Source organism: Dermacentor variabilis, chromosome 11, assembly GCF_050947875.1.
Source record: "Dermacentor variabilis isolate Ectoservices chromosome 11, ASM5094787v1, whole genome shotgun sequence".
Taxonomy (NCBI): Eukaryota; Metazoa; Arthropoda; class Arachnida; order Ixodida; family Ixodidae; genus Dermacentor; species Dermacentor variabilis.
The window spans coordinates 16,758,279-16,830,367 of record NC_134578.1 but is presented as its reverse complement, the minus strand read 5'-3'; the positions used below and the strand labels follow the sequence as shown (position 1 = coordinate 16,830,367).

The following is a 72,089-nucleotide window of genomic DNA, read 5'->3' as shown; positions in this document are numbered from 1 at the left end:
TTGAGAGATTGATTGCGGCGAATAGTTGGCGGAATTCGCCTAGCTTGGTACTGAGCCAGTGGTGCTCACAGTTGCGTATTTGCTTGGTTGACATTGAAAGCCGTTATTCGGGAGTGCACGCACCCGGGCGTCACCGTTCGAGCAGCGCTCGCAACATTGAGCTGTCGCGCTTGATGCCTCCTGCGGATTCGTAATCACTAGCAGGACGTTTTCGATGGCAGCGTGCTTCTCGTACTTAGCTTACAAAGGATTGGCTGCTTCGTGGGGTTATGGCTAAAGGAGCGCGGCGCCTAAATGTTGCCCAGGCGGATGACATGCCTTAATGAAGTAGCGAGCTGCATCGCGGCAAAGTGCATGTGAAACGATAAATGGCATCGTTCGGATTGGTTTCGTATACAAATGGTGGCGGTTGCTATTGTTGTGAGCGATGCCCACGCGATCACTTGAAGAGAGACGCCGCTGCTGCTGGAGAAGGTGAAGGTACATACATATATATACATATATATATATATATATATATATATATATATGCACGTACATACGTCTTCTTGCAGAACACATGAAAAAGCAGACGCTTTCCGAGGAAAGTTGCCTCGCCGCTTTAGTGGCGCGGCCAGAATACGAAAGAGCCCTCACGCTACGAGCACCCGCATAAATTCCAACTTCGAGAGCCATCCATTCATGTCACGCGGCCATAGGGACGCACTGCGCGGCACGGCAACACTGCCGACGACTATACGCGGCCACAGGCGCGGCGCTGTGTACAAACGGGCTACCGCTGCGTAGTGACGCAGCTTGGACTTCGCATCGCCGCCGCTGATCTACGGCACTGCCTTCCTCCAGGCTCGATCTGGAATTATATAGCGCTATTACTTGCGCTGTCAGTGAATTAATTTGTCCGGTCGGTAGCAAACACATTACGCGGTCTTTGGGATAAGCTGTAGGCCACTGCAACTTTTTTACACTCGCTCGAGAGAGGGTGCGCGTCTTTTTAGTTGTTGCTGTTTTTGTTGTAAGGTTCGTGAAGCGTATACACACACACACACATACATTTTGAAAATCCTTCTTCCCAGACGGGTTGCCGCGACACTTTAGGGTTGATCCTTCTTTATAGATCCGTAACGGAGCGGGTTACGCAGGCGAACGACCTTGATGCCGCCGGCGGTGCGAAAACATGGGCCACGTTTGCTCGAACCATGGGGTTTTCTGCTGCGGCGAATAAGACTGGCGAACTGTTCTTCCCGCACACAAATTAAGTGTTCTTCGCATCCGCTGCAGGGTAGCTTAGTGACTATGGTGTTGCGGCTGCATGAGCTTGAGCTTGTGGGTTCGATCCTTAACGTGGCGGCCGCATTTCAATAGAAACCGAGCTGATCAAAGTTAATACAGAGTGACGGCGTGCCCAATGATCGGATTGCGGTTTTCGCACGTAAGATTCCAGAATTCATTTATCATTAATTCCGCATTGGAAATCTGCTGTCTGATAGGCTGTCTGCTGACAATATCTATAAAGACGTAAGCTTATGACCTTGCAATTACTGTGCCCTAAATACAAACAAAATGAGACAAATCACATAAATGGAATTTTCTGATAAGACAAGAGAATCTATAACCTAGAGAAAGTTCTAAAGCACTCTGAATAAATCTTGTCAGGTTATGCACTGGTGAAGCGAACGGAGGGCTTATGGCTGAAGGAGGTGCGACTGTTGGCATAACTGGTGATCAGAAAAAGAAAACAATATCGCAGATTATCGTGGGCGTCGACTATGAGAACGTAACTGGCTTCTATAAACGCTATGTGAGCGAATGTAAGAGCAAAATGAATTATACCAGCAGTGTGCTAGACCAGTCTGCTGCGTGTCGTGTTGCAAGGTGAGAGAGGGATCGAAAAAAAAGACAGTTGCCTTGAGTAGCCACCTTAAATGCTTATTACGAGTGTGTATTATTTTCTACATGTGCTTCGTAAGACTGCACAAACTGAGCCAACTCTGTATGCTAACAATTGCTCGTCGTTTCCGTTGGTCTTTATGCGCTGAGTGTTATTTGTTCCTGAGCAGCGAAACTGATTGTTGTCTCGCCGTTTAAGTATTGAATATATGTTTACGGTGCCAAAGAACAATGGCCCTTGGGCAATGGGAAACATGCTAATTTAGTGTTTTCAACGAGGCAACTTTGTTTATTTTTTTGCTTTTTAGGCCTGTAGTAAGACGTAAACACTTCCACATAAGGAACAATTGCTCCATTGAGCAAGAACCTCGTCAGCTATATCCGGCTGCCGTTTGGGGGCGCAAAAAAAAGAAAAAGAAGCGCTAAATAAATAAACAACCACGCAAAATAGTTTACCGGGAACGTTTTACTCCATTCTTTCACAACAGTAAGTGACAACGCCGTAGTTGCTGGTTGCGTGTCTTCTCAATATAGACGTCTAGGACGTTACCTTTTCGCACACCGACACTGGCGAACTGTAACGGTATAATCTGAACGTATTTCGCACGCTTTGAGCAAGAAATAGTCTCGTGGCGGCGCCTTTTTTAACCACAGGCCTCCCCAGCAAAGAGAAGGTCATTCAGGGAGGCTTAATGGTTTAGCCTACACAAGGCTTGGGGCCCCTCCCGTCTGTTCGTTGCGGAAGAAAGGAAAGAGAAAAGCAGAAGGCAGGGAGGCTAACCAGAATACCGTCTGGTTGGCTACCCTACACCACTGAGCTGCTAATGGTGTCAATAGTGCTGAGTTACAGGGCGGCGAAATTATGTTCAGTGCGGCATGTTAACACTTATCTACTGCTTCAATAATGCGTTTGTGCAGGACACGTGAGGATCGATGCTTGATTGCCCCAAGCGAAGGTTTAAAAAGGTTCCGAGCTTTCGGTGCCATTGGCCTAATCTCGCGAGCACCTGCAGGCGGGAAAACTGACGCCGCAATTTTAAGAACCATCTGGCTGTGTTCTTCTTTTCTGTGGGTTTCCTCAAGCTCGAATAGCGGTGTAGGTTAAAGATTTGGCCATTAGCGCTTATAACCAGTGGCGTTGCGATAACCCACCATCAGGAAGACATTTAGAGCTGAGCAAGCTTTCCAATGGCTCAAAAGCGGACTATGTGCAGACAAGGCGCGCCTGCAGACGAGCCGTATTTGCAGACAAGGCCTGCCTTTCTCGAATGCCGCTTCTGTGACAAGGTCACGTGGTGAGACGCTAGAAATGGACGATGATACTCATTTCGAGCTGTGGTTTTCGTTATGTCGCCCGGATGATCAATACAAGGGTCTCGACCGCATACGAAAAGAGAGAGAGAGAGCAAGAGCGAGATCTTTCTGAAAAAAGAACCTTACTTCGTCATAACAAAGGATGCAGGAAGCCGCAATAAGCTGCGATCGTCCAGCGTTTGTTTGCCGAAGGTGTTAGAGCTTTAAAGGCGTTTAAGGAGTTTAAGGCCATCGAACACCGCTAATGCCCCCCCCCCCCTTTCTTTTGTAACTTCGCAGCCCATGTGGGCGCAAAGACTGACGCCCACATATGAATTCGAAATCTGGCTCTTTCAGGTGAAATGCGAAGCTGTCACATGCTAGTATTTTGGTTGCGAGTTGAAACATCGCAAATGTCGTCCGACGCATAAAACACTCCGTCGGTCACATCAACCCATATGAAGCATTACCGGTTCGAGGTGCGAAGTCCCATTCTTTAGATGAGTGTGCAGATTGAACATAGTAATGAGCGATCGATTTCGCCGACATAGCGCTATTGAAGTTCACCTGTAAAGTACGGTACACGATCGTGTTGTTGGGTGTGGTCCACATCAGAATGCTGCCCCCACAGTGGCTGGTCAATTAAGTGCCAAAAACGCCACAGCTAGTAAGACGTTGTGGCGGGCTGATGTGACTGATTGATCGATCGATCGATTTATTTATTTATTTATTTATTGTTTGATTGATTGACTTAACTTATCATGCAGGGCAATACTGGGGCTATTAGGGAGTCTGTGCAGTGAAGCGGGGACGGAGAAGTGGTGGGGGGGGGGGGGCGGGCGGGCTGCTCCGCGGACACATTTTGATTACCTAGGGTTCTTTAACGTGCACCTACGTGCAAGTGCGCGTGCGTTCTCTACCTTCGTCCCCGTCTAATTAATACGGCATCCACCGCGACTGGGAATCGGAACCCCGACTTCCTGCCCAGCGCGGAACGCGATCAGCCACTTGGACAGTGCGCCTATTTACTGCGCGGCGCGTTCCCACGCAAGGTTCGTGTAGTTGCCACGAAAGGGTCGTGGTCGCCCGGGAACCACAAACACATGCGCTGCACAAAACGCGCCAGGGAAGCGACGCCACTTATACAGCCTCACCTATATAGCTTAACAACGCTGTGCTTCCTCGAGGCCCATCGGCAATACGTAGCATACCTCGGAACCGTGGCAGCCAGCGGCGTCGATTCGGCTACGCGCTCTTTCTCAGCCGAGAACAGGGTAACGGCGGTAGCACGCACAGCAGTGCACTTGTAAAGAGAGTGTTGCCGCGGCGCCAATTAAGAACCAACGCACGCGGCTATACAAGCGACAAGTGGCGCCTCGGGTCACGTGGCGTTCCGGTGTGATGCGCGCGCGCGCATGCACTGTAAAACACATGCTCCCGCCGCGCCCTCTCTCCCGCCACGACGACACTGTAATCGCGGCCTCGAGGCATGCCCACATCCGTGACGCGGAGGAGCGGTAAAGAAAGATGTATTGCCGATAACGAAGCAGTCCATTTAACGCACCGCGTTGCCCAGACGTACCTCTTTAAATGCTGCGCGCTGAGGGATCGTGCGAACCCGTGTATAATATATCGCGCGCGTGCTTCTACGTGTCACGCGAAGGCAGTATACTGAGGCCTTGCAGCAGCCCGGCCTATTACCGAGCCCTTCGCTGCCTAATTAACGCTGCGTAGCCCGCGTATGCTCTCTGCAGTGTATAGCTGGCCCAACGGCATCACGCTCGCCTCTCTGCGTGTAATGCTTCCTTCGGTGACGCCACAGGCGATAAAGAGAGGAGACGCGATATGAGGGGAGTGTTTTACGGCGAAGCTGTATATGGCTAGTTTCCAGCGGACCGATGTCCGTAGACCAAAAACCGTGGGCCGATCCCGAAGATAGTGCAACACCACGGGCCGACCCGCGGTGGAGGTGAAACAGGCCAACTTGAAAAAAGAAGTTTAATATCTTGGGTACAAATACAACCCGTATCAGATATTAAGCTGATGAGAAGAGATACTACACTTTGACCCTCCTCGGCCATGTCTACGTTCGCGCCACCCTCTCTTTGTCGGCGTTCCAAGCCCTTGCGTTTCTCCTTTCCTTCTGCTCTCCCCTGGTGGTGGTGGTGCCGCGGAAACGTCACGCGTGTCTAGTTTCCTCCAGCTGCTCGTGGCGGCGTTCCTGCCGTCCACGCGAATGTATATAAAAATCGCGGTAAACGAGTCGGTACCCTTGTGTGTATCTCCCCGAGGTTTGGCGTGTCGTTGGTCTCGCCGAGGGGAGCGGGCAAATTTCGGAGACAGCGAATAGCATATTGGTCCGATCGCGGAAATGGCGTAATCGAAACAGAACCAATCCTGGAAATCGTTCGTTCAAAAGCACCAGTATGCCTTGGTGGGCCAATCCTGTAGCAGACTTGCAACATGCTTAACTAGCGCAAAAGAAAGATGTGAGACGGAGTCTAGATGCACGCAGGACGCGACGCTATAGCGTCCTGCATCTTGTATAGTGTTTCTTGTATATAGCCAAAAGCTTTGTCAGGCCACACGGCCTTGAGCTTCTGCTTCCGCTTTGTTGTAAACAGGACAGATAAATACATCACTAAATCCAAATTTCCATCGTGCTGAAGTGGGGGCAGCAGATGATGGCGTTATTTTTATCCAATGCAAGAAGGCTTATAGGCTACCTCGAGGCACCCTCCTCCTCATTCCCTTCCGCATTACCCATCGTGTGGGATAGCAGTCTGAATGCAAGAAACGTTCGTGCACCTCGGCTTAGGTGAGCCTCAACTGGCCTCAGCCATATGTCCCTGGCGTTCAAATTTAATCCGGAGCGCTCGCCCACTGCATCCATCTACGGCCCGAGTGTTTCATTGGGTTGGTGCACTCCCATGAATGGATCAACCAAACATTTTCATCACGAAGTCGAGAGAAGTCAAAGATATCACGGTGAGCAATAAAGAAGTTTTATCACGCCCAGACATCGATGTAAACAAACAGCGCTAAATTGAATTTGATTGTGATTTCTGTATATTAACGTAAATCACTATTAAAAAACTTATGTAGGTTGGCACTGGGTTTATCTTCCACCTGCTTCGTCCACGTTGACGCTTTATCCCTGAGTTTTCCACCAACGTCATGTGGTTACCAATCGGTCCTACTGAAACATAGGCTTCCGCGAATCTTCCACCCATCGTTAGCTGTGTCGCTGGTGCTGCTTTGCTCGCCTCACTCGGTGAGCGCGCAAACCGAGAAACATCCGAACTTGGCGAGATAAGTCGCGCGAGGAACGGGAGGACGCGAGAACCTTGTTGCGCCTCCTCCTTTCTCGTTCAGCCGGGTTGCCTTCTCGCAGGAGCAGCAGCGCCTCCGCGGGCCCGTGAGAGTTGTCAGCAGAGAGCGGGAGTTGTGGAATGCCAAACAGGCTGCTGTCCAAAAGAAAGAAAGAAGGAAGGAAGGAAGGAAAGAAAGAAAAATACAAATGTGGCCCTTCTCTCTCCTAGCTTCAAACCTGCCCGCAGGGCACCGCTGTTTACGTCGTTCTCTCCGTCTATATTTTTGCTTGTGCCTTCACTACTCCGCTATTAGGTTTGTTTTCCCCTCTGTTTACGTTTGGCGCATGCGTCCGCGGTCTCGCCCTCGCCGCGCATTCCCCTCCCGCTTTTCTCTCTTTCTCTCATTATTTCTTCGTTCGTTCCTCTCTCTCTCTTTCTGTTTTTCTGCCTTCCGTCCTCTCGCAGCTGCCCTCGCAGGTCGCGTGCGATTCGCGCGATGATCGCGTTCGGAGCGCGTGGTCGGTCAACTCAGCCGCGACGCGTGCCTTTTAATGTTGGGCGCTTTGCATTTAGCATATCCGTGCACTCGATGGGAGGCTCCCATTCACACACGTGGTGCTGCTAGTATGTATGTATGTATGTATGTATGTATGTATGTATGTATGTATGTATGTATGTATGTATGTATGTATGTATGTATGTATGTATGTATGTATGTATGTATGTATGTATGTACGTACGTATGTATGTATGTATGTATGTATGTATGTATGTATGTATGTATGTATGTATGTATGTATGTACGTATGTATGTATGTACGTATGTATGTATGTATGTATGTATGTATGTATGTATGTATGTATGTATGTATGTATGTATGTATGTATGTATGTATGTATGTATGTATGTATGTATGTATGTATGTATGTATGTGTGTGTGTATGTATGTATGTATGTATGTATGTATGTATGTATGTATGTATGTATGTATGTATGTATGTATGTATGTATGTATGTATGTATGTATGTATCAGAAGAATCAGAATCAAAAATTTATTATTAGAAGTTGGGTCACAATTACAAGTACTTAGTATGCAGAAGGAGGTCCCACAGTCAAAGACTGTATCGGGACCTCCTGTACAAGAACGGTTATTGTAGTTAACATCTAAAGGCAACAACAGCATATAATAAGGAAATATACAAGCAACAAGAAAAGAACGGTTGCAGAACAAAATACATGATTGAATACAAAAAATAACAAGGTTTAGCATATCTCATGGTAGCAGCAAAATTGTGCGCGAACAAAATACCAGCAGTTTATTTACAACAACAAAAGAAAGAAAAGTATGTATGTATGTATGTATGTCTGTATGTATGTATGTATGTATGTATGTATGTATGTATGTATGTATGTATGTACGAAGTTTAATTTTAAACTGAACTCGAAGGAAGCAAACTTGATAAAAGTCTAGTGTTCGTGTCGCCCTATTGAATTTCGCCTTCTTTTCTGGCATGCGTACGCACTTCATGTACACCCCGGTGAATCTGTCGGGGAGTATAGGGGGACTAACCAAGTAAGCGCAGGTTACGGAACCAACAATTCACTCCTGCAAGAAGTGTTGCTAATACTCCCACTACCCTGCTCCGGCAGGGAGTACAGGACGGCTATCTGAAGATTACTTGAATATGAGGACTATAACAAAAGGTGCTGCTAACAATCACTCCCCTACTCTGGCAGTGAGCATAGGCCAGCCGAAAAGTAGTTATTCTGGGACCGAGTTACTCCAGCAAGAGTTTTTACTAACACCCCTACTCTCATGCGCCGTTGGGGAGTAGGAGGACTATTCCAGTAAGAGCTAATTATGGGATCAACAAGGCTCCCACAAAATTATTTGCTAGCACTGCTACTCCCGTGCTCCATCTAGAAGTACAGGAAGACTCTTGGATGGGGAGTTAAATATGGGAACAGTTACTCTAACAAATCGTGTTGTTAGCACTCCTACATTCCAAAAACAGTTGCCCCTTTGCGATGTATATTTGCCAGACAAGGATAATCGTCATCTGTCTTGTCCGCATTCTTTTTCTTTAACGCTGCGAACCCCGTACTTCCAAATCACGAACGACATGCGCGCCATCAGCATGTCAGAGTATTCTCGACAGGAAATTAACGAGCGCAGCGTTTTCAAGAAAGGGAACGCAAGCAAGGGAGATGACGATTATCATTGTATGGCAAATACACACCCCAAAGGGTGCAACTGTTTTTAGAGTGTACTTTCCTTCCCTAGCCGTGAGTATATGACTATCAAAAACGTAGGTAATATGCCAACGAGTTATTCGCGTGAAAGCTGCTGCTAACGTGCTACACCCTTGCTCCGTCGGCAAGATAAGATGACTATTCAAGGACAGATTAATTATGGGATCAACATTTGCTCCCACAAAATGGTTTGTTAACACTGCTACTTCCTGCTTCATCGAAAAGTAAGCGACGGCTATTCGACGGGGAGTTAAGCATAGGCCTGTTGCGTTTCGCCTGCGACACGTGGTTTTGCCGGCGCGACTGCGGCGGGGCGGCAGACATTTTGGTCCGATCGTCGTCGCCGCAACACTCATCGCCAGGTGTTTCCAGGCGCGACTGCGGCGATGCGACCGCCTAGGGATCATCCTCGCATTCCAGTCATTGTGCCCGAAACAGGCGATGCCAAAGCAGGGATCTCATTCCAGTCATTATGCCCGAAACAGGCGATGCCAAAGCAGGGATCTCATTCCAGTCATTGTGCCCGAAACAGGCGATGCCAAAGCAGGGACCATCCTCTCATTACAGTCATTGTGTCCGACCGGCAGCGCCACGACAGGGTGCTACGAGATCGTGCTCGACATGGTGCTACGGCATCGCTACGACAGTGTGCGTCACCATTAGCCCATTGTACATTCACGTGCTCGTCTTTTGAGGGGTTCCTTCTTGCCCTCAACTGCGAGAGTATAAAAACAGCTGCCCCCGGACGCCAAAAGGAGGGCTCCGATTTCTTCTGTTGAGTGAAGTGCTCTCCCGTCTCTCTACTTCGGTCAACCTGACCGCCAACTCTTTGCGATGTTAAAATAAACAAGTTGTTTCGTTGTTACCAGTCGACTCATGCTTTGCCGGGACCTTCGGATGCTTCCAGTTGTACCCCAGGCCGCCAGGCCAACGCTACCCTTGGGGCTTGCGACCCAGGTACAACCACGGGCGTCAGCGCCGAGTTCCCAACCGATCGCACCAGCAGTCCGATCCAAACATCTGGTTGCCAGCGGTGAGATCGCCTCCGACTTCAAACAACTGTCTGCCAGCGGTGAGATCGCGACAACGGAGGCCAGCAGCGAAGAGATGCAGTTGACGGTATGCTGAGCAGCTCAACGACGATCCGGGAGCAGTGCAACGAGCCCTGTGTGACGACTGGTTGCCTGCAGCGGAACGACTGCGCGGAATTCCTGCCTGCGAGGTTTGGTGAGTGCGGGACTTTCTTCTTCTGAGCTTTGCCAGGCTTTTGTTAGTGTCAGAAACAGAGCTGGTAATTGTGGTTGTCGTTGCTGCCGGGTTAGTTTGCGGCAAGACAATAGTAAGCAGTAGAGAAAGCAGCATTCAGAGCAGCCATGGATTTGAAGTCGTTGCGCAAACCGAAATTGTTGGAGCTTGCAAGAGAGTTGGGTCTGGATGTCTCAGACAAACTAAGAAAACCTGAACTGCTAAAGGCTATTCTTGAGTTAGAGGCTGAGGATGACGAGCTGTCGGAATGCCTTGAGACTATTGAGGAGAGGTCAAAAAGACAGGAGCGCGAACTTAAAGAACAGAAAGAAAAAGAAGAGCGCGAACACGCTTTGGAAATGAAGCGTCTCGAGGTAGAGATGGAACGCGCTCGTAATGGAAGTCAGGCACACGGTGCAGGAGAACGAGTATTGTTCAAAATGACTGACCTGATGCGGCCGTTTAAGCTTGGAGAGGACATTGGTTTGTTCCTGGTTAACTTTGAGCGAACGTGCGAGAAGCAGGGGTTCTCTCGGGAAACGTGGCCACAGCGCTTGCTCACTTTGTTACCCGGCGAGGCGGCCGACGTAGTCGCTCGCTTGGATAGAGAGGAGGCAGAGGATTTCGACAAAGTAAAATCGAGTCTGCTAAAAAAGTACCGGCTGTCTGCGGAGGCGTTCCGTCGGAAGTTTCGGGAAAATGAGAAAGGCAAAAGTGAGTCATATACAGAGTTTGCGTATAGGCTTATGTCGAACATGCAGGAGTGGCTCAAAGAAGAGAAAGCGTTTGGTGACCACGATAAAGTTCTGCAGTGTTTCGGGCTAGAACAGTTTTATAGTCGGTTACCGGAGAACGTGCGATACTGGGTCTTGGATAGGCCAGACGTTTGTACGGTGGCTAAAGCCGCTGAGCTAGCCGAGGAGTTTGTGACGCGTCGGGCTCGCGGAGCTAAGGACGGTCAAAAGGGTGAATTTGGCTCGAAGTTTGAGAGGCCGAAGTTCACACCCATGAGATTAAAGGGGGACACGCGTAGTGCGGATGCGAGTGAAAGCAGTCCGACCAGACGTAAAGAGACGGCGGCAGCCAAACGCAGAAAGCGGTTCGAGATGAGGCGAGCGGGCGTTTGTTATACGTGCCAGAAGCCGGGTCACTTTTCGGCGCAGTGTCCGGAAACAACACCAAAAGTTGTGTTTTTTTCAATAGGCAGCACTGACGAGAACATGAAGCTTCTCGAGCCTTACATGCGAGACCTCCTCGTGAACGGGAAAGAGTGCCGAGTGCTTCGCGATTCCGCAGCTACGATGGATGTAGTTCACCCGTCTTACGTAGAACCCCATATGTTCACGGGCGAGTGCGCGTGGATCAAGCAAGCCGTGGAAGCTCATAGCGTGTGTCTGCCAGTAGCAAAGGTGCTTATTGAAGGACCTTTCGGAGCGCTTGAGACGGAGGCGGCAGTGTCATCTATGCTGCCCCCCCAGTACCCGTACCTATTTTCAAACAGGTCCGATCACCTCCTGCGCGAGAAGGGGCTTTTGTTTGGTGAAGCTAGTGTTCAGGCCTTAACCAGATCGAAGGTTCGGGAGCTCGCTGCAAAGGCGGTAGTTGCGGGGCCGACGTTATCAAACAACGAAAAAGGGTCAGAGGCGCAGCAAGCTGATATTCAGAGCACGCCCGAACTGAATAAAATTGAGTCTGTAGCGTTGAAGGCGCCAGATACTGGAGAGGAAAATCCCGATTCGGGAAAGTTAGAAGAGCTATCTACTGATTTGCTCATCGCGCCTACGTCAGACGGACTTGATAGGTTGCTAAAAGTCAGCCGGTCGGCTTTGATAGCCGAGCAAAAAAAGGATGACAGCCTGGAAAACGTGCGCTGCAATGTCAAAGAAGGTATCGCCAGGAAAACTGCGCGTTTTGTGGAAAGAGGGGGAGTCCTGTACCGGAAGTATCTAGACCGAAGAGGAGTGGAGTTCGATCAGCTGATCGTGCCTCAATGCTATCGTCAGGATCTGTTGCGCTTGTCGCATGGGGGTTCGTGGTCCGGACACCTAGGAGTTAAGAAAACTAAGGACCGTCTCTTGCAAGAGTACTATTGGCCAGGGTGTTTTCGGGACGCAGACCATTTCGTGAGGACATGTGACACTTGTCAGCGGGTGGGCAAACCAGGGGACAAATCGAGGGCGCCGTTGAAATTGGTACCTATCATTACGGAGCCTTTTAGACGGCTCGTTATTGATACTGTGGGACCTCTGCCGGTAACAGCCACGGGGTACAGACACATTTTGACTGTGATCTGCCCAGCGACAAAGTTCCCTGAAGCAGTGCCGCTTAAAGAACTCAGCTCAGTTGAGATAGTTAATGCACTACTGTCCATATTTGCGCGAGTTGGTTTTCCTGCGGAAATCCAATCAGATCAGGGCACAGTGTTTACTAGCGCTTTGACGACAACTTTTCTCGAAAGGTGTGGGGTAAAGCTGCTACACAGCTCAGTGTACCACCCACAGTCGAATTCCGTTGAGAAGCTCCACTCCGTCATGAAGCGCGTGTTGAGAGCGTTGTGTTTTGAACATCGAACTGACTGGGAGCTGTGTCTGCCTGGGGTGATGTTTGCTTTAAGGACCGCGCCGCATGCGGCTACGGGGTTTTCGCCAGCTGAACTGGTGTACGGTCGCTCGCTTCGATCTCCGCTTCGCATGCTTCGAGAATCGTGGGAAGGTAGGGGCGACGACCCAGTCGTGGTGGAGTACGTGCTTAAGCTCCTCGAACGCTTAAGAAGGGCACAGGAGTTGTCAGGTGAAGCAATGACAAAGGCCCAGCAGAGGGCCAAGGTTTATTATGATCGGACAGCCAGGGCCCGTCGTTTTGAGGTTGGCGATGAGGTCATGATATTGCGCACATCGCTAAACAACAAACTAGACGTGCAGTGGGAGGGCCCAGCACGAATTGTTCAGAAACTGTCGGACGTTAACTACGTGGTAAGTCTGCCAGGAAAGCGGAAAGCACAGCAAGTTTACCACTGTAATCTGCTCAAACCTTATAGACAAAGGGAAGCAGTGGTGTGCATGATGGTAAACGTTCCTGAAGAGCTTCCGGTCGAGCTTCCGGGACTAGGCTCAGTGACGAACAGGGAAGACACCGGTCAAGTCATTAGTGACCTTATCAGTAAAGCACCGCTGTCGCCTGAGCAGAAAACCGAACTACACCAGCTATTACAAGAGTTTCAAGGTCTGTTCTCTGAGAGGCCTGGTAGGACTTCGGTACTTACTCATGATATAGAACTTACCTCCCCAGAGCCAGTACGATCCAAGGCGTATCGGGTGTCACCCCGCCAGAGCGATATTATGGAGGCTGAGGTAAAGAAAATGCTACAGCTCGGTGTTATTGAGGCAGGTGAGAGTGATTATACCTCCCCTTTGATTTTAGTTGAGGTACCGGGCAAGGAACCTCGTCCTTGCGTCGACTACCGCAGGCTTAATTCCATCACTAAGGATCAAATTTATCCGATCCCTAACATCGAGGAGCGCCTTGAGAAAGTTAGTAGCGCTCAGTTTATTTCCACCCTAGATCTTGTCAGGGGTTATTGGCAGGTTCCACTTACAGAAGAGGCTAGTAGGTATGCGGCGTTCATTTCACCAATGGGAACATTCCGTCCTAAAGTGTTGAGTTTTGGTTTGAAGAACGCGCCATACTGTTTTTCAAGCCTCATGGATAAAGTGTTGCGGGGACAGCAAGAATTCGCTTTACCGTATCTAGACGACGTAGCGATATTCTCCGCATCCTGGTCTGAGCATATGGCACACTTGCGGGCAGTGCTAAGTGTGCTCCTAAGTGCCAGTTAGCACAGGCCGAGGTTGTCTACCTCGGTCACGTGATTGGTCAGGGTCGTCGCCGCCCCTCTGAAATAAAAGTGGCCGCTGTGCGAGACTTTCCGCAACCGCGCACCAAGACCGATATTCGGTCGTTCTTGGGTGTCGCCGGCTACTATCAGAGGTACATCCCTAGGTACTCTGATATCGCGGCTCCCCTGACGGATGCTCTAAGAAAGACAGAGCCTCCAACAGTCGTCTGGGACGAGACAAAGGAAAGAGCTTTTAGCGCCCTAAAGAGTGCCCTAACAAGCCAGCCTGTGCTACGATCGCCAGACTATACAAAAGGGTTCATTGTTCAGTGCGATGCTAGTGAGCGAGGCATGGGCGTTGTACTGTGCCAACGGGAAAATGGAGAAGTAGAACACCCCGTCCTGTATGCTAGTCGTAAGCTGTCCAGTCGTGAGCAGGCGTATAGCGCCACCGAGAAAGAGTGTGCGTGTCTCGTGTGGGCCGTTCAGAAATTGTCATGCTATCTAGCCGGCTCGAGGTTTATCATTGAGACGGATCACTGCCCTCTCCAATGGCTGCAGACCATCTCTCCCAAAAATGGCCGCCTCCTGCGCTGGAGCCTCGCTTTACAACAATATTCCTTTGAGGTGCGTTACAAAAAGGGGAGTCTCAACGGTAACGCCGATGGCTTAAGTCGAAGCCCCTAACGTAGGAATCAGCCTCAAAATTGTTTGTTACTGATGTTTTTTTTCCTGAGGCAGGATTTTTTTTAACATATTGCTTTTGTTTAGTGTTTCAAAGTGATGATATGCTTTCTAGTGCAATTTTTCAATTTGTGGGCGCGTTCTGAGTGATGCTAGACTACTGTAAGGAACTAGGCAGTGGTATAAAAAGGGGAAAGAGCCTGGCAGGGCTTAGTGAGGGTTGTGCCGTGCTTGCTGACTGAGCGGTTGAGTTTCAGCGTAGTTCTAACGCTTGTCGGGAACGAGAACAAAAATGTGAACTCTCCCGAAGTCACTTTGCAGTGTCCCGTGCGAACCTGAACAAGAGAACGAGGCCTTCTCTGTGCGCTGCGCTCAAGAAACGTCGAGGGACGCCCGACTTCGGTTATGAGCATCATCGAGCGACATCCCTCCGGACAGCGGATGCAGTCCCCTGTCCATCGGGATCTCCTTCCCCCGGCGGGGCGGTCTGTTGCGTTTCGCCTGCGACACGTGGTTTTGCCGGCGCGACTGCGGCGGGGCGGCAGACATTTTGGTCCGATCGTCGTCGCCGCAACACTCATCGCCAGGTGTTTCCAGGCGCGACTGCGGCGATGCGACCGCCTAGGGATCATCCTCGCATTCCAGTCATTGTGCCCGAAACAGGCGATGCCAAAGCAGGGATCTCATTCCAGTCATTATGCCCGAAACAGGCGATGCCATAGCAGGGATCTCATTCCAGTCATTGTGCCCGAAACAGGCGATGCCAAAGCAGGGACCATCCTCTCATTACAGTCATTGTGTCCGACCGGCAGCGCCACGACAGGGTGCTACGAGATCGTGCTCGACATGGTGCTACGGCATCGCTACGACAGTGTGCGTCACCATTAGCCCATTGTACATTCACGTGCTCGTCTTTTGAGGGGTTCCTTCTTGCCCTCAACTGCGAGAGTATAAAAACAGCTGCCCCCGGACGCCAAAAGGAGGGCTCCGATTTCTTCTGTTGAGTGAAGTGCTCTCCCGTCTCTCTACTTCGGTCAACCTGACCGCCAACTCTTTGCGATGTTAAAATAAACAAGTTGTTTCGTTGTTACCAGTCGACTCATGCTTTGCCGGGACCTTCGGATGCTTCCAGTTGTACCCCAGGCCGCCAGGCCAACGCTACCCTTGGGGCTTGCGACCCAGGTACAACCACGGGCGTCAGCGCCGAGTTCCCAACCGATCGCACCAGCAGTCCGATCCAAACAGGCCCCACAGTAACTCTCGCAAAAGGTGTGGTTAGCACTCCTGCTTCCCTGCTCCGGCATCACCGTTTCCGAAGAGGAGTTAAAGTGGAGCTAAGAATCACACCCTCAGAAAGTTTTGCTAACGTTTATCTGATGATCTTGTGGTTAGTATAGAGCTATGCGAAAATTAGGTAATCTGGAATCGGCAGTTACTCCCGCAAAAGCTGTTGTTAGCGCTTCTGCTCCCCTGGCCTGTCATGTAGTGAGAAAACTCCCGCACAGGAAATAAATTTGGGGCCGAACAGGCTTTTCAGGGAAAAAAGAGTACACATAGCACTTCTCATGTTCCTAAGTCATGGAGTCTTGACTGTTCAAATAATGCACCTTGATATAACTGCAAAATGTTCCACTGCATATGAGATACCTCGCTATTTAGGGGTCGCGCAGGAACAGATCCTGTCGACCATACACTTTCTTAACAGCATCACCTTCCTGTATGCCATTAAAATATAGTGATTCTGCTTTAGACGCGTTTCGCCCACTCTGATCCACTCCCAATCAAGCTTTCCCGAACAGCTTGGATTACGGCCCTCTTCTATAAATCTAAAAAAAAAAACGGGGATGTAATAACGCTTATTGCTTCTACACGCAGATTGGAAACAAGGCGTTCATATAGTAGAAAACAAAAAGCAGACAGAAAAAGAACGAAGAATAAACCAAATGGCATGCTTCTAATATTTATAGGTGGACCGTAATCTAAAGCCCGTCCTACGCCTTTAAGTGCATGTGGGTAGTACAAAGCCGCACCGCCGAATCGTACAGCGGGTCATCGACGCAGAGCAAGCCAAAGGAGCTACGTGGGTTGTTTAAAAAAAACGACACGCTTCAGCTGCAACCCCTTCTGGGAATTCTAATTGCCTTAAGGCTGGAATGGCCTCAAGCGATGCGGACGTATACATTATCGCCGGTGGGCTCTCCCCGTGTAATTGTAGAAGGCGTCTTCGCAATGCAGCTAACTATATACGCGTAGTTCATCTGCTATACACTCGCCGGTCCTCGCAGACGAACCAGCAGGGCCTCGGATGCAGGCAGACGATCAGTTCCCCTCTGCTTTATGCAGTCAAAGCACAGTTTCGCAGGCCAACTTCGGGAGCCGAACGGGGTTTGTGTACATAAAGTGAGCATCTACTTTCGCTCAGCCGGCCTCTCGCGGTGTACCGCTATTGAGACAGCGCAGGTGAAAAAAAGAACGCTGCATTTTGTTTTCGTTTTTCTTTCTGTCGAACGCAGACATTTTCTTCGCTACCTTTATATGCCACCGTCTGGAGCATCTCCGTGTCCGGTTCATCAGGTTAGGCACAAGTCTGCCGTGATTAACGAGCTGATAGTCATCAATCATTCGTAGAGTCTGTCTTGTGTGTATTCAATTCAATTACCTCTCAACCTTAAGCTGATCTTTTCGGTTTTCGCTAAATGACCTCTTCTATATACCGCCGGATTGCATAAGGATTCAGGAGATACTCTACTTCAGGTACAAATTGTAATATTACTCAGTGTCATGCAGGGAATTTTTCTTCTAACAACAAGTGTAGGAAGCATGACGCGGTCACGTGTTTGAAACTTAAGTCAATCGAACGTACTCGAGTTCTCCAGTGAGAGTTACCTCAATACTTGAACCTGTAAGCATGGAAATCGAACTAGTAAGGGGAGGCTAGAAGTAAGAGGCGGATAGCCAGCCCAACGTCTGAGGAAAGCTCTCTCTCCTGTCATTTCTTGCAAAAAATCAATTATATTACTCAGTTCTATTTCATGTTGAATCGACCGTACTGCTTCTCTCGCCGAGAGAAAGTTTGGCTAACAACGCATTGAAGAAATGGCGACTCCTCTCAACTTCTCCAGTAATGCAGAAACTGGAAGAAATCTGTCCATGAATGCCTTCCACGTCCTATAATTTACGGGCTTTTGCCAAAATCAATGCTTGCAAGCTTCCTGGAATGGTTTGGCCGGGGCATGGTCATAAGGATCAGGTTTGGCTAACTTCATAGTCATAGATAAAAATCTGAGCGACGTTGCAAAGTCTGTCTTGCAATTATGTCTAGGTGATTTTCGTGGGCCAAGACAAACACTACGCGTAACTTGCCACCTCTATTTTGTACTTTTTGTGTTTTCTGATTAGCAATCCTGCCTCTGTATATGCTATGGAATTGCTTCTTTTTATAACGCAGGCGATGTCGGTGCTCCCTTTCTATAAGTTTAGGATTTAAAAAAGTGCCTTTCGCATGTGTGGCAATGAAGTGCTTTGTTGATCTAGAGATAGATTCGCCCTTATGTCATTTTTCCATTAATTCAATAATGTAGTCCTGCAAAAGGTGGGCGACATGTTCGCTTTGAAGGTTTTCGATGTCACCGCATAAAAACAAATAAAGAAAGAAATTGCTCCGTGCGCTTTACGTCCCCCCATACACGTCTGCCATGCACGAACACAAGTTGTGTTGCAGCAGATGAAGGGGTGATCCTTCATCCCAAGAACGAAACAAGAGGCGAACTGAAAAGCTTCGGGTGCAGTTTCTCGACGAAAAAGCTCCTTTGCTCCGGTTGCCTTTGAGCGATCACCAAAACATGTTTGTGCTAGTGATTGGAAGCTGTTTTGCGCTGGTTGGTACTTGTACCTACGTGCAGCTAGGAACCGTAGCTGTGTCACTTTCCATAACGTCGACAGTTCGTGTGTTCAACACAAATAATTCTGGGGCCTTACGTGTCGAAACCGCTATATGATGATGAGGTGCACCGTAGTAGGGGGCTCCGGGTTAATTTTGATTCCCCTGGAGTTCTCAAACGTGCACCCAACGCATGGCACACGAGCGTTTTTTTTTTTCACTTCACCCTCCTCGATATACAGCCGCCGTGGCCGGGATATTATCCTGTGCCCTCGGGCATAGCAGCGCAAAGAAACAGCCACTACGCCACCACGGCGGGACTGTTCGCATCTCGTCTGCATCAACACCTCCAGCATCGGCGTCAACAAATTCCACGCCAAGTCGTAGGCAAATTCAGCTGCTACCAGTTAATTGCAAACCACTGCAGCGCTACACTTCCGTCCAGTACTACATGAACGAAACTCGGTGGTATGCTGCAGATGACGTCGCGCTCCGGCGCGCCTACACACCAGACGGCGTTTCACACACCGCGACTGGCGTTTCACCCCGGTTCATTCACGAATGGCTTGCACGTGACCACGAGAGTGGCGCGTGCTGCGATGTGAGAGCACGAGTGATGAGAACGTATTAAAGGAGCGCCAAAGGCAGCCATGCAACGTGTCAGCGCGGCGGACCGCGGAGGCATCGTCATCGTCACGCTGCGCAACACGTGATCAGCGCGTCACGCCTCGACGCACGGGCGTATCCCCACGAGTGGCGACAGGAAGCTGCGGGTAGTGGCTGCACTTGGCGGTGCGGAAAGGTCAGCTCAAGGCCGGCGCGCCGGAAGAGCGTTTGCAGCGCCCTCTACTTTATCCGCGAAAGCGACGCCATGTGGTCGCTTGCACAGCTTGCGAGTGGCCGCTGCGAGTGCACGTGAGCGTTTACTATATGCACCGCCGCGGGCTGCGGAAAAGGGTAACAACGTGGCCGGTAAGACAAGAAAGACTGAGGCACCTGTCTGTGAAAAAAGAAACAAAAGAGAGAAACGTCGTTGTCGCTGCTTGTTTATGTTCCTACCCCTGTCCTTTGTCAGCCGGCACAATCCAGTGCTGTTAATTTGCCTCCAGGACAAGTGGAGTCACAACTCCATCTGAGTGACAAACAGACAGACCGGTACATAGATAGATAGATAGATAGATAGATAGACAGATAGATAGATAGATAGATAGATAGATAGATAGATAGATAGATAGATAGATAGATAGTGAAAGCGATATGACCGTGTATGCTTACAAAACAAAAGTTAAGAAAATAGCACCCCATAAAAAAAGATCCTGGCTTGAAGTTACACAGGATACCCGTGTGGTCACACTCTGTTGCCGGTTCCGCGAAACCGCACGAAGCTCATCAAAAGTCGCCCGCTCTGGACAGCCCGAGCGGCACCTGCTTCAATGCCGCGCGTCTGTCCTAATGGGCTCCAGCTGGCGGGATGCTGTGACGCGCAGCACGGAAGACGTCGACCCAAGCTGGAGGTGCCGCTCCGCATGTTTATTTGTAACACGTGGCCTTCCTTTGCTATGCAGCGTACAGAGCAGTTTTTCCGCAACAGACGCACGCTAAAATTTGTTCGTGCTAACTCTCCTTTCTTCCTTTCTTTTTTTTTCTCCCTCTCATTCTTTCTTTTTTCATTTCTGTCTTTGTTTCTAACTTTCTTTCTTTCTTTTTCTCTCTCCCTCATTTTTATATCGTTCTTCAATTCTAACTTTCGTTCTATCTTTCTTTCTTTCAGCTCATGTTGTCTACGAAGCGGGCGGAAGCAGGTGACGCCGGCGAAGTTGCAATCAGCGACCACCTCCTTCAGAAGAGGGAGTCGAGCTTTCAGTTTTTTTCCTTTTTTATGTTGTTTATTTACGGAAGGTGGCAGAGGGGGAGCTTCAGAGAGCAAGAAACTCTCTTGCTTCGTTTGTTATGATTTACTTTGTTTCGTTTTGTTTCGGGGGCAGTTGACCAGACAGGAGACTATATAATTGTGGCATACGTGCGTCGTGGCTTCTTTTGTGAGCAGGCACGGAAAACTGCATTAAACAGCGAGGGGATGACCGCAGTGCGAATACGAGAGAGGAGCACGACAGAGCTTACGCTTGGGACCGTCACCGCCCACCGGTGTGTAAAACGGAAGCAGGTGTCGGCCACTTTTAGCAGAAAGTTGGTTTTGACCAGCTGAGTTCTGCGCGTAGTGCTCTGAGACCCTCGTGTTTGAAGAAACGGTGTACAGTCGAGCGCCTCTGCAATGAGCACCTCTACACAACGAAATGACCTATAAAAGGAAGGAATGATTGTGCCCTGGTCCTATTTGGAGCTGTGCGCTAGCTTTACTACGAGGCGACCTGTATAACAAATTACTTTGGAGGCCCCAAGCACTTCGTTGTAAAGACGATCGACTGTAATGGTCATTAATTCAAGAGCATGCAGGGCAGCCCTACAGACTAAGATCGCTTGGACAGGACCCCCCAGGCAGGTGTCAAATGGAGGTAGAGATCGAGAGAGGTGATAAGGGAAAGGCCGGGGGTTAACTTGGCTTAGCCCGGTTGGCTAACCTGCGCAGGGGAAGTATCTTTAAAAATGGCGAATTCACAGCTCAAACACGCACACACACACACACGCACACACACACAAACACACACACACACACACACAAACACACACACACACACACACACACAAACACAAACACACACACACACACACACACACACACACACACACACACACACACACACACACACACACACACACACACACACACACTGCAATGAATCGTTCATAGTTCACTTCGTCACACCGCATGCATGACGCGGAACAATAGGTGCGTGGGATTAAACGACTCGGCCGCGGCTTGCAGCGATTCCACGAGTGATACGCTATGGTTTTTATGATACCACGTGAATTTGCATGACTGTGTATCAAAAATTGCTTTCGGGAACAGTGTTACACCATGCACAGGGAGTCGAGGTATATGCATCAATCGAAATCCGAGTCTCCGAACTACATACGCTGAAGCGGCTATTACGATAGCAGCCGTAGTTTTATCACAGCTACCGATTTTGTCTTGAAAATCGGGTGCAAAATTTTGTCGTTTCCATAGACTTCCATTACTTAATCTTTAATCGCTCTGGGAACAAAATTTTTACTTTCCACAGCACGTTCACTGCATTTGTTTGGTGTGGATTGTCTTCTAGATCATGCCTGTCTGCTGCCTTTCTCAATAATCGACCTGCAGCTCCAATTATTCGCGAATAACCCCCTCATTACATTGAAAACGCGCTAGTTTCGTGCGGCGGCCGCTTGGGGCGCTGGTTGTTAGGTGTCCAGAAGAGGCGATCGGAAGATTGGTGGAAGAAAAGTAGGAAAAGGCGAAAACACGAAGACGTACAAAAGCAAAGTTCACAATAGGGGGTCAGGAAATTTGGTTGTGGGAGTTCATCGTGTTTTTTTTTTTTTTTACCCTAGGTAGGGCATTAGGTAGTATAATAGCTAGAGCTTGGTGGCGCAACCCACCTCCCCGTTCCAATGGGGGGCGCTCATAACATCCATCCATCCATCCATCCATCCATCCATCCATGTTTGTACGTCGTAGACGCACGAGACCACGGTCCCAGGACGTCCTCTTCTGTAAAACGCCTTTATTATATTACCCCAAGGTGTCCGAATGGCAAACCCGCCATGTTCGCATCATGGAAAATGACACAGGAGGTGTCAAGTGTACAGTCAACGTTAAGGTTTCGCAATCATTTCGATGGGCAGGGAAGAACAGCGTGTGAGCTGCCTTTCGTTCCTCCCGGTCCTTTGAAGATTGACATCTTTAATATACGTCATGTTTGGCACGAAAGCGAGCAGTTTCGCAGCCTTTTGCATTCTTCTTTGGCTCACAAGGCCTGCAGCTTCCAGCGTGCTGCACAATACTGCGGCAGGGCACATTCAGGAAGTGCACAACGTGCACAGAAATGGTGCACAAAGGTTTCGCCTATACATCTGCACCTCATGGGTGAGCCATTCAAGCGCCCTTTTCGCTGTGTGTGGATGGCTCAAGAGCAAGAAAATGGAGTTGCCTTATTTGGAAAGCCACAAAGTGTGATGTACCCGGCTGACGACGCAGCTGTTAAATGCCGGTGACATCTCACATCGAAGCGTTTGCGCATGCGCGAAGCTCTCTATATGAAGCTCGCCTGCCCCAGGTAATAGAATTCTCGTTGTTGCATTTGCGCGCTCCACGTCTTAGTAGCTTGGAACATCGATGTATAGCTGGTTGAGTGCTAAAGAAACTATAGGGCGTTGCGATTGGAATGAGGGGTGATGGTGTACCGTCGAGGAACCCCCTCCCCTTGTATCCCCTCCCAAAGATAGCACCTCGGTGGGAAGTGATGGATTGACATTAGCCAATCGCCGCCACCTATAATGGCTTGGAAACCAGTTATTACTATGCATGGTGCGGTACGCGTTTTGGTCGGTAGATCCCCGCCGTAAATGCGTGCATGAGTGCAAAGGACGACGAAAAAAAAAAGTTTGAGATGGCATTCAACGTATATGAGTGCACGTAACGTGAAAAAGCTTGAGAGCTGGGGCACAGCTGGCCCCGCATTCATATTATAAGTATACTTGCTGCGATAAACAACGTGGACGATCGAAGGCGCGGGACACACGAACACTACAGCGCTCGCCATGCAACGCGTGCGCTTTTGCCGGGCGCCGCTTGAGGACGGGCTATAAAAGAGAGATGATGTCGCCACCTCGCTGTCACCTTCATTGTCTACACACTGCCGCTGTCGACCCGCGCGCGTGGTCATTTTGTTGTAAACGTCCTCGAAACCATTTTATCGGGTATGGGTGATTGTTTCACGAGAGATCCCATCTTGTTCAAACGTTGTCCCTCTCTCTCTCTCTCTCTCGCCATATATATATATATATATGGCGAGAGAGGGAGGGATATATATATATATATACTGAATGAACATAGCAATCCAACAGACAACGAAGTCATTGGAAGCGTCGGAGAAATTAGCTGTGGATGAAATTGCAATGTAGAAAATAATAAAGAAAAGGGAAATGAAAGTGGACGAAAAGCTAACTTGCCGCCAGAGGGAGCCGAACTCACGACCTCCGCATTATGCGTGCGTTGTACTACAAATTGTGGGTTATGGAGGTACCTATATAATAATAATAATAATAATAATAATAATAATAATAATAATAATAATAATAATAATAATAATAATAATAATAATAATAATAATAATAATAATAATAATAATAATAATCACTATCACCATCATCTGTTGTGTCCACTGCTGAACGAAGGCCTCCCCCTGCTATCTCCAATTACCCCTGTCCTGCGCCCACTGATTACAACTTGCGCCGGCAAGTTTCCTAATTTCCTCCTATAATTTACAATTAGTGAATTTTACCGGTGCTGGCATACGGGGCATAGACTTGGAGCCGGGCAAGGGAGCTTGAGAGCAAGTTAAGGACCGTGCGAAGAGCGATGGAAGTAAAAATGCTAGGCACAACGTTAAGAGACAGAAAGCGAACGGTTTGGATCAGACAGCAAGCGGGTATAGGCGATATTCTAATTGACATTAAGAGCAAAAACTGGAGCTGGGAAGATCATGTAGTGCGCAGGTTAGGATAACCATTGGACCATTAGGGTTACAGAATGGGTACCGAGAGAAGGGAAACGCAGGCGAGGACGGCAGATTAGATGGGGCGATACAATTACGTATACTATATATTTAGAAACATGCATGTCCAATATGCCCTGTATCCAAAATGGTATTATCAGTACACTTTAGCATGAAAACCCGTATGTTCTGATATAAATCCATAGGACTATAAAGGATTAAATGATTGTGGTACTGGATATTGAAGCCCTTATATTAGATTTAGAACAGCACAAATAATTCCGTTGTTGAAGCATAGTAGGAATGTTTTATTTGCGGGACCTTTCACTGGTATTTTGCATACGTCTTGTCACTAATAAACAGTCTGGAACTCTGCCACAAAAAGAAATTGTGAAGTCGTTGCACCAGCTCTTCCCCCATAGAGAGAGAGAGAGAGAAGAAACTTTATTAATGAATGGTCCGGCAGTTTCATTGCGGTGGCCTCATAAATTAAATGAATTCTAAAAGGAGACTGGATACATGTTCTACAGAGCTTCGGTTCTCTATCTTTGGAACTGCTATAGTCAGCCGTCTCTTCAAGGTTATTTCGAATTTCTATAGGAACGCGAGAGGCTCCTTGAAGAAATAAAGCGGAATTTTACAATAAGATAAACGGATTTGTTAAATAAAATACAAACGTGTGTTCAATCTTCAAAGTGATATCGTCTCTGTACCTAGGCGATAAAAAACCACACCTTGGAACTATACCCGCATTTGAATACACTATACGTAAACTGCAAACACGTTAAACGACCAAGAACTGGGTGGCGTTGGATGCGGGCAGAGCTTGCAAAGCGGGCGTGAGCTCCTGCTTTACCCATCGCGCACATAGGCAAAAACACCACGCACAAATATAGCCGTTTTTTTATACGTTTACACGTAAACAGCCAATTCACATTCGTGCCACGCGATTTCTTCTACTATACGGTTACAAACGCTCGGGAAATGACATGTTTATGAGCGTTAAGCCTCTCGAAGGCGTGCGTGCCTAGGAGCACTTAAGGTGTCGTCGCTGGAACGTATCGGTTATATTGGACTATATCTCCCGGACCACCAACAGCGTTCCAGCTCTAACCGACCACCAGCACGCAATCTACAGACAAGACGGCCAATAGTTCATAGCACACGTATGCCCGCATGTCAAGCTACGTTCCGAACTTATCAGCACGTGCGCATTGAGGTGAAGCGATCACTGAACCCGTCCTGTATAGACGTCCTAGTCGGAAAGTAAGTGTTGGTTTACCCAGCGGGTATACTCTAGGATTGGGAGCGTCGGAAGATTGCCACGCAAACATCGGGAAAATGGGAAGCTTCGAGGAAAAAAACTGCTATAAAACGCAATTCACAATATCGGAAGTAGTTAAAGAAAACAATTTAGAATGCATGCCGTGGTCGGAAAGCCATGCTTACATTGTAGCGTCCGACACTTCTAATGGCACAAAATTTGCTATAGATGTTACTAGGCAAATCTCAGGCGCTGCGGTCATACGGCTACGATGGTAATCATGTTTAGTACTTGAATTTGTCTAAAATTTGTGCCTGCGGCTTCAGACGTTCTTTTGGTAATTCGCTCCGCTTTATGTTTCTAAATTTATCTAAATTATCTAAAGTTATCGCTTTATGTTTTTAAACATATTTTTCTCAACGAACGAAAGCAAGAAAAGTGTTTAATGCTCAAATGCATACTACAAACTGCAAATCGTTGCGGTTATTTATAACGCAGATTTTTATAAAAGGAACAATATGGTCGACACAAAGCCATTTGAATCCAGGACAAAGTTTCGGCAAATTCATGCATTAACCGTCATTTCCATGTTGGCTGAAGCGCCATGCAGCTCCCGTAGATATTGGCGGCTGAGTTCTCCCTTGTATTTACTGCAGAAAAGGCTATGATTCACGTATAGTAGCATCGTAAGAAAAGCACTGATATTTATTACAAGGTATCGGTAATATATAAGGTTTATATCTAAGGTCATATATACTGCAATACAGCGCAAGTTGCGCTTTACCGACGAGCCACTAAGTACCGCAAGTTTTTTTTTTTTATCTCGAATGGCAAAACACACCGAGAATAAACGTAATCAATAAAGAACGAAGAAATATCTCGCGGAAGCTTCTTCAGGAATAATACGGAAGCGCCAGGCGCGAAATTGGAAGTGGGCTTCATTCCAGGCCATCAGAACGTCACTTGTTTCACACCACTGCAGCCTGAGATCCTGAACCGGCTTGTTCTCCTCTGACGGCTCATTCAAAAGAAAGCGATCCACTCGCGTGCGAAACTTCTTCCTCATCCTTTGTTCCTGCTTTAAACTAGCAAATGAGGCTTGCTGCCTGTCTGGAGGGCTGGCCGAAGACGTTCAGCTAGAAACTTCGTATTGTATACCGAAACTCGGCAAGAAAAAAAGAACGTTTCCCGTACGTTTGCTGCAGGCAACACTCGTCCACAAAGTATGAATGCACCGAAAAATATCAAATTAAGGTATTTAAGGTCCCGTTGCTGCAGAGTGGGTTATAGGGAACCCCATACACCCATGGTTTCCTATAAGCTGGGGCTCAAACATTGCACCCATAGCACGGTGCTCAAGCGTTTTCGCCGCCAACGAAAGGCGCTGCCGCCGTTGGGAATCGAGCCCATGACATGAGGCTCAGCATGCAGTATACAACGCCGTATCCCCACTAAGTCACAGCGGGCGGGTATCACGCGCCAATACCGGATGATCAAGAACAGCTTTAAGAAGTTCTTATCAAGACTTCATGTTTCGGCTCGGTTTACAGATACAAGGCATCATTTAGAGAAACTATATAAACGTGCGTGCAAGCCTGTGCGCGCTTCGCGTGTCGTGAGAAGGTTCCCAGGCGAAAGCGCGCCTACACTCATGGCGTATAGAGAAAACATGCGCTTCTTAGTCTTATCAGGGAGGCAGCCCATATAGACGATGTGGCTTGGAACACGCCACATCCATTGCCATAGAGGCGCCCGAAGTCCCGCTTTGCTCTTTCCGCCTGTCTGAGCCGTGATCCCACGGTAGCGCGTGTATATAGGGGAGCTAAAACGTGTTATTCTTAAAGCGGAGAAAGGGAGAGAGAGGAACCTCTTTGTTGAAACCAGCGTTATCCTTGCCGCTTATTTCACTCTGCGCAAGCAACGCGTTATTTGTCCACCGCGCACTTCTGTCTGTGTGCTGTGGAACGACTATAGCGGTCCGGCGTGCCGGAGTCGCTGACTATACATCGTATACGCACAAGCAGCCCTGTCGGCTATTGAGAGTAGCAGCCAGCAAGTGGCGTTTAAGACATTATACTCTTCTGAGCGACAGCCGTAATTATTGTTTGTGCGTAACGCAACATACACGCAGATTAAATTTGTTCAACGCGCAGCGTAGCTCTATTACCGTCACTTGTTCGTGTTCCTACTCCTGGGTTACGCAAGATTCCCCTTTGAACTAAGTCACATTGATTGATCGATTGATTGATTAATTGATTGATTGATTGATTGACTGATTGATTAACAAAACGTTTGATTGAATAATTCATTGAATAATAGGTTGATTACTTCCTTTGCCTTTTTCTAGAAAAACTAAAGTAGCATCGAAGTTACGTACGACGCCGTACGAAGATCTCCGGAATAAGGTTGGCCCGCCTGGGCTTCTTTAACACGTGTGCAAATAAAACACATGCACACACACATACACGCCATAGTATAGCTCAGTACTTTTGACGTTAAGCAGAGGAGCCCGAGGTTCACAGTTCGATTTCCAGACGCGCATATCCGCTGTAATCCTATGGTTGCGGAATCCGAAGACGCTCGATCGTGTGCCGTGTTTGGCCAAGGTGGCAAAACTTAATAATCCGGAGCCCTATATAGCACGCCTTCTCTCATAGCCCCACGTGGCACTCCAGAGCAGTAAAGCACGTCAGTCAATCGAATACGTTTGCACGAATTTGGTGAAATCGAATTTAGAGAAGCTGTTTTTTATTACGCCCTCGCAATAGGAAATAAAACTCAGAACGTCGCCCTGAGCGATAGAACGGGCCACATAGCTATACTAATTCACATTCTCTACAGCGAAGGATTAGTAAGGCACTTCCTCGGGGTATTTGTAATGGCAGAAAGCTGAATAAATTGGTAAATAGTCGTGATGGGGGAAAATAAGGCGTTACCATTAAAATAAACCATTAAAAAATAAGAAAGCTGCCCAAAAAACACAACCTACCTAAATTTACCTAGCGCTAACCTACGTACACATCGAAAGCCGTGCAGAAGCCAGCATCGTCAGCGCCACTTAGTGACTGCTCTGTGTTGCGTTTCGCCTGCGACACGTGGTTTTGCCGGCGCGACGGCGGCGGGGCGGCGGACATTTTGGCCCGATCGTCGTCACCGCAACACTCATCGCCAGGTGTTTCCAGGCGCGTCTGCGGCGATGCGACCGCCTAGGGATTTCGTTCCAGTCATTGTGCCCGAAACAGGCGATGCCAAAGCAGGGATCTCCTTCCAGTTATTGGGCCCGAAACAGGCGATGCCAAAGCAGGGATCTCGTTCCAGTCATTGTGCCCGAAACAGGCGATGCCAAAGCAGGGACCATCTTCTCGTTACAGTCATTGTGTCCGACCGGCAGCGCCACGACAGTGTGCTGCGCAGCGCCACGACAGTGTGCTGCGCAGCGCCACGACCAGGTGCTACGAGATCGTGCGCAGCGCCACGACATGGTGCTACGGCATCGCTACGACAGTGTGCGTCACCATTAGCCCATTGTACATTCACGTGCTCGTCTTTTGAGGGGTTCCTTCTTGCCCTCAACTGCGAGAGTATAAAAACAGCTGCCCCCGGACGCCAGAGGAGGGCTCCGATTTCTTCCGTTGAGTGAAGTGCTCTCCCGTCTCTCTACTTCGGTCAAACCTGACCGCCAACTCTTTGCGATGTTAAAATAAACAAGTTGTTTCGTTGTTACCTGTCGACTCATGCTTTGCCGGGACCTTCGGATGCTTGCAGTTGTACCCCAGGCCGCCAGGCCAACGCTACCCTTGGGGCTTGCGACCCAGGTACAACCACGGGCGTCAGCGCCGAGTTCCCAACCGATCTTACCAGCAGTCGGATCCAAACATCTGGTTGCCAGCGGTGAGATCGCCTACGACTTCAAACAACTGTCTGCCAGCGGCGAGATCACGACAACGGAGGCCAGCAGCAAAGAGATGCAGTTGACAGTATGCTGAGCAGCTCAACGACGATCCGGGAGCAGTGCAACGAGCCCTGTGTGACGACTGGTTGCCTGCAGCGGAACGACTGCGCGGAATTCCTGCCTGCGAGGTTTGGTGAGTGCGGGACTTTCTTCTTCTGAGCGTTGCCAGGCTTTTTGTTAGTGTCAGAAACAGAGCTGGTAATTGTGGTTGTCGTTGCTGCCGGGTTAGTTTGCGGCAAGACAATAGTAAGCAGTAGAGAAAGCAGCATTCAGAGCAGCCATGGATTTGAAGTCGTTGCGCAAACCGAAATTGTTGGAGCTTGCAAGAGAGTTGGGTCTGGATGTCTCAGACAAACTAAGAAAACCTGAACTGCTAAAGGCTATTCTTGAGTTAGAGGCTGAGGATGACGAGCTGTCGGAATGCCTTGAGACTATTGAAGAGAGGGAGACAGAAAAAGAAGAGCGTGAACGTAAAGAACAGAAAGAGCGAGAGCAACAAGAGAAAAAAGAAGAGCGCGAACACGCTTTGGAAATGAAGCGTCTCGAGATAGAGATGGAACGCGCTCGTAATGGAAGTCAGGCACACGGTGCAGGAGAACGCGTATTGTTCAAAATGACTGACCTGATGCGGCCGTTTAAGCTTGGAGAGGACATTGGTTTGTTCCTGGTTAACTTTGAGCGAACGTGCGAGAAGCAGGGGTTCTCTCGGGAAACGTGGCCACAGCGCTTGCTCACTTTGTTACCCGGCGAGGCGGCCGACGTAGTCGCTCGCTTGGATAGAGAGGAGGCAGAGGATTTCGACAAAGTAAAATCGAGTCTGCTAAAAAAGTACCGGCTGTCTGCGGAGGCGTTCCGTCGGAAGTTTCGGGAAAATGAGAAAGGCAGAAGTGAGTCATATACAGAGTTTGCGTATAGGCTTATGTCGAACATGCAGGAGTGGCTCAAAGAAGAGAAAGCGTTTGGTGACCACGATAAAGTTCTGCAGTGTTTCGGGCTAGAACAGTTTTATAGTCGGTTACCTGAGAACGTGCGATACTGGGTCTTGGATAGGCCAGACGTGAGTACGGTGGCTAGAGCCGCTGAGCTAGCCGAGGAGTTTGTGACGCGTCGAGCTCGCGGAGCTAAGGACGGTCAAAAGGGTGAATTTGGCTCGAAGTTTGAGAGGCCGAAGTTCACACCCATGAGATTAAAGGGGGACACGCGTAGTGCGGATGCGAGCGAAAGCAGTCCGACCAAACGTAAAGAGACGGCGGCAGCCAAACGCAGAAAGCGGTTCGAGATGAGGCGAGCGCGCTTGTGTTATACGTGCCAGAAGCCGGGTCACTTTTCGGCGCAGTGTCCGGAAACAACACCAAAAGTTGTGTTTTTTTCAATAGGCAGCACGGACGAGAACATGAAGCTTCTCGAGCCTTACATGCGAGACCTCCTCGTGAACGGGAAAGAGTGCCGAGTGCTTCGCGATTCCGCAGCTACGATGGATGTAGTTCACCCATCTTACGTAGAACCCCATATGTTCACGGGCGAGTGCGCGTGGATCAAGCAAGCCGTGGAAGCTCATAGCGTGTGTCTGCCAGTAGCAAAGGTGCTTATTGAAGGACCTTTCGGAGCGCTTGAGACAGAGGCGGCAGTGTCATCTATGCTGCCACCCCAGTACCCGTACCTATTTTCAAACAGGTCCGATCACCTCCTGCGCGAGAAGGGGCTTTTGTTTGGTGAAGCTAGTGTTCAGGCCTTAACCAGATCGAAGGTTCGGGAGCTCGCTGCAAAGGCGGTAGTTGCGGGGCCGACGTTATCAAACAACGAAAGAGGGTCAGAGGCGCAGCAAGCTGATATTCCGAGCACGCCCGAACTGAATAAACTTGAGTCTGTAGCGTTGAAGGCGCCAGATACTGGAAAGGAAAATCCCGATTCGGGAAAGTTAGAAGAGCTATCTACTGATTTGCTCATCGCGCCTACGTCAGACGGACTTGATAGGTTGCTAAAAGTCAGCCGGACGGCTTTGATAGCCGAGCAAAAAAAGGATGGCAGCCTGGAAAACGTGCGCTGCAATGTCAAAGAAGGTATCGCCAGGAAAACTGCGCGTTTTGTGGAAAGAGGTGGAGTCCTGTACCGGAAGTATCTAGACCGCCGAGGAGTGGAGTTCGATCAGCTGGTCGTGCCTCAATGCTATCGTCAGGATCTGTTGCGCTTGTCACATGGGGGTTCGTGGTCCGGACACCTAGGAGTTAAGAAAACTAAGGACCGTCTCTTGCAAGAGTACTATTGGCCAGGGTGTTTTCGGGACGCAGACCATTTCGTGAGGACATGTGACACTTGTCAGCGGGTGGGCAAACCAGGGGACAAATCGAGGGCGCCGTTGAAATTGGTACCTATCATTACGGAGCCTTTTAGACGGCTCGTTATTGATACTGTGGGACCTCTGCCGGTAACAGCCACGGGGTACAGACACATTTTGACTGTGATCTGCCCAGCGACAAAGTTCCCTGAAGCAGTGCCGCTTAAAGAACTCAGCTCAGTTGAGATAGTTAATGCACTACTGTCCATATTTGCGCGAGTTGGTTTTCCTGCGGAAATTCAATCAGATCAGGGCACAGTGTTTACTAGCGCTTTGACGACAACTTTTCTCGAAAGGTGTGGGGTAAAGCTGTTACACAGCTCAGTGTACCACCCACAGTCGAATTCCGTTGAGAAGCTCCACTCCGTCATGAAGCGCGTGTTGAGAGCCTTGTGTTTTGAACATCAAACTGACTGGGAGCTGTGTCTGCCTGGGGTGATGTTTGCTTTAAGGACCGCGCCGCATGCGGCTACGGGGTTTTCGCCAGCTGAACTGGTGTACGGTCGCTCGCTTCGATCTCCGCTTCGCATGCTTCGAGAATCGTGGGAAGGTAGGGGCGACGACCCAGTCGTGGTGGAGTACGTGCTTAAGCTCCTCGAACGCTTAAGAAGGGCACAGGAGTTGTCAGGTGAAGCAATGGCAAAGGCCCAGCAGAGGGCCAAGGTTTATTATGATCGGACAACCAGGGCCCGTCGTTTTGAGGTTGGCGATGAGGTCATGATATTGCGCACATCGCTAAACAACAAACTAGACGTGCAGTGGGAGGGCCCAGCACGAATTGTTCAGAAACTGTCGGACGTTAACTACGTGGTAAGTCTGCCAGGAAAGCGGAAAGCACAGCAAGTTTACCACTGTAATCTGCTCAAACCTTATAGACAAAGGGAAGCAGTGGTGTGCATGATGGTAAACGTTCCTGAAGAGCTTCCAGTCGAGCTTCCGGGACTAGGCTCAGTGACGAACAGGGAAGACACCGGTCAAGTCATTAGTGACCTTATCAGTAAAGCACCGCTGTCGCCCGAGCAGAAAACCGAACTACACCAGCTATTACGAGAGTTTCAAGGTCTGTTCTCTGAGAGGCCTGGTAGGACTTCTGTACTTACTCATGATATAGAACTTACCTCCACAGAGCCAGTACGATCCAAGGCGTATCGGGTGTCACCCCGCCAGAGCGATATTATGGAGGCTGAGGTAAAGAAAATGCTACAGCTCGGTGTTATTGAGGCAGGTGAGAGTGATTATACCTCCCCTTTGATTTTAGTTGAGGTACCGGGCAAGGAACCTCGTCCTTGCGTCGACTACCGCAGGCTTAATTCCATCACTAAGGATCAAATTTATCCGATCCCTAACATCGAGGAGCGCCTTGAGAAAGTTAGTAGCGCTCAGTTTATTTCCACCCTAGATCTTGTCAGGGGTTATTGGCAGGTTCCACTTACAGAAGAGGCTAGTAGGTATGCGGCGTTCATTTCACCAATGGGAACATTCCGTCCTAAAGTGTTGAGTTTTGGTTTGAAGAACGCGCCATACTGTTTTTCAAGTCTCATGGATAAAGTGTTGCGGGGACAGCAAGAATTCGCTTTACCGTATCTAGACGACGTAGCGATATTCTCCGCATCCTGGTCTGAGCATATGACACACTTGCGGGCAGTGCTAACCCGCCTGCGCGAAGCAGGCTTGACAGTAAAGGCTCCTAAGTGCCAGTTAGCACAGGCCGAGGTTGTCTACCTCGGTCACGTGATTGGTCAGGGTCGTCGCCGCCCCTCTGAAATAAAAGTGGCCGCTGTGCGAGACTTTCCGCAACCGCGCACCAAGACCGATGTTCGGTCGTTCTTGGGTGTCGCCGGCTACTATCAGAGGTACATCCCTAGGTACTCTGATATCGCGGCTCCCCTGACGGATGCTCTAAGAAAGACAGAGCCTCAAACAGTCGTCTGGGACGAGACCAAGGAAAGAGCTTTTAGCGCCCTAAAGAGTGCCCTAACAAGCCAGCCTGTGCTACGATCGCCAGACTATACAAAAGGGTTCATTGTTCAGTGCGATGCTAGTGAGCGAGGCATGGGCGTTGTACTGTGCCAACGGGAAAATGGAGAAGTAGAACACCCCGTCCTGTATGCTAGTCGTAAGCTGACCAGTCGTGAGCAGGCGTATAGCGCCACCGAGAAAGAGTGTGCGTGTCTCGTGTGGGCCGTTCAGAAATTGTCATGCTATCTAGCCGGCTCGAGGTTTATCATTGAGACAGATCACTGCCCTCTCCAATGGCTGCAGACCATCTCTCCCAAAAATGGCCGCCTCCTGCGCTGGAGCCTCGCTTTACAACAATATTCCTTTGAGGTGCGTTACAAAAAGGGGAGTCTCAACGGTAACGCCGATGGCTTAAGTCGAAGCCCCTAACGTAGGAATCAGCCTCAAAATTGTTTGTTACTGATGTTTTTCTTCCTGAGGCAGGATTTTTTTTAACATATTGCTTTTGTTAGTGTTTCAAAGTGATGATATGCTTTCTAGTGCAATTTTTCAATTTGTGGACGCGTTCTGAGTGATGCTAGACTACTGTAAGGAACTAGGCAGTGGTATAAAAAGGGGAAAGAGCCTGGCAGGGCTTAGTGAGGGTTGTGCCGTGCTTGCTGACTGAGCGGTTGAGTTTTCAGCGTAGTTCTAACGCTTGCCGGGAACGAGAACAAAAATGTGAACTCTCCCGAAGTCACTTTGCAGTGTCCCGTGCGAACCTGAACGAGAGAACGAGGCCTTCTCTGTGCGCTGCGCTCAAGAAACGTCGAGGGACGCCCGACTTCGGTTATGAGCATCATCGACCGACATCCCTCCGGACAGCGGATGCAGTCCCCTGTCCATCGGGATCTCCTTCCCCCGGCGGGGCGGTCTGTTGCGTTTCGCCTGCGACACGTGGTTTTGCCGGCGCGACGGCGGCGGGGCGGCGGACATTTTGGCCCGATCGTCGTCACCGCAACACTCATCGCCAGGTGTTTCCAGGCGCGTCTGCGGCGATGCGACCGCCTAGGGATTTCGTTCCAGTCATTGTGCCCGAAACAGGCGATGCCAAAGCAGGGATCTCATTCCAGTTATTGGGCCCGAAACAGGCGATGCCAAAGCAGGGATCTCGTTCCAGTCATTGTGCCCGAAACAGGCGATGCCAAAGCAGGGACCATCTTCTCGTTACAGTCATTGTGTCCGACCGGCAGCGCCACGACAGTGTGCTGCGCAGCGCCACGACCAGGTGCTACGAGATCGTGCGCAGCGCCACGACATGGTGCTACGGCATCGCTACGACAGTGTGCGTCACCATTAGCCCATTGTACATTCACGTGCTCGTCTTTTGAGGGGTTCCTTCTTGCCCTCAACTGCGAGAGTATAAAAACAGCTGCCCCCGGACGCCAGAGGAGGGCTCCGATTTCTTCCGTTGAGTGAAGTGCTCTCCCGTCTCTCTACTTCGGTCAAACCTGACCGCCAACTCTTTGCGATGTTAAAATAAACAAGTTGTTTCGTTGTTACCTGTCGACTCATGCTTTGCCGGGACCTTCGGATGCTTGCAGTTGTACCCCAGGCCGCCAGGCCAACGCTACCCTTGGGGCTTGCGACCCAGGTACAACCACGGGCGTCAGCGCCGAGTTCCCAACAGATCGTACCAGCAGTCCGATCCAAATATCTGCCAGCCGGTGGCACATTTATTCCGAAAGGGCGCATCTATATAAGCCCCTTCCGCGACAAGTACAGTACAAGAGTTACAAATTTCGCGGCGGGAGCTCGCTTTAGCCCCGGTGGCCACAGGTGCCTCCATTTATTCAGTGTCCCAAAGCGGTGGGAACAACACCGGTGCGCGCCAGTACATGGCTGCCGGTCGCGGCTGCCAAGCCATCCAAACCTGCAAGCGTGCGCTGCATCTGAAAGCAGCGGTGCGAGAGAAGGAGCGCGCGACTGCAATCTGCAGCCGAACGTGTCCAGGCGTCCCGATGCTCAGGCTTGCTCGCAAATCACGCCGCACACTGGCCCGTAGTGCACGCTATCGTAACATGCTGATTTAGAAGATGAGGACGGGAAGCCAAATGGACGCAAATTTGTTTGCCAACGGAAGCCTCGTTGGAGAGAAATATATACATGCAAACCATGTTGGCCTAAGAGGAAATCGTCTATCAGCGTGAACAGTGGGGCCCGAGGGAACAAGTTCTTCAGGCGACCGCTGCAATACACGTATAAACAGGGGGAAACGTATTAGCCGAACTGACTGCTGAATACGGAAGTAGTAGGCACCAGTCAAGCATGGCTTAATGTATTGACTTGTATGCGACCTCACTAGCTGGGAAACGTAGGAGGACGCAAGATTCATGCCAGCCGGGTTCGTTTAAAAGGAAATCGTTTACTGCAGTGCACAGTAGGACTCAAGGGAACGTGCTCTTCACGGGACTGCAGGAATATACGCATAAACAGTGGGAAACGTATTAGCCGAGCATGCTGCTCAATGCGGAAGTGGGTGACACCTGTCGAATATGGCTTTACGTATTGACCTCAGCGGTTGGAAACGTGGAAAGAAGGTACATGCAAGTCGGGTTTGCTAAATAAGAAATCCTTTATCGCAGTGCTTGAGGGAATTTGTCCTTCACCGGACCACAGAAGAATACGTATCAACAGGTAAAACGTATCAACTAAGAATGGTGCTGAATGCGGGAGTAAGTGACGCCAGACAAACATTACGTAATGTATTGATGGGCACTTGACCTAGGTGGCTGGGAAGCGACCGGAGAGGTGTCATCATTTCTTACCTCCATTCTATCTGTACAAAAATCACCTGACAACCTGTTCTGGTCCTTTGTATTTAATTATTGCTCTTCCTCAAATTTTTTACTGTACTTGCTTAAAACGTGCAATTTTGTAGTTGTTGTTTACTGGGAGTACCAGCTAACCAGTGCTGACCTGGAGGACCAGCGACGACTGGTCGACCGAGCAAATCGGACAGCCGAGAGCATGGCATCCTGGGCTAAGTAAGCCACTCACCTGATTGCGACCTACACAAGATCGCCGAATCTATCGTTTTAATAACGCTTATTTCATCATTACTGAAGTGAAACGTGCGCAAATGTAGGATAGACACAAATGGAATAAGTGCGCAGAATGAAGACAAATCGAATCAATACCACTAAAGATAAAGCAAAGCTCATGAATCAATGCAAAATTAGTTCTACTAACGTTTACCTTGAGTGCAATCAATATTTTGCATGGTGTCTTGGCCCCAAAAGAAACGACTTATTCATTGGTCTACGGCTGAGAAAGCACCATCTACCTAAGCTCCTCTTCTCTACCCCCCCTTTTATTCCCCCGTCAAGAGGCCACAAAAGAAAGGGTCGATAAGAGCAACCTGCATCTCTCACGTCGACAACTTCTCTAACAAACCAACGTAACAATCATAAAGACCAGAAAAACACCTTTGCATAGGTATAGCATGTGCATGCATACAAGGAGAGAGGATAAAAAGAAACAGAACCTGAAACAATCTATCTTCGTGTACCTGTCAGTGTAGATGGGCCCGTCCTGAGAATGTGTTCATATTATCAGCAGAACACGTATTAGCGCAGTGACTAATACGACGCATGCACTCAAATTCTGGTCCCTGTCCACATAAATGCGAAGGATGTTGGACTTTCAATCATCTCGGACGGAAGAATCTGCTTTCGCAGCTCTCTGCCAGCTAAACACGGACGCTCCAAAACTTGTCCCGCTTTACCGCGAGACGGAGGAGTTGCAGGGAGACGCAGTGCGTTGCGCCGACTATCTGACTACCAGCTTTCCGGAAGGCATGCGTGATTTATGTGACTCGCGACAGGCCTCGGTTTCGTCACGGCCCACTTAGGCGTGAAGGAGTGTCGCATTATCGCTTATCCGGCAGTTCCGCGTCCTGGGGTCATTTTCGTCTTCCATTCGTCGGTCACCTTGCTGTCGTACGAGAGACGCAAAGCGTACGCGAAGTGTTCGTTATTTGTCTCCAGTATCTGCTTTGCGCAAGAAGAGTTGTCACCTCTCCAGGGCGTACAGTGGTGCAGCCCGGAAAGCGACATGTATTCATCTTGTCTCTTTTTTTTTATTCGGCTTTTAGGCCCGGTCATTGAACCCTTCGCACACAACTGGAAAAGCATGCAGAGTGGCCGCCACTCGATATAGCTTACGCAAGGCCAGTCGATCGCGCTCGTAGCTGTTGTAGGTACCAAAGTGGCGAAGAAATATACGAAACTATAAAGAAAGAGAGTCCGCTTTCAGTGAGTTCGACACACACACAAGCAGGACTGAAAATTTCGCTAGTTCTTAGGGATTGGTGCTTCTAAACGTACACTGAACTGCCCACACACAAAATCCAGGAAGACAACCTCAATAACATAGAAACATGGGTCGGTTAGCGTAACCTGTAGTTTAGAGTCCTAATTAGCAAACCTTATTGTTCCTAAGCACTCGTATTGTATTTGGCATCACTAATAACATGTCCAGCATCAGGATTGGCTGAAATTCGTTCTTACGAACTATTGTAACGTATGAGGTAGGTTTCCCTGAACACGGCCCCGAATCTTTTATAAAGGACCAGCGTCCTACGAGGCGCGATGTGAGAACCTCACCGTTCCTTGCGTGGGTCTCTTCAGTGATATTGTGAAACGTTCTTTATGCAATTTCAACGAACAATGCGCTCACTTCGTTTGTTATTCAAGCCGCGTGAGCGAGCGGCGTCCAGGTGTAAAGTCTACAACAGCTTTGCGTAAAGACTAGAGTCCGCATTCTGCGTGTGGCGCAGATTTCGTTTTATGTAAGCTGGATTGATTCCGTGTGCGGCACGCCTTTTTCGGCACCGGGGCATCATACCATCCGCTATGAAAAAATTGAGCAGACGAATAGCCATGGCTATTCGCTATTCGTGGCTATTCGATTGGGCGAGTCGTCGTTGCGAAAGGAGTTGTACCATGAGGAGTAATACTGTTGCGGGGAAGGATGAAGCAAGAGGCAGAAAGAAGAAGATCGCGAGAAGCTGGCTACTGCGTCTGGTTGGTGGTCAGCCATCTTAACTACTTTGAATCATCTTGTATATCTACTGTAAATACAGTCTTTCTATGCTCCCAACATCCCCCATTCGTAGATTGTGGCAAATCGCTTCTGTGGAATCGCGCAACGTAGAGGAAGAGTGGCATAAAAGAGAAAATTGCCATCCACACGAATGTAGACTGAAGCTACAAAGGAAAAAAAAACTATGAGTTTCTCGGAAAGAACGCTTCGTAGGTCAGGAAGAACTTGTCCTGCTCCGGGATTCATTCACATTCTCAAATTAGGATGGACCGTGTCCGCACGGGCAGTGTGTTGTACGCGAAAACACGGTCAAAGTTATTATGTAAAGACAGTGTGCTTCCTGGCGAGTTACCCATACTTTTCCGTATCGGGTATGTTGCTAGCCTCATTCATTGGCCGATCTTGGAGATAGTTCTGCCTAAAAATGTGCGCCAATCCCGAAGATCGCGCAGATCGAAATGATTTAGTGGCACCGCGCTGTACCATCGTGCGGTACCCTCAGGGATCGCTAGCCGAAGAGAGAAAGAGGGATATAAGGAAGGCAGGGATGTTAAGTAGTCAATACTCCGCTTGGCTACCCTACGCTGGGGGAAGAGAGAACGGGAAAAAAGAGAATTAAGGAGGAGAGAGAGCGGGTATAAAGACGTGCACGAACAGTACTAGAGTCAAAGCCGCTCGTATAAACCAGACGTTCTCAGAAAGCACAGAAGTGTTTTGACTGCCTTCTGAGCCGATGATTGGTGGAGATGGTGCTCTACAGTACTGTCTGTTCACTCAGAGGACGCTTATCGATTTTCTGAATGTGTTGAACATAGATTGTCTTTGTGCGTCAAATTGAGGACAGTGACACAATAAGTTGTCATCGCTCTCATCGCATCCGCAAACATCACATGCAGGACTATCAGCCACTCCAATTAGTGCTTAATAAGCTTTCGTGAAGGTAACTCTCAGTCACAACCGGCACAGAAGACACGCTTCGCGTCGGCGCAGTCCAGCCTCAGGTCTGAGTTGCAGCGAAGGGTTTAGTTTGTGCAGTATGGTGCGCCTTGTATGTGCGGTATTCCACTCTGCTGAGGAGAGCGTGCGTGCTAGAATGCAGTTGTCTGGCAGCGTCGGTCCTAGAGGGAGGAGTGGGCCGCAGCGGTCTTCTTTCTTTGACGTCCGAGCTGCCTTATCTGCGTGATCATTTCCAATGATAACGAAATGGCCTAGTATCCATTCAAAAGACATATCATGGTCTTTTTCTCTCAAGTGATGGACAAGTTCCACTCTACGATCTGTAGCGAAGATACCGCCGTGCGATGGTGCCGGAGGTATTGGTTCTAATGGGAGCGTTCTCACATTCTTCCCTAGTGACAGCTATAGCGTTTTGAGACGCTGTCGTGGAGACGTTGCTGCTCTGTTGGAAGCCTTAGAATCTGTCGTTGGAAATGCGGCGGGCCTATCAGAATAAATTATCTGGGGTTCATACACCCCATTCACACCCACAACTCGTTCAGGAAGACATTGTCTTTCATCGACGTCAGCTAGAGATTGAATCGCATTCCAACTTTCTTTAATGCTAATAACATTCTTTGGGATATTACCCATGGTTTACAGTATTTACTTGTGAATAAATGTATCTATGTACCATTGCTGCGCCTAACCTCCTTACTGCCAACTTGGGTGCACAAGGTTGTCCATGGTCAAATGGCTAAAGCATCGAGCTGTTCTGCCGGGTGAACGTGGTCAAAAACCAACCATCGGACCAACCTGGTTCAATGGGTACGTGCCAATGGGCATGACCCCCCTCTTCGCTGATCCTCTTTCACGCCAGCTTGGGTCACTGGCTGCGTAGCTCTCAGTATGTAGTGCTCTTCAATGAACCTCGTTGACGCCAACTTGGGAGACTGGGCATGTGTCACTGGTTATGTGCCTTCTTTCATAATCATCCTCATATAAAACATATCAACAATTAGCCACGAACTCTAATACAGATTGCTAATAGCATAAAGATCGCCAATCATCTCTAAAGGATAGAATAGGTGCGCCGCCTTTCTTTTTGTCTCTTCTGCGCAGGCGCAGTGTATCTTTTAGTCAATGCTAGTTGGATGGCTATGTCTCTCACTAAGCGCAGTAGCCGCAATACTTAACATGGAAAAATGAAGACATATCTGTGGAGGCTTAACATCAACGGACATAGTGTGTAAGAAGCAAACATAGAATACTTCCGAATGAAGATTCATTAAGCAGGCACCCATTAAGGCAGCGCAACCGAAAAACTCCAGCAGCCTCTGCAGGAGAAATAAAAAAAAGTGTATTTTAGGCGTATATACGGGTCAAGTATGATGGGCATCGACTGTACATATAAACTACACTTAACACTAATTAGCGTTGCACTGCAGATAGTCAACATATTTTATATTATTAGCCGAGCGGTTAAAAATCAAGCCTTCGCCATCCGGCATCCGGTGTCACGCAGGTGGGCAGGTTTCAGAGCTCACCGTCACAAGGCGCTCCGAGAGTAGGATCGAGACCCCGCAGGAATGGGAGCGCATCAAGCAGAGCGCGCGCCGGGGGATGGGGGAGGAGAGAGGTATAGGAGCCCGTGTTTCGCAGGCGCGCGCCCTTTCGCCCCATGGATTCCACTCGGTGCGAACGGCCGCGCCGACATCGCGCAATTCTCGAGCATCGAGGGCAAGAAGCGCAAGCATAGCGCAAGGGGTGGGAAGCCACTACCGACGAGGATTGAGAACGGGAAGCGCGAGCCAAGCGCCGGTGGAGACAAGACAACCCTCACTTTGAATAGAAGGCAAGCCAGACCAAGCGCCTTCGAGAGTAAGAGGCCGAGCAGAGACGTCGAGGCAGAGAGATTCCTCCCACGGAGGGTGCTCATGCAAGAACGGTTCAAGAGAAAATTCCTCGACCATGAGTGCGGCCACGGCTGCAAGGTGTGTGGTACACTGTAGTTAGATCAGAACCTCACGCAACTGAAGAGTGTGAGCAATCCGGAACTGCAGTTGGAATCTAGCAAAACGACTAGAACGAGACAAAAGACTTTAATGAAAATCGTGCTAAACACGAGTTCAAAATTGAGAAGACAACCACCAGCTTCGCTGTTTTGACAGCATTCACTGCGTGGGACTGGCTTTAAATTTTGGTCATTATGTCGCGTTTAGCGAACTTGCAACTTAAAGCGTTTCTATCGTATCGCGGTTGAATGTAACGTCCCGAGGTGTCACTACCGGGACTACCATTCACGTATCGGTGTTTCGGTATTCTGTAAGAGGCTTCAATCATGAATGAAGAGGAGAAAGAAAGAAACGGGGAGCGTGTATGAGTGACGTCAGCGAGCTACAATTTCGATAAGGCAACCTCTTCGGACGTCAGCAATCCCACGACGTTGCTTGTAGCGTATACGGAGCTGTAGGGTGCACTGTGAATACCCGCTGTCTTTCCATTCCATCCTCCTGTATTGTGCGAACGTAGGCCAAGAAGCCGTGCCCTCGCTAAGCTCCATTTAGATAGACTCTGACGATTCGTACGACACGACCACGATATGCTTGAGAAACCCAGTTTCTCTCCATTGTACTATAGAAGAGACGCAGAGAGTGGCTTAGGTTACAGAAATCTCTCGCTGGAATCGCCGTGAAGGCTCACTGACGTGCAGTGATCGCTTCCGTCGAAGGGCTGCGCTACCATACGCTTTCTTAAGTGATAGTGGGACGCCGAGAAGAGAACGTCCTAGAACTTCTACAGTCTGTCAGTATCACAATTTTCAACTTAACAAAGCACTGACTAGTTGGGGCATGAACCACGCACAGCGAAGCTTGCCTCATCGAAACCAATTTCATCAAAGACGCATACAACATACTTGACCAAACTTGACACAACAAACTGCTACCTTTTTGCACGGGGAGAGCGTAGCGCAGGAGCAATTTACGCGTGCTCGCGTTTCATTTGCACGAGTCCACCAATATCACACGTGCGAACATTCCCACACTGTCGCATTTGTCAAAAAAAAAAAAAGAAAAAGCTCTCACAAATACACAATCGCTAACCTAAACTGTACTTGGAGCCAGTACCGACAACCTGCACAGGAGGGCGGCTGTAGGCGACGAGCACTCGCGTCGGCACAGAGACAGGCGGACACTGATTAGAGAGTTTGCGTGCATTGTTTACCGTAGTCCAGTTAGCGCTACCGTATTCTTCACCTGCTAACCTATAGCGTGCTAGAAGTGACCCCGTCAAGTGTCTAGGCGACGCGTCCTGGCCAGCGCGTGGAAAGCGGGTGGGCAGCTGGCCGAATGGACACCGGCTTAAAGTAGAGCGGCAGCGGTACGCCAAAATTCCCTATGCACGCGAGCGCGAAATTTACGCGACGAAAAAGAACAACCCAGCAACAAAGCAGCCCTTTCGTGATGTGTCTATGCGGTGCGTTTCTTCATGCAGAAAATCGGGCCATTCTTGGGGCTTGGCGGAGCGGAGTAACCATGTAGGGGTAGTTGGGGGGTGAGTGGGGGAAGGCGGGTGGGTTAGTGAGGCGTGTTTGGGAGTAGCGAAGGAGGGTCAGCGATCTTTTTTTGCGGTTCTGCCGCCCGCCACAACCACAGAAAGCGACCCCTCTTTCTTTCCCGTCTCGTCGCACGAGATGCCCCCTCCCCTCCCTCTTTTCTTTTTTTTTTTACTTGCACTCGTGTCCACCTGCAGTGCACGCAGTGTACCGCGCCTATCACGGCGCGCGATCAGGTAGCCGCCGGATCTGCCTCCGTGCAAGGAGCCGTCACCACTCTCTGCCTCTGTAGTTGCGTGCAGCACCGGGAAATCCAGAGCAGCGCTTCGTCGGATGGAAAGCGGCGTCCGAGAAGTTATTTGCCTGCGGGACTTCGCCAAAAGTTTTCTCCTAAAACTGCAGTAAAACATTTTATCTCTCTCTCTCTCGCGAGCATCGGGCGATGACATTGACTGTAGATATTACATGTGTACAATATCGTTGACTATCACAATTATCCAGCGCCCAGCGTTAAGCCACTGCGAAATAGCTTCTTTAGAACCAGGTTATATAGCAGGGGCTTGCATGGGTACAATACTGTGCCTCTCCAACGGTGTTAAGTTTAACTATGCTATAAAGGTCATCCTCTACGTTAACAACCTTGATAAGATCTATACACGAGCACGAGTAAAAAGTGTGTGGAAAATTTCCATGTGCTATTGCCGGGTGTAATTAATACCATAGTTTGACGGACATGCTAAAGCCGGTAAGCTGAAACTCAGTCGCCGTCTAACATACTGGTGACATCAGCGTCAAGAAAAGCATGATAAATTTATGTGTGCAGTTAACGTGAAGTATAAATACGTGAATGTGACTAAAGACCTTTAGGTCGCGCAGTGCATGGTGGGTCGTGAAGTGAACTTTTCATGTAAACCTATTCGGAAGCAAATGACACTCACACCTTAAAACAGCACAAAAAATAATAACAGAAACAGAAATTAGAACTACACAATATTCGAGATAGTATACAGCTTACATGACACTATATGCAGTAGCAGTCACACAGGTACAAACTATGCAATTCTCTATCACATTAGAAGTCCAACTTTGTCTCTCCTGGCTTACCTGTTTTTCTTGGCCTTTCTAGGCTCATAAAACACCTACGATGCAATGACTCTTTCAGCTGGCATTCAGCGCAGTGTTATGTGTCCTCTTGTATACTGCCTGCGTTTCGTTTTGGCACCGGTTGCTTTCGAACATGCAACAACTAGGTCACCTAGTATCGTTATCGTAAATCTATACCTGTTTTAGCTTTTGTACGCTGCTTGTATACATATCAGTTCATCTATCTTGCGATGTATTTATCTAGCTGGTTCTATTGTGGGAATGAGGGAGAAACGTGATCCTGAGGAACCTTTGTTGTGTCCCTAGTTTGCGGCTTTTCCTCAACATCCCTGGCTTTTCTGCGCTCTCGTTACCCCTTTTCATGCACACCCGCGGTTGAAGAGACGGTCTCAATGCTTTCTCTGATTTCTTTCTTCCTTCTTTCGTTTTCGTCTCTCCCTCTTTTCCTCCCTTAACCTTCCTTGCCCTGCGCAGGGTCGCAAACCGAAGAAAAAAGTTCTGGTCGACTTCACTGCCTTTTCATCTTTCTTTATTTGCCTCTCTCTAGCGTTGCCTGAGTATACACGATCTAAATCATCAATGTCCAACTTCGCAGTTCTACGAGTGTCCCTTTATGCACATCTAAAAAAACAGCGACATTTACGGTCCGTGCTGTGCACTGCACCGTGGCCCGAACCGTTAAGATACGCGGGGCAATGATCCGTGCACGAAGCACCTGGCCCTGCAAGCAGGTACACGGAGGACACACGAGGCGGCGTGCAGCCTATAGGTGTATTGGAGAGAAGAGGAGGCGGCGGTGGCTGGAAGTGGTGGGGGTCTAGCAGGTGATGTCGTTCGCGCGCCTGGCACACGCTATCTCGGCGCACGCGCCCTATGTAGGCGTGCTAGACGCCCCAATAGTTCCCTGCAGTGACGTGCAACCCAAGAGCGCTTGTATGCGGACGATTGTAATGCCTGTGCCTACGCTGCACGCATATTCACCCACACTTGGTGCTTAGTGCGCGTCGTACGTCTGCATAAGCAGAGCGACATAAGAGGGCCGAGCGTGACGCAGCGAAAACACCGACCTTGATTAGACGTCACAGGAAGGCGCGCATGTTGCTGTTTATCTAAACTTTTTGAAGCATACAAATGGAGAGTTTGGCTACATCTCGGCTCGTCGGAATCAATAATCATCCTTGGATGATGAAGGTCAAACCACATAACCATCCTCGCTAGACGAACCTCAGGACAGGGTGCACTTATTTTAAGAAAAGTGCTGGCTCTCCTGTAATCGAGAGTAGATGTAAGCATGAAATGGCGACCGGCAAAGCAGATTGGTTGGAGATGATACCAGCCACTGTCTTGATACTTGGCACCACGTCACACCGCACCACGCCATCCTGTGCACTGGTCCATATGGACGCTGCCTAGCCAGAAGAAGAAAACGGGCTGAAGGCGGCAAGACCGGCAGCGAAAGACGCCAGGGAGATAAAGCGCACTGCCCAGCTGGAAGACGTTCGGCTGAAGTTGGCGCCACGTAGCCTGACGCCATCTCTCGAGGCGACGTAAAACCCACGCCGCGAAACTCACGGACTGCTGGCGTTCGACATAGATAACCCTGTCTCAGCGTCAACAGATGACAATGAAATATATGGTGCCCTGTATCTGCCTTCTGAACCTCCGCTATTGGAAATGACAACTAAAGCTTCATCGTACTAGAAGTTACAGCTTGAGTGGTATCGTGAAAAAGCATTACGAAAAACTCAGAAGCAATATATTTTTTTACTTGTTTGGGCAGTAACTAGCGTATGTAATGCTGTCCTGTATAAAGCGTTGAGGTCCAGAGACTATGTTTTCTTAAGTTTTGACATGGTTACCCGAATGATCTCGTTTTGTTCTCGCAATTTGTCCGGATGTTCTCGTTTGAGTGCCCGGATAACGGCTCTGACTTCTTGCTCAAGGTCACTTGAAGGTCGCCGATAACGGGGGCTAAACATTTCATGTTTAAGAATAAAATAAATTATGGAGTTTTACGTGCCAAAACCAATTTCTGATTATGAGGCACGCCGTAGTTGAGGACTCCGGAAATTTCGACCTCCCGGGGTTCTTTAACGTGCAAATAAATCAAAGTACACGGGCGTTTTCGCATTTCGCCCCCACCGAAATGCGGCTGCCGTGGCCGGGATTCGATCCCACAAGCTCGTGCTGAGCAGCCCAACACCATAGCCACTGAGCAACCACGGCGGGTATTTAAGAATACTGTTGCTGTAATCGTGGAGAAAAAAAAATGAGCCTTTACCAAAGGGCCAAGCACCCTCAGCGACAGCAAGGCTTAGTGTTGACGATATTCCTAGGACGGTGTTCTAACTAAACGTGGGGCCGACATGTTGGTGAGAGGCAGCATGCACGGAAACTTCTGAATAGAAGGAACAGCGCCCTGGCAGATATACCAGGCGTCTCAGAACGCTGCCGTAATGACGAGTGTTGCCAGTGGCGCTACACTTGAATGCTGCACGAGATGAGACCGACAGTCAGCCGCCGGCCATTTAGCCAGCGCCGAGTGAAATTTCGCATAACGTCAGCTTGACGTTTACTGCTCGTCGTATTCAGAGCAGTGCATACATACATCAGCGCAGCATGAACGCCATCGTGCTCATAGTGGCGTGCGCACAATGTTCGTGCCAGTAGGAGATGGCAGAACGCTGCTCAATCGATATAGCTCCGCAACCGACGCGATTGAGCGTAGGATTGACGACATTCGCCTGCTTGGCTTCGTCGCTTTTGCAGTCAAACGCCCTCCACACCTCTCAAAGCCGTTTTGGATAACTGCTCTCTAGCCGCGCATGCGCAGTTTAGCGTGACATTACTTCGGTGGAGGCTGCAGCGACGGCATTTTGGCGAGCGTCTGTGTAATTGCTCTCGAAATAAAATTATAGCGGGTTTCAGAAATTCCTTCACCATTGACCTCATTTACTGAGATAACAGTACGCTCTCACTGTCTGGCATCGCTATCGATGTAGTTAAGCATGACTTCCCTGCGGTATGCACACAACTTGTCCTCGACCTCTGTGCGCAGTATCACGGGCTGCGTCCTCCAAAACTGTAAAGTGCATGCCAAAATCTATAAACAAACACCACCATGCACTCGATCGCAGAGTATTGGAACTTGCTTGGTAGTTCCCGATAACAGTTCCTCGCTAAAAAGCCGTCCATGTGAATTTTGATAACTACGTATGTCTTTCGCGCATATTGGTGTACAAAAAGATACAAATGTCACATCAATTAAATCTAAATGATTTTCGCCCGAATTACACGCAGAACTTGCGGAGTTCAAGAATACGCGCAGGCTTTATTCGCGGGGAAACTTCACGCATAAATGAATGCGAAATTCTTTGTCACGCATTAAAATTCTGGCAAGCGGAAAGTTCACGAAGGTGGAAATTTAAAACTGCATTTCTTATCACCAAAGCTGCTCAAGCAATTGGCGCAATTCTCACTGAAGCTACCGGGAATTATTTAGAAACGGCTTGGAAAAGAAAATGAAGAGCCCAGATCCGCGCGCGTAATAAGCGTAACCGGTCACGTTATATACGCTGTAGTTCGTTGTAAAGCCGCTTGATGGAGGAGCTGCGTCGCGATTACCGACGCGCCTATTTCTATACCGAATGGGTTCTCTGTCGCATACTTTGGCACAGTTGACTCGTTTTGCTGTGTACATAACTCCGTGGGAGCGGCGTTAGCAAATATCTACATGTGCTCCACGCACGACGTCTTCCGTCGTCGCCGTGCCGAGAGTAAATTGAGACTCGAAGCGACGTCCTCTGACATGGAGCTGACACCGTGGAACCGAGCACATTCATTACGTCTCTACTATATACCCTCCATGCACGCATACACCCTTTCTTCTGTGCGGCATAGGGAATGTTGATAGCTTGCCGACTGCGATGCCTCTGTGCAGTTCTCGTATAGATAGATGTATGGCGATAAAAGGAAAGCGTAACGGCCCGCTTCGGAAGCTGCGAGGCCTGCATGCACGGAAAGCATGGAGGAGAATGATCGCGCCATTAGGTCTGCACTCTCTTTTTCCAGCATCCTCAGGGGGTGTGTTTGACTAATGTTTGACTTATGGCTATCACACGAAAAACGAAACGTTCTTAGTACTATGATACGAAGGAGGGCGTCCTTTCGGGCTGTTTAATTGCGGTAGTAATCATCTACGGCCGCTCCATGCAGCCCTACTCACGCAGCCGGCGTTTCTCCCCGCGGCTGCCTTAAATGACGGAATACGGTTGCGAAATGTCGGGGAAGACTGGCGCCACGCGTGTACACACCCACCACATATATGTATTTCTGATGTCGAACAGGACACGCAACAGGAGCACTGTGGCACGTGAACGCGGTATAAATGCAAACATAAAAACGCGTGCACTTTTGCACCATGGGCAACGCTTCACGATACGCTGGCTGTAATAAATATATACCTATATACGACGATATAAATACAGGTGCCGCCAAAATTCGTGTATGTCGTCTCGACGCATGGTGGGGCTGAAGATTACTTGCATAGTGCACGATAACGTGTGCCTACGCCACGGCTATTACACGCCTCATGGCATTTACCGGCGGACTTAATCAGCGAGGGTCACAAGCAGCATATCCGAGCAGACCTCTACCGAGGAGCTATCCCTTGTCTTCGACAGTCAAATCAAAACATGTGGTCAAGCTTTGGTGGTTACTATCAAATTTTTTTATCATCTCTGGACAACTAGGTTCCATTCGCGATCAGTCTGGACGTGTGTACAGCGTACTTAAAGATACAAAAAATGTTTTACAAGCTTTGTTTAAGAAAGTTTAACAGCGTTTGCGGCCTTAATTCGTTAACTGCTGAGGTTGACGAGAGCGAAGTTCTTTTGTCTGCTACGGGCCATTATCGTATACGAGCAAGGATCTCTCGGTGTATCTGCAAATACCGTTTGGATGGCCTGATGCCAATCCCAAGTACGCCTTGCCCAGCGCTAGCGCTGTCGAGAATGAATCAAGAACGCTGTCATCGCTTTGCAAACAGCATGAAGGCACAGTTAAGTTTTCAAATCTCAGACACACCCTCTTCGTCTGGAACTCGGCGAGTGGCGTCTCGCATTTCTTCGCCGGCAGCCAATTGCAGTTCAATCGCCTCCCATCAATCACGATGGCCCAGACGTCCTTCGTCGGACCCAGCGCACACTATACAGCTCCGCACCCAAGAGCTGCACAGGAGTGCATGCAGGCAGACGCCGTTTGGTTCGTAGACGACGAGACGCGAGACAAAATAGCGGGGCGAAATTACATATTTTCATTGCCATTGGCTCCCCTAGAGTCCGAGAGAGCCCGTGACGCAATGGCTTCTGACGCCACCCATTGGAGGACGACCCAACATGCTCCCAGTTATATCGCCGCACGCGCCAACCGTCGAACCCCTCCTCCTGCTCACCCCCCCCCCCCCCACCTCCCGCACGCGTAGCCGACGGAACTGTGAAAGTAGACACGGAGAAGGAATAAAACAAAGATAGAACAAAAATACAAGCGAGTATGAAAAAGAAGAGAAAGAATGAAGGAAATAAAAAGGCTGTACAGGCAGCTGTTCACGGTCAACCGGCGGTAAGAGAAACAACGCAAACGCGCACCAAAGCGTCGAGCCATCAAAACGCCCCGAGGCAATTCTCGCGCGCTCCCCCGTCGCGCCAACTATAGCGGTTCGCGCGCGTCGCGTGGCGCGCTCGTGCGGTGCGTTCCAGTTGGGCGGGCTCTGTCGTGACGTCATAATGGCGGGGCGGACGGCTGGCGAGAGAGCGTCCGCCGTGACGTCACAGGCTCCGCCCAGTCGGTGCCTTCGCCTTTCCCGAAAACGGGAGCAAACGCTTCGGCGGCACACGTCGCAGCGGCGACGAGTGGTCCAGTCGGTGGTTGGCGTTCGCTCCGCGCGTGCCCTGCAGCTGAAGGTCTGTCCCGAGAGTGCGCTGGAATATGGCCAGCGTACTGCCCAGCCCGCCGTCCAGCGACGACCACCTGACCACGGCGGGGTTCTTCAGTCACGTGCCGGCTTGGACTACCACGACAATGCTGCCCGGTCTTTGTCGGAGGTGAGTTCCGAAACCCCTTTGACGTCACCTCAGTCGGCCGGCGTCGCATTGCGGACGAACGTGCGCACTTGCGAGTGGATTGAGAGGCCGTTTGCGAGTCATGCCTCTCAGAAGTGAAAATCGCCGAATGGGGATTATTATGCGAAAATGACGCTTGCATGGTGCGCGTGTAAACGGATTGGAGGGCATTAACAAACCGTACGCCCGAGCGACAATAACTTTGGTCGCTGGAGATTTGTTCGGGGCAGTTTGAGCCGTTGAGGAAGGTGCGTGAAACGAAAGTTTTAACCAGCCTTATTGTCAAATCATCACGCGTGCCCCCTCACACAGACACGCAGAAAGTTTATTGACCGAAGTAATGCTGTTGTCCAGTTTAGTTCTGATGGCAGTTCGAGGCGATTATTTTTATTTTTCTCGAGGATAGACGCTCGGCAGCCGGCCACGTCGGGTGAGTATGTGCCCCTCTGGGACGACTTATGATGGATCACTGATAAATACGCCTATGGTACACACGGAAGATGTTCGAGGAGGAAGGCTGAGAGGCTGGGCAGTTTCTAGTGAGTGCTCGTATTGACCTATAGATTTAGCTTACAGTCAGTGCTGTCGCGTTGCCTTTATTAAAAGATTTGAATTACCGGTTCAGTGGACATAGCTTATTCATTGGCTGCGAGCGTTACGAGAAAGGAAAATCTATCGCCTTCGATCGCTTAACGCGGCACGTCGAACAGCCCTTCCGCGAAACATGGCGGTGCCCGCCTCCGTAAAGTGGTCATATGTAACAAGGCTCAGCCCGTTGAAGCGAAATGATGGCCCAGTTTGTTTGCATGCAGTGCGTTCAATTTGCCAGGTGCTCAACGTCCGTCGCTTCTTTTCTTCTTTCCCTTGCCTCAAATAGGAAGGGAACTGGCAAAATGAAATCTCCTGTACACAAAAATGTACAACTTGGCTGAAGGAAAGTTATATTCTTTATCAGAGCGCTCGTTTCTCCCAAGGACTAGATAAGTCTTATTTAGTTTGTTGTCGCCTTCTTCAGAATCTCAATGATCAGATCATCGAAGGAACTGTATGTACCTACACATGTAAAAGCAATCTGCATGCTTCAGTCAGTCATCCTCAGCCGTACCTAAGGGGTCATGATGTTCTGCTGTGAGCACAAGGTTGCGCATCTGATTTCCTAGTGAGATACGCCCCTGCGCACGGAACGCAAGTAAACAATAAGTATTCCCGCGGAGTCAACGTCATTGCGAATCCACGGTGTTTTTCGTAGCCCTTATATGTATGTGCTACGAAAAACGCAGCTATAGAAGTGTTAAGAATTGGAACGCGAAATCCAAGCACCCGAGCAAACAATAGACCATGCACTTCGTGGGCCTAAAATAATGTCAGCAATAGCTGCAGAAACGGAACTTGGCAAGGTTGAAGACTGGGCGTGTTCGTATAACATAATGGAGGTCGGATTGCGCAACATTTTGACGAGACACACAGAAGAGAAACACACACCACAGAGCGCTACTCGCAACTATCGTTTTATTCCGTTGTCAGTGGAATAAGTATAGAGGAAGGTACTCAAAGGGGGGAGAGCGACGCTGTGGTGTGTCTTTCTTTTCTGTGTGTCTCGTCGAAATGTTGCGCAATCCAACTTGCAACGTTGAAACGGCCTATTTTTTTCCCTGACACTTGTCCAAGAGAAAGACCATATGGTTGTGATATCATGCATGGACAACGCTGACCTCTCAGTTATGGTGAGCCATAAAAATGACAGCTGTCATAGGATGAAGTCGTATATTTGAGACACGGGTAACTGGAGATCGCTGAGAGAAACCTTCGTGCTGCAGTTGAAATAGATGAGAATGGTGATGATAAGCACTACTGAAATGTTACGATGAAGCACCGACACGTGGGTGACTACGAACATTGATATCGTGCCCGTCCTGGCTGTTTCAACATTGCCGTCCCATTTGCCAGTGCGACGAAAATTACACCCGTCTGGGCTGATTGTTAATTTCATTGGAGACAAAAAAGTAAATGAAGCAGTAACAATCACTTTTTTGCCATGTGCTATCCGCAAGTAACTTTACTTTCGCTAAACAGTGAAAGTACATTGACAGTCGTAGAAATAGATATTAAATAAGGTTGGTTGATGTTTTGATTAAATGTACGAAATCTTCATCATGACGGCTCTGCAGCCTTTGCTGTAATAGTTTTCTAAACTTCATTTCTCAGTGCAAGTGGATTAATATAAATTGCAACTGTGATCAGACCAATGTTTTCGTCAGAAAAGATACTTCAGCTTGAAACTTCATGAGACGTTGCTGCTCAGTAATTCTAGGGCTACGAAGATTTTATTTACATATGGCACTTTCCAGGCTGCTGGCATTGTAAAGTTAGAAAAAGAATGTGCGACTCACGCAGCGTTATTCTTTAAATGATGATAAGGTAAGGCGGTGATTCGTTTCCCCAAGCCAAACTTGAGGGGATCGCTAATGACCGCGCTATAAACAATAGAAGGTAAAACCAATAACCTAGCTTTAAGGATCAGATGGACGGAAAATGTGGTATCTGAGGTGCTGAAACTGCGTTACTGACATCCCAGTTGACAGGGAGAAGAAATTGAGTTGGGTACGTCATTTAATGCGTCGGAGGTCTATCAGAGTCACAGAGCATGTGTCGACACTTTGAAAACAGTTGCACTTTTTGGGGGCATATTATTGTTACACAAACAGTGATCTTCATGTATATTGAGTGCATTTACTAGGATCACCACCGCGCGCCCGGTACTTCCAGCTCACGGATTGCAGGCGCGCTGTCAGCGGAACACGGTGGCAGTAACAACTTTATTAAAATTCGTCTCAGGTAATTAAGGTCAGGGAGGCCCGAGTCCTAGAATAGGCCTTCGCGAGCAGCTACCCTTTTCGCCCATGCGACGAGGGCTATAATTGCTGTAGTCTTTGATCCGGCGTTCTCAGCAGCTCCACCCACGTCGGTTGTGGGGGAGCTGACAGGAGTGACCTGGGCCATATCGCGTTCATGACAGATAGGGTTCATATTTTCAAGAAACGAAACGATAGCTAGAGAGACGACTTCTTTTTGTGTGGCAAAAATACACCCCGAAGGACGAAAAGTGTTCTGCAGTGAAGTAAACGGAAACGCTTTCGAGGACGCCAGGGAAATATATCCTGTAAAATATGTTACACCTTCACATGCAAATAAGGGTGCAAATCGGTCTGTAACTAAAACTCTTACACCCAAAAAATGATTAAAGGGGTGATTTGTAGACCGTTGCTCATTGGCTTTTAAGGGCGTAATTCTTTACAGTGTAGGTGGTGTAATGAAACTGGGAAATTTGCAGGCTTTCGATGTTGCCAGCCGACTCAAGACCAGTACAACTGGAGATTGCTCTGGCAGAGACATTTATTCATGCAGTGGACGTAATATTTGGTTATGATGAACATCTGAGATTGCGCAAGCAACATGACGCAGATACTTTATAGTTACTCGAGGTATACAATGCGGCCAGTTGAGAGTTGCTTTTGCTTTCGCGAGACATAGCAGAGTGCAGCGCATGCGCGTTGAACATGCAACACTCCCAACGTTCGCTGGCTGGAGTGTTATACAGAGAGACAAAATTTTCTTCCCGTACCGTTCTGACAATGAATGGTGGAAAACTCAAGTGTAGAAATTAGCCTACACCGTGAAGCGATGCAAGGAATGCTCGGTATGTGTATTGAAACTTACTGTCAATGGCCATCGGTGTGCTCACTGGCATGCGCTCGGCACGTGACCGAACAAGGAAGGCTTTTGCCCGGAACATTTGAAGGGCACACTCGTCGCTTGGTATACAGTTGATTTAGCTAGGTACAGTCGCGTGCAATAGGACTTGCAACACCCCTTCTCGTGGGTGAAGAAGCTCCAGGGCTGCGCGACGACTCTGACATGCGAAATAGAGGTTTAATAAATACCACTAATTGAAGCTGTGCTTAGGTATGTGTCTGCGGAGTCGTACAGTCTTGGAGCTCCTTCGACCACAGGCACCGGTGTTGCAGGTCATTTTGCAGGTGACTGTACCTGTAACATGTTTCTTTTAGATGAATAGGGAAGGATACGGTACATGCTTTTCCTTTTTTGTCATATAAGGCATGTCAGAATAGACTATACGGATGTTCACAAACAATTAAAAAGAGGTTCTACTTCATCAAAAACCCACAAGGAGTAGACAATAGTCAGAACATCGCGAAGAAAAACTTAAAATTAGGGCACATAATAATATGTAATTCAACGAAAGCTAAACCGTTGCGTCCAGTTACGTACTGACGAGCAAGATACTTCGCTGGGCTAGTTGGTGCACAGTGCTGTGTCCTTTCGAGATTCCTTTTTCATCTTTTCCTGCGCTACTTTCCATTACCTCCTGTTTATGTGCATCATATTGTGCATATCCTCAGTTTATGCGCATCATTTATGTTCCATCATGTCAAGTACCGCTATAGCACAGTTTCTCAATGCATTGATTATTCATGCACGAGCCCGTAGTGTCCGGGACGCAAATACTGATTAACTTTGAAACATGTAATGGATTATTAGAAGCAACCAGGTGAAACTCGTGTCCGTGAGATTGCGTAAGCAATAATTATGCAAATAACCCTTACGGAAACACATTATGCGCATCACGTGCTTGGAGTGCGTGTTGAGCGTTGTTGATGTCAGACACTGTCTGGTGACATTTCGTGCGATCGTTGGCTTTTAAACATTGTTCACTTCACAGAGCTCAGCGGTGTTTCAATTATGGAGATCAGGCAATGTGTTTGTTGCGAACATTTGCATTGGCAATTTTTACGGTTTCATTTTTCTTGCTTTTGTTCTTCTCTTTCTCATTTCATTTCTCACAATAACAGTTTCATTTATTTTACTTTGTTATCGTGTTGAAGAAAAGACTTATAGACCCTTACTCATTGTTATAATAATTACGTTCATATAAAAACATCACCTTTAGTGTCAAGCGCTCTTCCGTAAGCGACACCCCACGTTACTCCTGTCCTTCTTAATTGGAACGTAGGAAGTTGTAAAGACCATCATGTAAGGAGCGCTCCGAATGGCTATAATAATAGTCTTGCAAGGTGTACTCCATCATAACATTGTCAAGATATCGATGAGATTTTTGGTGATTTGGGTCTCAAAACAAAACTGCGATGTTACGAGCTGTTGCGAAAGATGGCAACGCGGTCTGATGTTTTCGTGTTTACTACCTCTGCTTATATTATATATTAAAAAAAGATAAAGGATTTTTATGTTTTTCTACCTGATCAAATGACATATAATCAAGCTTCAAAGCTTTTCGATTTTCCCGAGACATGTGGTACATAGAAAGCACAACATCTTTATGGCCTTGTGGCATAACTTCATGGGCCTAACAGAGTCAAAACGAATCACTCAACTGAAAAACAACGAGATAACGTCGTTGCTACATAGACTCCAGCCTTGGATGATCCTAAAATATGACTGATGTAACCATTTATTTCTTGCTTTCATTGCGAAGAGCAAGTAGTGAGAACGGTGAATTCGGATAGGTTATATTGCTGTCTGTGCGCTGCGTTGTTACACAGTGGTAACTAAGGGTTTGCAGATATCCTTGCCTATACCTTTCGCCACTGTGCAATAGATTTTAGTTTTGTCCCGTTCTTGCGCTGCTTGCCTTCCTATGTCGTTAAGGAACAAGCACGGTTAACAATAATTCTGTAGCTCGCGACTAAATGTTCTTCTTTTTTCTGCTCTTCGCATGTAGCCGCGACTTTGGCTGCCGGCCCTGCACACCCGAGACGCCAGACGACTCGTCCAGCCGGGACTCCGACTCCGGCTGCTCGCCGAACCACGTTCTCAAGGACGACAGTTGTGCACAGGATGCGTGCACGATGGTGACGTCATCGTCCGCGTCAGCATCACCCAAGTCGGCATACAAGCACGTGCCACACCGAGAGAAGCCCCCGCACCTTGTGGCCCGCAGGAATGCCAGAGAGCGACGCAGAGTGCAGGCAGTGAACAACGCCTTCTGCAGGCTACGGAAGTGCGTGCCGGTCGAGAACAGGGCCAAGAGACTTTCAAAGGTGGGTACACTATGTATGTTTTCTGTACACGTTTAGCTGCTTATGTTTGCTGTACAAGTTACAGTGATATTCATAATGGGAACAGCGCGAATAAGACGACAACGGAGTGAAAGGACACAGCACGAACGTTGTCCTGTGTCAGGACAGCGCTCGTCCTGTGTCCTTTCACTCTGCCGTTGTCACACCCGCCATGGTTGCTCAGTGGCTATGGTGTTGGGCTGCTGAGCACAAGGTCGCGGGATCGAATCCCGGCCACGGCGGCCGCATTTCGATGGGGGCGAAATGCGAAAACACCCGTGTGCTTAGATTTAGGTGCACGTTAAAGAATCCCAGGTGGTCAAAATTTCCGGAGTCCTCCACTACGGCGTGCCTCATAATCAGAAAGTGGTTTTGGCACGTAAAACCCCAAATATTATTATCTGCCGTTGTCTCGTTCGCGCTGTTCCCATTATGAATGAATGCCAACTCGCCCAACTTTCCACTTTATCACAGTGATAGCTGCTCATATTTGTTATACACGTTACAGCGATAGCTGCCTATGTTTGCTGTACAAGTTACAGCGATAGCTGCTCATATTTGCTATGCACGTTACAGCGATAGCTGCCTATGTTTGCTGTAGAAGTTACAACGATAGCTGCTCACGTTTGCTGCACACGTCACAGCGATAGCTGCTTGTAGGTTATCGCACGGTTTGTGCGGGCCATTTGATTTGCTACAATAACTTGCGCTAACTGGCGATGCTGGTGGCTTTGGACTCATTACAGATATTTTATGTACACTTTACTGCGGAAGCTGCTGATGACTGTAGGTCTGCAACACTAGATTGTGCTGAGTAGCGGTGCGGAGATCTCGAAGTTACTTACTGCTTTTTATTCACGTTACAACTACATAGTGATCTATGATATATTGCTGGTATAATATAGGCCTGCGGCGCTTACTTAAGCTTCGCAGCGATATTAGCCTTCAGTCTACAATTCTAGTTTTCGCACATCAATGAGAGATATAGACAGAAATAAATATATATTGTTTTTCATGTTACGTGTACTTTAAAGTTGTACTTATTATTGGGCTTTTAAAATATATCTGGTTTACCCGTCTATTATTTCTTTGATCAGTTGCAGTTTTCGTGCTTCTGTGACAGGCATCAACTTATAAGGACTGTTTAAAGCAGACAGTTGGCTAACGCGCGCAGTCATTTCCGAAGAAGCAAAAATTACTGATGCGTCAGTTTTACTGCTCTATATGTAAAGTGAAAAGGTATAAGAAAATAGAGTTAACTGAGTGAGTGAGTGAAGTAACTTTATTTTGGTCCAGAGAAGACATAGAGTTAACTGAATAAGTTTTTCCGAAGTGGACACAATTACAAGCATATACGCACTGCTAAGTTATAACCAATAAAATTTTATATAACTCATTATGACGACCATGTATAATAATGCGATGACACTTAGACGTTACACTACATTGAGCTATGATTAATAAATAAATTCTTAAATGTTTATTGTCTGAAGATCTAGGACGCTCTGGCGAACTCCGGTGCTCTATATATATCGTTCATAGTTCATGACGTCAAATAGTAAACGGCTTATGATAAATTACGATGCAAATAATTTCTCAATTTCAAATTTTTATGCCTTCTGAGAGCACACAACCAATTACACCGACAGTTATTCCAATGGGTATATTCGATCTGAAGTCTAGCACACATAACGAAAGATAAACATTTTTATTGTGTTATGCTACCTCTAATGTAGCCTGTCAAAACCACATATCCTTGTGATAGCAAATTTTTCGCATTTAACTCAGTGTGGTTGTGTGGCACTGGTAGAGGTGTCCGTATCACAGCTGCGGAATCTGCGATTTGAACCGAACTAGTGAAATTTTTTTTCTTAGTTTTGTTTTGTACAGCTTCAAACGCAGACAGCTAGTCACATTCCGAGAACTGTGGGTACGCAATCTTACCCGGATTATCATAAGAACTGCCATATTATGAAACTCAAGTAAACAATGCAACACTTACACATGAACTGCATGTAAAGTAATACATTATAAATATTTAGGGCCTCACTGAAAATTCTTTGCCCGTCCATTCCGTATTCAAGTTGGACCGAGTTATCTAAATTTGACTGAGCGCTTTTCCAAAGAACACATGTCCGGGAAGCGTCACGCTCGCCTGAATATCAAAATCACGGATGCCGCGAATCACTCTTCCCGCTTAAAGAATCCTCTAAACTCTGCTATCCCAGTAAAACCATGCATGCCGAATACGTAGCTTCAACAGGTCAGCCGAGGAGTGTACGTGCACTTGATCGCTGGAAATGTGCCTTTATATTTAGTAAACGTCCGTGGCGGCCCTGCTCCTAGTATTGTTACGACTGAGACTAGGTTTGGTGGAACATCACTAGACGCGCTGCCGCGTAGCACAACATAGCAGAGGGTAGCTATATTGATACAAAGCTACACTAGATGATACAGCTAGATGATAGAGACAAGGTGACACAAAATTAAAAAAAGAAAGAAAATCGAGACTACGACAAACCGCCTTGCGTAAGCCACATGTTCTAACGGAAAATACAGCAGTTTTGAATCCGCGCATCACCTAGTCATCGTCACCTTGTTGTCAACCTGTCCTACGTTACGCTACAAAGCAGCGCGTCTAGCCACAATGCCCCACTTCCTTCACGTTGCATTTTTATTGCGATAACACATTATAGGCGGAGCGGATACATTTTGTACGCATCTGTCCGAAAAAAAAATGTGGGCTCACCCCAAAGGCAGTACAGTGTAACACAGCGTCTCGAAGGGCCTAACCTTGACGGAGATGATAATGCAAGAAACTGGCTCTTGAAACACGCGCATGACGTTTCGAAGAGTGCGACTTTGGCACAGGATAAGCATGCGCGCGATCGTGGCCCCAAGCTTAGGGCATGCTGTGATGGAAGACAGAGCTTGGGTCTCAACATCGGTCCCACATCTATTTGTAACCCGCCGTGGTTGCTCAGTGGCTATGGTGTTGGGCTGCTGAGCACGAGGTCGCGGGATCGAATCCCGGCCACGGCGGCCGCATTTCGATGGGGGCGAAATGCGAAAACACCCGTGTGCTTAGATTTAGGTGTACGTTAAAGAACCCCAGGTGGTCAAAATTTCCGGAGTCCTCCACTATGGCATGCCTCATAATCAGAAAGTAGTTTTGGAACGTAAAACCCCACATATTATTATTACATCTATTTGTAACATTATAGGCAGCCTTTACCCAATTTGAAGGCATCTAACTCAAAACTGGAGATATGTTGAACCTTGAGTGTACGCGATCGCGTCACAGCGTGCACCAAATCGCCAGAGATACGCGACATACAAATCTCAGTTTGATAAATAAGAATGCGCAAGGTCGGCAACGGCGCATGCGCGCAGCTATCAAGACGTCACAATCACCACGATTAAGCTGTCTCATACTTAGATAGTGGTGCTAAGCTCTGGTCCCGTTCTTTTCCACTTCCGTATCGCTTTCTAGTCCACCAGAAGTGCACTTTATTACGAATTTGGTAGTTTATTTATTACGGTATTGGAAATACTGGCAAGAGATATTTTGCCGGCTTCTCCTCAACGTTAAAATACTTTGGGAACGAAAGGATGGTATGAGGTAAAGTGAATCCTTACAACTATTAAGTAGTTCGCTACAACACGCAGGGCAATCATTTTAAATAAAAGCAAATGACACAATAAAGATAACTACAGCAATTTTTGCACGAGTCGGAAACAAGGATAAAATGAAAGGACCTTCCAGCAATCACAGTCACTTTCAAGATGTAAGTAAAGAACGAAAAGGACGTTTTGTACATTTTGCGATACCACGCTCCAAACACCGAACATCGACACAGCCAAATATACATTAAGAGACAAAGTAGCCTTCTTCAACAGACAAAAAAAAAAGAAAATTTAGCCTGCAAGCTCCCTAAACGTAGAGACAGAATATAAAGAAACGATATTCTAGAAAGGAAAAAGAGTTTGAAGTTGGACGAGTTGGTGCGCTTGCATGGCGTGAATTGGTGCTTGTAGTATTCATGAAAAGTACAGGCGATAATAAGCAGCAGTGAATACCTTTCGGTGTATTTGCATGTCCGTGGGTTTATGTACCGTCGGCTTGCGTATATCTTATTATTCACACCGAAATTGTGAAGTAGCATGCCAGCCTATCAAATATCCAAAGAACATTGACTGAATATTGATTGAACATCAAAGAGCCTATGTGGTAAAAGAAACACAGGGAAAAAGGCACAGAATGTAAACAAATGCGCGATAGCCAGCGAAGCTTATTGAAGAAGCCATTGCGGCTAAATACAGAAAAAGAAACATGATTAAACAGTTTTGGTTAGTTGCACACGATGGAGGACAAAAAATTCAGCAGCGTCATCGCTCTGTTGCGGAATAAATCAGACTGTTTATCCTGTCCTTGTTGACAGTCTACACTACTTCACGTTTGATTCGTTGGACATGTTATTTTTAACACCTCTTTCTTTTTTGTTACTACAGGTCAAAACGCTTCACAGGGCCATCGAATACATCCAGGCCCTTCAATGCCTTCTGACAGAGGCGGACAAGGCTGTTACGTCATCTACCGCACCTGAAGAGGTGTGCGCACCAAGCGCCATCTACCAGGAAACGCCGGAGCCAGTCTGCGACAAGGAGAACGATGCTAGTCAACGGTGGATCACTTTGGAAAATGTAAGTCCACTAGAGTGTCGGCATTTGTTCGATTGAAGGGAGGGTCAAGAGAAAAAGTTTGGCTTGGCCGAATTACAAGAACAGCGATATTATGTTTAAGAGAAACATATTCATAGTAGCCGCACAACAACTGGCACTCTTCCAAATTTACTCATTATATCCCCAGTACATCCACGTTTATGCAGATGGTTCGTGTCATAAAAATTCCTCAACTTCAGCACACGTCATTCCACATTTAGGGCTAAAGCAAACACTTAAATTATCCCGAGATACATCTTCCACCATGGCAGAACTGTTTGCAACCCTCTGTGTTTTGCGTTTCATAACATCAGAAAAACATTCGCAAAAATGGGTTATCGTAAACGATTCGCAAGCTGCTCTCACATTACTACAGAGCAATAAGAAATATTCTTTGAACACTTTGCTATTGTATGAGACGCTCAAAGAACTTACAGAAGCAAGCGCAATGAACCACGTAATTTCATTTCAGTGGATACCTGGGCACTGAAATATTCCTGGTAATGCTCCAGCGGACACAGCTGCGAATCGGGCGCACAATAACGCAGCGACAACCAATCTTCCCCTACTGCGTGGTGAAGACCGTCTTATCCTGAGACAGATTTCCTGTCGCCTCAGCAAAACTACATGGTTTGATCAGCAAACTAAAAACTCGGAGTTATACTTTAGAGACCCGTGTATAAACTTATCAATGCCGGAAAATTTAAGACAACAGGAAATTTGAAACATTTGTACTCCGCCTGCGTCTTGGTACTGCATTTACGAAACACTTCTTGTACAGGATAAAACGTGTCTCTAGTCCGCAATGTTCTAGTGGCCATCCAGATGAAGATGTGGATGATTTTCTCCTATAGAGTGCACGAAATACGATCCACAAAGAAGGGTACTGCAAGCAAATTTGTTTATATTAGACAGGAGACCATTCATTCTAAAGAAAAGATACTTGGCTCATGGCCAACTGCGGGCCTTCAAAAAAGAGCATTTCTTGCTCTGAAGAAGTTTTTAGAGGACACCAACATTTTGGGAAAATATTAAGTTTCAGATGATCCGAATACGCTAAATGAGTAACATAAATGTTGTTCGTGGTTCATAATTGGTTTATGTGGTGATCGCAACTTTTACGCAACATATATATAATTCTGTTCTGTACTTGCAGTGTATTACATGTGTTGTGTGTTTTGGCTGTTCAAAATATCTGACTTTATTTATGCGTACGTGTACTGAACTAATGCACAAAACTTTGCGATTCATGTACTCTTGGAGTGCATATTTTTTATTCATTCAGTGTTCTACTGAGTGTCATATTTTGTGTCGCTATTCTCCCTTTTTACGCAAATTTGTTTCCTTTGCCAAGTGACAAGGAGTAGCCGGTGCCACCATAAAAACGCCAACCTCTCCTAATATTGATTTCAATAATAGTAAAAAAGAACATCAATCAGGTCAGCCTTGTCAAGCTAAGCTCACCAGTCATCCACATCACAAAATAGAATGTTTTTAATTATTTCCATGGCTGTAGTTCCACTTTGTCAGAATGAGGACTAAGTTAATTGGAAGGCAAGCATTTGCTCAAGAAATTGATTCACACCAAGCATGCGTTCACAGCAAGCACGTGTTCTTAAAAAAACACGTGCCAGTAAATCAAGACGCCATTTAGATAGCAGCAGTCGGGCATGGCGATTTGATTTAATTATCACGTCTATTTTTGTCAACGTTGACGAAGATAAATACAATCAGTTTGTTCACGAAGAGGCAAAAGCTAGTCGACATGGTCCTATCTACGCGTAGAACAGGCAATTTAGGCTGATGCGAGTACAACGTGATAAAAGATTAGGGGATTCGCACAGAGAAAAGGCTTAGAAAAACCGACATCAATGAAAATTATCTACATTATGTTTGAAGGAATAACTTACTTTTAGTAATCTGAGCGATATTTTCACTGCAGTGTTTATACAGTTGCTACGAACATCAAAGACATGCTAAGTAAGTTATCCTTGTCCTAGAACGAATCTTTGATGGCACGTCAGCTTCGTGAAGTAAAGTATGAAAAGCAACAATAAAGTCTGATACCAGAAAGGGCGATGTTTCAACAAATACGCGTACTTGCCATCGTTCCCATGATGTCTAGTCTTTCATATTAGTGACACGATGAAAGAGCTAACCACATCAACCCACCCAACTGCCCTTAGTTTTGCAGTTTACTTATTCATCTATCGCAATATTGGAGCGGCGCACGAACAGTACAACCACATATCACTCAAGTAATCTTAGTATCACACTCTAGCGTCTACTGCTGACATCCATGCTGATAAGCGACAGGCTGGTGCTGCTGCATTTTTTACGATGTTAAACAGTTATAAGCTGGTGTCGAGATATCATTGTAACGTCACGGTTATTTTGAACACCATTGCTGCTTGTGACATATCAAACGGTTTTCGTTTGATATATCACGGTTAAGGCATCTGAAACGAAAATGAAACTTAGGGTTAATTTTCTGGGCTTACAAGTGTACTGTGGGTTCAAGTGAACACGGATTTTGAATAGCGCTTTGGTAAATGTTCGTTCGGTTGTAACAACGAGGTTGCTCTAGTTCATGTGGGGTATACAATGCAGTGGATCTGCTCAGTGCAGTCGTCGACTTGGGGCTGCCCAGTCTGTATCTTTTTACGTTTGCAGAAATATAGGAGCAAACGTAATAAATAATTGATATATATCACTGGGATCAGTGATAAGAGTGGTTCGGTAAGTAGAATTAAAACGCACCAATAGAGGATATCCTTTACAAATGGTCATGGTAATGCGCATTGCCTTATGGACATTTCACTGCTCGATTTTCGTGCGTAGTAAAAGCTAGACACATGTGCGTAGTATTACATCCCCATTCTTACTCACTTTCTTTATTGTTTTTCCTGTAGGCATCCGTGTGTGGAGCAGAGAGCTATCCCGGTTACCTCAACTTCTACGAAGAATGTGGCATTGCGTTTGCCAGTTGACTTCCTTGAAGCAGTTTATAAAATTTGGTTGACATATACCTTCACATACTCCTGTGAACCGTGTGCCTTGCTGACGGGCATCTGATGTCGTCGTTCACGTCGAAGACACGTGACACATTCCGGAAACTATCGACATGTATACCTCAGCAGCTACTCTAGGTAGCAACACTTCTTAAGACGCCAGTGATGACATTATGCATGCATTATTGTACCGTCATAAAATCCCAGGAATTGTAACGTGATGCATTCTCAGGACGCGTGATATTGTTCTTGCCGAGCAGTTGTGACATTGATAGTGTTCGTGCCGAGCAATTATGACATTCAGGACTTTTTGAATATCATCCAACATTAACGAGTATTCATGCCATTCATGAATTTCACGAATATCGTCCGCGGCTGCTTCAGACATACGTCTGCGACTCTTGTACATAGCTTGACTTGTTCACAAGCTTGTGTAAGCATTTTTTTATTCCTAAGAGAGGTGGTATGATTGATTCCCACGATATGTGACGTGTTTCATTCCTGAGGCGCCTCTGCCATTGTTCATGACACCCAAATGTGAGAACATCCAAGCTTAGTGGATGAAAAACTGTTCGTGGTAAATTTGTTCTACATTATCCAAGAATAAAATGACGTTACGCAGAAGTATAGCGCCTGATGACGTAAGAACGTTGAAAATACGAGCATGATTGAAGGGGATCACTCATGCAGAGCGTTGTATCTAAGACTTATCAAAAAGTTGAGCAGTATTATGACTGGTCACAAGTGTCTTGCCGATATGTTGCGTTCTTTCCGTTCTTTGTTGCAAAACCCATTGTACTCATTTTTTGTTTCGTCATGTATGTACCTAAGTCATGCTTACGCACGCGCAGTGGTGACCTACGGAAATGTGAAGAACTGTGCTATATGTAAGCCATCAGGGATTGTGTCACCAAGGAACTCTTAGGCCACCATGTCCATGGGCATTTGACGTCGGAAAGTCTGATTTGTTTTTTGTTAGTTTTTTCGTTGATTTTCTGTTTTCTTGGAGAAGTTGCTTGTGAATATACTCCAGAATGTTCCTCTCAGAGTGGCATTGCAGAGTTGTCCTAGTCCTCTCTTTTTTTCCATCGTTACCTTCTACATATGTTTTTTTCGTGTTGTAAATACGAGCTTTCCTTTTCTTCGACAAATGACTTTGTAGGTTCAATAAAAATGAACTTTGAAGAAAGCTGTCTGCGTGTGTGGTCTATGTGTGGGCGTGGCAATGTCTAAGGCTGCCCTGATATGAGTGCGGCGCATATATGCACAATAGCTAAGAGTTCGTATCGGCATTACGGCCCAGCTAAAAATTCTACACACTCACTTTATCGCACTGCTAATCAAAGTAACGTATCGGAGTCCCTGTTGGGTATCTGAAGTAACGCATATCTGACGCTCCGCTGGCCTTGCTTCCTTTCAACTTCATAGAACTCCTCGAGCCCAGGAGTTCATTCACCGATGGGACACACATGCACCTGTTCACCCGCGTGTCCTTGCTCCCCGCAATATTTCTTGGCTTTGGGCTTGAATGGCCCTGGAACCTTCTGTCACTTGTACCTAGATATATGCAAGTAACAAGCCTAGAATTTATCTAAAGTTCACAGTTCCTGGGTCGACGGCCGGCAGTCAAACCTGCCGACAGTCATACCCACAATTTTGTGGGTGTCTGTGTTATGGTACTCGGGATATTAGACACGAGTCCCTCAAGGAGGCCAAACTAAAGCACGGTTGTTCTGGAGGACTACACCCGTTGGACAACGGGCCAGAAATACGGTAACTCCCTGTTGCAATAGCTGCATCAAACAGAGCTTGTTTATTTGATGCCCATTTTGTTCATTTTCTAACTACCCAAGCTTTGCGAAAAATCTCCCGAATACTAAAGAAATAGACTGCTTACCAACTTCATAACTTTCGTTTTTTTTCGTTATCTCTCTCAATATAGAGTTTGCGCCACAATTTGTTGAAAAACTGGGGTGGTGGGGAGTGAGCGCAGCATTTTATGCACATTATTTCCAACGTAACGATCAATAATTACGGCAGGAAGGAGTTTGCGCGGGTTAAAATATCTCAGCGTGGCTCACAGAGGGCTTTTGGGAGGGATGTAGCATGAGTGACACAGAGACGCAGATTTGAAGGAGTAGCTAAATTTCAGATAACTACTCAAAGTAAAATGCAGTGTTCGCGCATCAGAAGTGAGAAATGCTTGCGCGTATTAGGAATGTTATTTAGAGTAAATAGGTATTCACAGGTGGCATTTTCGTATAGGGGTAACGTTATAACCCCTGCGATCACATATATCAAGATGGCTGATAGCCGCCTGGTCACTCGGTCGGTATTTTGCCACCAGAGAACAGCAAGCCTCTTTGTATAAGGAAAACAATATGAACGCGGGAATGACCTATAGTAGTATAAGAGGAAAGCTTTTCTTGCCCATTTTCTCCGGCTTCGCATGGTTGCTGTCTCTTGTCTGCTGCTGGGTAGGTCGATATCCCTGCGGATGCATTCATGGATGAACAGAGACTAATTGACCGCTAACATTATATATCAAAATAACAGAAGTGAAACAATCGCTCCTGAAGTGTTGATACGTGTACTTGTTTGTTCCTTTTCATGGGACTGCTATTAGACCCACCAACAACCTAACGTTATCGCTCAGCGCTAGAAGAGCCTGGATTTGGAACTTACTCGAATGTTATCGTTGATAATATTTGTTGTCAATGATCTTGCGAACCTTGAGTAATCAGGTTCTATGCACGACGCGAATAGCGTTGTACTTTCTGGAAGGAATGCGAGCCCCAGCCATTACACTGAAACCTTCGAAGAGTCATTTATATTCAAGCCAATCTATAGTGCTAGAAGCAGATCAGAATTCGACGATCGAGGAGTGTGCTCGCCACTATCATTGTTCGGAGCGTTACTTGTTTTGCTGGGCACAGGTTCGCCCAATAAAGTCAGTTCCGTGACTTGCGTTGTGCTACTGCGGTTGTTCATCACCACTACAACGTGACAGTATTAAGTGAAAGCCTAGTCCTCAAAAGCCACAAACAAATGAACTTTCTACAAAAGGTCCATATTGAACACAATGAAAATTTTCAAGGACAGTTCACGAAGAAAACAGCCAAGGGCACAAACACTAATATTCCAACATGTCCAACGTCCCGCCATTGTTCCTAGTTATAACAAAGAGTGGTGACTGATGCCCAAGAGACTTGTATCTCAGAACCATTAGTTCGCTGTTCAAATACTCGATGACAATGGCACGTGACGATAACAGCACAGGGTGCTTGGTTCCGCGTGGTCATTGACGCAAAGCTGCGGAAACACGCTTTTCCCATATTACAAAGGCTCTAACACGCAAAACAAGTTAATAAACTGAATTTGCGACCAGTTATGAGCATTGAGAGGTACTGAGAACGTAACGTCGCAGGGGAAACACCACCATGATTGCTTGGTGGTTTTGGCGCGTTACGCTACTAAGAACGAGGCCGTGGGATCAAATCCCTGCCATGGCGGCCGCATTTCGATGCGGTCGAAATGCAAAAACGCCCATGTATCGTGCAGTGATCCTAAGGCAGTCAATATAGGCCGCAGCTCCCCCCCCCCCCCTTACGGCATGCCTCAGGATCAGATTGCGGTCTTGGCAAGTAAGACCGCAGCATTTAATTTTTAACTTTAAACCAATTAACCACCATTCCAGTACTGATGGAATGCCATTTTGCAGCTCCCACAGACAATAGAATTAGAGTTTTCTTTAGTTTTGACGAAAACTCTACGCCCAGGTTCACTGAATACAGTGCACGTTGCGAACGCTAAATTACAACAAAAAGTCCATGCGAGCGCTTTGGCTTATCTTCGATTTAAGATCGAAATGTAGTATGTGACGCGTATATTACTTCTTTAATGAGGCAAATGGGTCGTATAATTCACCGACATACGTAGGGGCACTTACAATACTATCATTGGTAGAAGGTAGAAAACTCGCGTAGCCACGTTGTCTCCTTTGTATATGTAGGGTATGTCTTAGCAAGGCATTAGTTGTAACGGTGCGTAGATATTATTAGGAAAAGGTAAAAATCCTTCCTAGCTCACTGCCCCGCAACATCTGGGAGCCATCCTTTAAGAAGGCCGTTAATGTATGCCCCTCAGAAGCTGGTCAACGGCCCCCCCCCTTCTCATAAGAAATTTACGCATCAAAGTTCATGTGCCGGTCACGCGTTGCAGTTGGACCTCTTAGTTTATTCGTGCGCTTCATTGTCGATCACAAATCTGCATCTCTTCATCATATTATTCCACTCCAAGTGTTGCCCTCTGAAAGCCATCAGCGCGACAGTGCCTGTGTACCTAAAAAACAGCCCACAGTCATACATACTCGACAATATACGCGGGCGGAATACGGGAGGCGTAGGTGGCGTGTGCCGGACGCGCGCTGCACGGTCAAACCACCTGCCCTCAGGACATCATGGCGCTCTCTTTACGTCATTTTGTTGGGTCGTGGTTGAGTGTCACTGCCTTTTATTTGCTTGGCTAAGCGTGCAGGTGGAAAGAGATGGCACGGGGACGTTGCCGCTGTACTTAGCAATAACGGTTTCTTGCTCCCCGCCCTGGCCCCTCAGGTATACGACTGCACCGATTGTGGTTTATTATGTACATTTCGCCGTTTTCTCGGAGGTGGCTGTGGATTCGATCTTAAATACAAGCGGCATTTGTTTCTCTCGGGGGAGTGCACTGTCGACGCCTGAATGCGAAATGAGTGCGCATCAGGATTCTGAGCATCGCCGTAGTGGGACATTTCGCAGTAATGCAACTTGGTATATAGGGGCAGGGGGGCATTGATGCGATCGTTATCTCAGTGCGGCTGCTGGAACGAAAAACGACGTTTGCTGTCGCTGATATGAAAAGAAACTGATTTTTAAATCAGATTTATGAAAACTCTTTGTTGGCGCGCATCATTGACGGTGTCGTGCTGGTTGAGGACAATGAGGGGAAACACCAAGTAAGTTTAGAAAAGTAAGGTAATTCAAAATTTTTTGTTTTATTTAATTTAGAGGTAAGGAATTTACAAGTGGAAAGAGAAATGAAGCGAAGATTTTCTTTCTTGAATTGCTTGGATCTCAGCGCTGATGCATCAGTGTGACGTCGTAGATTTCAAGGTATCTTTCCGTTTTGGGTCGTTAAAGCTCAGTAATAGTAAACGTGCGTGGAGTCACGGCCAGCTGTTAAGGGAACTTCAAGGAGTCATCACTTTTGCGCTCTTTCTGGCTCACCATGCCACTTTTCACTGCAGGGATAGGTTTATTCGTATACTATCTGAAAAAAGGAATTTCTAATACTCCTTTTCATTAGTCAGGGCTAGCCACATTCATGACTCAGGGTGAGAAAACAGAACTCGCTTTCGGCAAGGAGTCCTCAAATTATCTCAGCCTTAAATAAAGTTCTTTACACAATACCTCATACAAGAGTAATTGAGAGTGTCGTAGCAGATTTCTGAAACCTCTTAAGGGGGCGAAAGGATCCCCGACTCAAGGGTGATATGGCCACTGTTGAGCGATTCAGGTAGCTTTTCTTGATGAGTCAGATGACTTTAGCGGAGAGGGTCACGTTACCTTATAATGCTCGCATTAAAAGCTGTACTAACAATTTGCGCTCGTACAGTGCATTTTCTTTTCTTTTGTTTATGTCTGCTTTGTTTTAAAGAATCCCTAAGGTTGAGCATGAAATGTGATCCTTGAAGGAACGAGCTTAGCTCAGGACAGTTACCACTTCGCTAATGGATGCTTATGCAGACTTCCCTGTCTATCCAGAGAACTTTTGGACAAAACGAAAAGTTTAGTGGTCATGTTGAATTGCATTCATTGCATGAGAAAGAGTAATTCTAACACTTATCACAATAGACACTATGCCCAGTATACTCTAGTTGCTAGACAGTACCTCTCTCTTTTGTGCGTGCTTTAGCTGACAGAGTATATCAAACCCTTTGGGAAGGCTTGTTTTTTACTGTACAAGCAAAGACAGCGTGTCATATAACCACTTATACTTTATTAACCCTGTACTGTCTAATGTATAATTTCTATGCTTATTATTATGCCTGAGAATGGGAAGCTTAGCAGAAAGTTAACAGTTGCATTTTTAATGTCCTGGAGTGAAGTTTAAGCTGTGTATAGCTGAATACATCAATTATGAATAATAATTTGCTAAACTAATAAAGTACTAAATAAATTAGCATTTTATTAGTTTTAGTAAACTTGTAGCCTCCATTGTCACAAATGAAGGTGAAAAAGTTGTTCCACGATCTTTCGTTTTTGTATGGAACTGGCGCTTGAGATATACAAGGTTAAGTGACCCCATAATTTAATTCTGGGATATAACATTGCGAAATTATGAGGAACGGCGCTGTGGGGGGCTTCGGATTCATTTTTGCTATGTGCGGTTCTTTAACCTCCAGCTAATAATACACATTAAAGTTTTGCATTCCGCTCCCATTGAAATGCGGCCGCCGCGGCCGGGATTGAATCCTTGGCCTCGGGCTCACATCGTAGCGCCATAGCCGCTGAAATACGGTGGCGGGTCTTAAATGTCTTTTTGAACCGACAGTTGCAGCTACTGCAACACAGTCTCGATGAACATGGAACCCTGGCTGTAGCAACTCGATCTCCACCATCACCGTCTACGTGCCGCGTAGTAGCCCAGTAGCCATGGCGTTGTATTCCTAAACTCGAGGTGGTGGGTTAAATCCCGATCGCGGCGGACAACCATTCGATGCAGGCTAAATGCGAAAAAAGCTGATGGTCCTTCACTTAGATTTTTGTGGACTTCAAGGAAACCCAGGTGGTCAATGTGTAACCGGAGTTCCCCTTCACGGCGTGCCTGCATCGCACCACCTGGAGATTTGCGCCACACTCCGTGGCTCCTCCTGGTGCGCCAATAATAATAATATTTGGAGTTTTACGTGCCAAAACCACTTTCTGATTATGAGGCACGCCGTAGTGAAGGACTCCGGAAATTTTGACCACCTGGGGTTCTTTAACGTGCACCTAAATCTAAGCACACGGGTGTTTTCGCATTTCGCCCCCATCGAAATGCTGCCGCCGTGGCCGGGATTCGATCCCGCGACCTCGTGCTCAGCAGCCCAACACCATAGCCACTCCTGGTGCGCCACGTCAGCACATCCAAGGTGTGTGTGGTTGGGCTCGTCACCAATCCGCCATCGTTGAGCCCCGTCTACACAAGCGGGGACGACTCGGACTATAGTCTTCATGCAACAAAGGGTTCTTTCTTCATAATCGGATCTGGTTCTGGCACATAAGAACAAAGAATTTATTTTTTAACCGTCATCATCATGCTCCACGACAACATCATCGGCTAAATAATCACCATTATCAGAATCACCAATTATTGCCACAACCACCAGTTTCATCATCATCACACCCCTCTGCCACCACCCGTGTCAAGGAATTTGGGACATCAACCACTAGCGTCACCTCTCATTGTCGGGTGCTGTGCTGTCGCGTCACTCAATATCAAAAGAATTTCAGAAATTGACTACAGAGCAACGCTTTTTCATAAACTCACGTCTTGTCACATAATTAATCGGTATGTACTCCTCACACTATATGCAAAGTTTGGCTATAGTGCCGTAACTTGTCTGGTTTCCATGGCCACTTTTTTGTATCGTTGAAAACTCCGCAGCGATGTTTAGAAAATCTTGCCAGAAGAATGCGCTTTCATCAACGGAAATCTTTGAAAAGACGTAATTATGACGCATTCTTCCTACATGGGAAATTTTATTATTTGCACAAAGCTTCAGAGGGGTTAAAATGGCACTTTCGTAAATATGAATTGCTGTGGAGCCTATTCTCGGGGGCATGTGCATTGGATGAGAACACCAGACGCCACAAAACACA

The 72,089-nt window shown here is 47.6% G+C and overlaps 1 protein-coding gene and 1 pseudogene across 1 annotated transcript; one reads left to right on the top strand and one right to left on the bottom strand.

Annotated features, from left to right (window-relative positions):
• Positions 1–5,093: 5,093 nt before the first annotated feature.
• On the bottom strand, positions 5,094–5,261 carry LOC142565088 (U2 spliceosomal RNA; annotated as a pseudogene).
• A 44,870-nt stretch (positions 5,262–50,131) lies between these two features.
• LOC142563526 (uncharacterized) lies at positions 50,132–65,371 on the top strand. Its single transcript, XM_075674072.1, has 4 exons — positions 50,132–50,342; positions 56,119–56,437; positions 60,968–61,159; positions 64,090–65,371. The coding sequence occupies exons 1-4, from the start codon at positions 50,227–50,229 to the stop codon at positions 64,165–64,167; spliced, it is 705 nt and encodes a 234-aa protein (XP_075530187.1). The 5' UTR covers positions 50,132–50,226; the 3' UTR covers positions 64,168–65,371.
• Positions 65,372–72,089: the final 6,718 nt, after the last annotated feature.

Bases quoted from the DNA above. Each gene is read 5' to 3' on its own strand.
- LOC142563526 (XM_075674072.1), top strand. From the start codon at position 50,227: ATGGCCAGCGTACTGCCCAGCCCGCCGTCCAGCGACGACCACCTGACC. The intron at 50,343-56,118 runs GTGAGTTCCGAA...CTTCGCATGTAG, and splicing joins CTGCCCGGTCTTTGTCGGAG to CCGCGACTTTGGCTGCCGGC. The intron at 61,160-64,089 runs GTAAGTCCACTA...TTTTTCCTGTAG, and splicing joins GGTGGATCACTTTGGAAAAT to GCATCCGTGTGTGGAGCAGA.